At 35.8% G+C, this 72089-nt stretch overlaps 2 protein-coding genes across 4 annotated transcripts; both read left to right on the top strand.

The window, feature by feature from the left end:
* Nucleotides 1-44101: 44101 nt before the first annotated feature.
* Nucleotides 44102-64345, top strand: LOC140883148 (protein NUCLEOLAR FACTOR 1-like). 3 transcript variants are annotated; one of them, XM_073289503.1, is made up of 6 exons: nucleotides 44102-44216; nucleotides 44662-44731; nucleotides 44952-45152; nucleotides 45255-45343; nucleotides 51872-51936; nucleotides 63585-64345. In XM_073289503.1, the coding sequence occupies exons 3-6, from the start codon at nucleotides 45105-45107 to the stop codon at nucleotides 63605-63607; spliced, it is 225 nt and encodes a 74-aa protein (XP_073145604.1). In that variant the 5' UTR covers nucleotides 44102-44216; nucleotides 44662-44731; nucleotides 44952-45104; the 3' UTR covers nucleotides 63608-64345. The 3 variants fall into 3 exon arrangements, 1 of the variants encoding a protein (XP_073145604.1); XR_012150328.1 differs by lacking the exons at nucleotides 44102-44216; nucleotides 44662-44731; nucleotides 44952-45152; nucleotides 45255-45343 and adding an exon at nucleotides 51328-51602; XR_012150327.1 differs by lacking the exons at nucleotides 44102-44216; nucleotides 44662-44731; nucleotides 44952-45152; nucleotides 45255-45343; nucleotides 63585-64345 and adding an exon at nucleotides 51328-51602 and having other exon boundaries at nucleotides 51872-54884.
* Nucleotides 64346-67068: 2723 nt separating this feature from the next.
* Nucleotides 67069-70384, top strand: LOC140877814 (uncharacterized). The gene is made up of 6 exons (XM_073281397.1): nucleotides 67069-67197; nucleotides 67351-67521; nucleotides 67590-67834; nucleotides 67922-68122; nucleotides 68210-68317; nucleotides 70200-70384. Exons 1-6 carry the CDS (start codon nucleotides 67069-67071, stop codon nucleotides 70234-70236), a joined length of 891 nt encoding a protein of 296 aa, XP_073137498.1. The 3' UTR covers nucleotides 70237-70384.
* The last annotated feature ends 1705 nt before the right edge of the window (nucleotides 70385-72089 follow it).

The raw sequence follows: 72089 nt of genomic DNA, 5'->3' as shown, positions 1-72089 counted from the left end.
ATTTATACCTATCTAAAAGAGTGAATAAATCTATATCTACCTATCTATCTATATTATATATCTAAAAGAGTGAATAAAATAGCAAAATTTTACGATTGTGTATTACCTATTTTGTCCTTTTATTTTTTTGTCTATGTATTTCTAATAAATATACATAGGGATATAAAAGTAAATATACAACACACAACGTACATTTTTTGTAATGACATACAATCTATATATATATATATAGCGTTCAAAACCAGTCTTGAAGTGAATGAATTAGAAAGAAGTAAGGAAATGAGACGACTCTTTCTTGAACTATATCATAAACAGATCTTTTCCTATACACCAATCACGAGTTTTTCTCTATTCCTTTCGTATATCATCGTAACGCCCTTAATGCTAGGTTTTGAAAAACACTTTTAGATAAAGTTTTATGATTGTGAATTACCGACTTTGCCATTTTATTCTCTTGCCCATGTATTCTTAATAAATATACATAGGGATATAAAAGTAAATATTCAACACACATAATACATTTTCTCTAAGGATATACAAGTAAATTTTGTAGAGCATTAATTAGTGCCTCATAATGGTTTCATATTTTTTTTTATTAGGCTTTTATTATTTCTATATACCTATCTAAAAGAATGAATAAAAGGACAGTTTTATAATTGTGAATTACTGACTTTGCCATTTTATTCTCTTGCCCATGTATCCCTAATAAATATACATAGGGATATAAAAGTAAATATTCAACACACATAGTAAATATTCAACACACATAGTATATTTTCTGTAAGGACATACAAGTAAATTTTGTAGAGCATTAATTAGTGCATCATAATGGTTTCATATTTCTTTTTATTAGACATTTATTATTTCTATATATATCTATTAAAAGAGTGAATAAAATGACAGTTTTATGATTGTGAGTTACCGATTTTGCCCTTTTATTCTCTTGCCCATGTATCCCTAATAAATATATCTATCTATACCTATCTAAAAGAGTGAATAAAAGAGAAAAGTTTTATGATTGTGAATTACCGACTTTGCTCTTTTATTATCTTGCCCATGTATTCCTAATAAATATATATAGGGATATAAAAGTAAATATTCAACACACATAGTACATTTTCTGTAAGGACATATCTATATCTAAAAGAGTGAATAAAAGAGAAAAATTTTACGATTGTGAATTATCGACTTTGCCCTTTTATTTTTTTGTCCATGTATTTCTAATAAATATACATAGGGATATAAAAGTAAATATACAACACACATAGTATATTTTTTGTAAAGACATACAATCTATATATATATATATATATATATATATATATAAAAGAGTGAATAAAAATGTAAAGTTTTATGATTGTGAATTACCGACTTTGCCATTTTATTCTCTTGCCCATGTATTCCTAATAAATATACATAAGGATATAAAAGTAAATATTCAACACACATAATACATTTTCTCTAAGGATATACAAGTAAATTTTGTAGAGCATTAATTAGTGCCTCATAATGGTTTCATATTTCTTTTTATTAGGCCTTTATTATTTCTATATATCTATCTAAAAGAGTGAATAAAATGATAGTTTTATGATTGTGAATTACCGACTTTGCCCTTTTACTCTCTTGCCCATGTATCCTTAATAAATATACATAGGGATATAAAAGTAAATATTCAACACACAGTAAACATTCAGCACACATAGTACATTTTCTGTAAGGACATACAAGTAAATTTTGTAGAGCATTAATTAGTGCATCATAATGGTTTCATATTTCTTTTTATTAGGCATTTATTATTTCTATATCTATTAAAAGAGTGAATAAAAGGACAGTTTTATGATTGTGAATTACCGACTTTGCCCTTTTATTCTCTTGTCCATGTATCCCTAATAAATATATCTATACCTATCTGAAAGAGTGAATAAAAGAGTAAAGTTTTATGATTGTGAATTACCGACTTTGCTATTTTATTATCTTGCCCATGTATTCCTAATAAATATATATAGGGATATAAAAGTAAATATTCAACACACATAGTACATTTTCTGTAAGGACATATCTATATCTAAATCTAAAAGAGTGAATAAAAGAGTAAAATATTACGATTGTGAATTACCGACTTTGCCCTTTTATTTTCTTGTCCATGTATTTCTAATAAATATACATAGGGATATAAAAGTAAATATACAACACATATAATACATTTTCTGTAAGGACATACAATATATATATATATATATATATATATATATATATATATATATATATATATATATATATATATCTAAAAGAGTGAATAAAAAGGCAAAGTTTTATTATTGTGAATTATCGACTTTGCCACTTTATTATCTTGCCCATGTATTCCTAATAAATATACATAGGGATATAAAAGTAAATATTCAACACACATAATACATTTTCTCTAAGGATATACAAGTAAATTTTGTAGAGCATTAATTAGTGCCTCATAATGGTTTTATATTTCTTTTTATTAGGCCTTTATTATTTCTAAATATCTATCTAAAAGTGTGAATAAAAGGACAGTTTTATGATTGTGAATTACCGACTTTGCCCTTTTATTCTCTTGCCCATTATCCCTAATAAATATACATAGGGATATAAAAGTAAATATTCAACACACATAGTAAATATTCAACACACCTAGTACATTTTTTGTAAGGAAATACAAGTAAATTTTGTATAACATTAATTAGTGCATCATAATGGTTTCATATTTATTTTTATTAGGCATTTATTATTTCTATATCTATTAAAAGAGTGAATAAAAGGACAGTTTTATGATTGTGAATTACCGACTTTGCCCTTTTATTCTCTTGCCCATATATCTCTAATAAATATATCTATACCTATCTAAAAGAGTGAATAAAAGAGCAAAATTTTATGATTGTGAATTACCGACTTTGCTCTTTTATTATCTTGCCCATGTATTCCTAATAAATATATATAGGGATATAAAAGTAAATATTCAACACACATAGTACATTTTCTGTTAGGACATACAAGTAAATTTTGTAGAGCATTAATTTGTGTCTCATAATGGTTTCATATTTTTTTTATTAGGCATTTATTATTTCTATATCTATATAAAAGAGTGAATAAAAGGACAGTTTTATGATTGTGAATTACCGACTTTGCCCTTTTATTCTCTTGCCCATGTATCCCTAATAAATATACATAGAGATACAAAAGTAAATATTCAACACACATAGTACATTTTCTGGAAGTACATACAAGTAAATTTTGTAGAGCATTAATTAGTGCCTCATAATGGTTTCATATATCTTTTTATTAGGCCTTTATTATTGACATTTAATTGGTCAAAATGGTGTCTTCTATCTATACCTATCTAATCTTCTATATCTATATCTATATCTATCTATACCTATACCTATCTAAAAGAATGAATAAAAGGGCAAAATTTTACGATTGTGAATTACCGACTTTGCTCCTTTATTCTCTTGCCCATGTATTCCTAATAAATATACATAGAGATATAAAAGTAAATATACAACACACATAGTACATTTTTTTTTCTGTAAAGACATACAAGTAAATTTTGTAAAGCATTAATTAGTGCCTCATAATGGTTTCATATATGTTTTTATTAGGCCTTTATTATTGACATTTAATTGGTCAAAATGGTGTCTTCTACAACTAAAATATGAATTATATATACAATGATATTTTAAATTATTATATTACAAAAATAATAAACAATGCAATGTTTAAATAATAATAACAATAACCATAAAATGGATTTAGAAAAAATAATATTTTAATAGTAAAAACAAGTATCAATAAAAAAACAAAATTTAGGACAAGACCACCGTTACTTAACATGACGATTTCATTTAATTTGTTTTCATAGAAATTTATTCATGTTATGCAATTTATGAAGATGATATATTTTTGATTGTGTGAATGAAATATTAGATCAATTATATTAGTAATTAAAATATGAATTATTTATACAATGATATTTTAAATTATTAAATTCTAAAAATAATAAACAATGCTATTAGCCAATAAAAAGTGAGTAATATTAGGTTGATATAATTATATATTAATTAAGTTTGTATAATTATTATTTAAAATTTTGTTCTTCTTCGTATCTATACAAAAATATCAAGGTTTCAAAAATATATTTTTTAATTCTAATCTTTTTTACATTATTATCAGAAGTTTTAAATTTTTGTTTTTCTTATAATTTTTTTTGTTTCTCTCCTTTCAATTGTTTTTTTAAAGGTTTCTCTTTTCAAAATTAGTAAGCCTTGTATTTTGAATTTATTTATATAAAAATTATGTCCTAGCCAATATTTGACTTTTACATTTATATCATTGTATGTATTTACTTTTATATAAATTTTTTTTCTCATTTCTAAATTGATACATGATATAATATACATTGAAAATATATAATAATAGGGTCATCAAGACGAAGAAAAAATAACGAGTACTTGACTACCCAATCATGGAAAAACATATATTTCTTTTCGAGATGGATAAATAATTTAGTAAAAATAAAGAAGAAGCGCCCCTCTGTATTGTCACGAAAGGCTTGCAAATACCATGGCAAAAAACTTCGAAACTAGTTAAAACGTCAAAAGAACAAATGACACCGAAGAAGAAAAAAGAAAGACTCACCAAAATTTATAAATAAGAAATAAGATGAGCAAATATCGGAACAACAAACACATGAAATAATTGATATCGAAGATGACAAGAATTTGTTTGCGTTTACTCAAAGAAGAAGACACATAATAAAACAGAGGAATGGATCGGATGTCCAAGTGGTTACGATGAAAAAGGACAAAATTTGAATATTTAAGTTGTTTATTATTCGTAGTATGATGTGAACATTCAAATTAATCTGAGATACACAATTGATAATTAATAATAAAATTAAAATTAAAGTTAAATTTTTTTGAGTAGCTTAAAAAAATGAATATGATTTTTTAATTCCAAAAAAGAACTATTTCTCAATCTTAATCCATATTTACAACCATACAAATATGTTTTAAAAAATATACGGATAGAAAACATCATCATACATATTATTAGGACTAAATTTATGAAATTTAGGTAACACCTATATTTTGTAGAAAATTTTAACTCATTTTTAATCAAACTAAAATATTATCATATATATTAAGGAGATGGATTTTAGTTTCATGAAATAAATTCTAAAAAATGATTGTAACTCTGAGTGATATGACCCACAAATTATAAATTGATTATGTGTACTCACGTGCGATGCACATGCTTTCTACTAGTAATACTAAAGTTACGATTAATATATTGTATCTCGATTAATATCGTGAGATTTTGTTAGTATATTGTGGTATTTCGTCAACAACGTATCATGAAATTTTTACAAATAAATATTGAATTTTTCGTTAGGTAAGAATTGAATTACAAATATTGATGTACATGTAGCATTATTCTTTTCATACATTGTTGGGGCGCAATACTTGTCTCTGCTGGATAGAGCGATCCAACCATGTCACTTGAGCTGTTGTGCGATTTAAAATATTTCAGTTGCACCATTATCACCAGCTATATTTTTTGGTAAATCGGCAAACATTTGGTTCTACAATTGGTATCAAAGTCAAGGTAATGAGTTCGATAATGCAATTTTTGGGAGGGAGATTGTTGGGATGCAATAATTGTCCTTGTTGGGTATAACGATCGAACCATGTAGCTTGAGTTGTTGTGCGGTTTAAAAGATTTGATTTGCAATACTACCATCAGCTATAACTTTTGGTAAAGCGACAAACGTTCGGTCTTACATACATCTTGGTACACAAAATTGCTGCAAAATATGGATAGACATAATTAATCATTATAATAATTAACATAACATCTTACATTTTTAATGTTGGGGTGAGATTTATCCATGGATAGAGACGTAGCCAATAGGGGTTGTCTTGCTCCAACATAATATTTATTGACGAATATTTTTTTTTAAATTCATAATTTTCCTTAAAAACATTGTTGGGGATAAGATTTCGCCGCGAAAAGGAACAAAGCCAAGGGAGCTTGCCTCTTGGATTAATTTCTAAATTATTTTCTGACCCAAAAATAGTTCGAGACATATTACGAATTCAAAAGGTTTCGTATTCGACAACGGGTGTTGTATTGAGAGATAGCAACCTCTCTTGGAACTGTATCGCAGAACTGCACGTCAGTATGAAACAAACTTTTGTGCCATATAAATTTTTTGTAGAAGTGTAAAACGTAATTTATTTTTAGATTTCTTTCGTCCATCACAAACTCAGTCCACGGTTCCATTACATGTACAAAGTCCAAAAATATTGTTAGGGATGGCATTTTGTCGTGGAAAAGGACAGAGCCAAGGGAGGTTGCCTCGTGACTAAATTCCTAAATTATTTTTCGAACCAAAAATATTTTCAAAACATATTATGGCTTCAAAAATTTTTGTATTCGGTAACATATGTTATATTGGGAAGAAGCAACCTCTCTTGTAACTGCACGTCGACACGAAACAAAGATTAGTACTATATGAATATGATTTTTTTGGACTGGATAACATACATTCATTTATTTATTTCGTCAACCACACACTCATTCCGCAGTTTCACTGTGTATACAAAGTCAGTCGAAAATATTTTTTTTCACAAAATCTCTGTACTCTGGCTAGCAAGAACCTCCAAAAACTTATATTCATTGTGTAATAAATCACTAAGATTTTTATTCTATCTCATTCACATAGTACTTGATAATGCAAAATAAAAAATTAATAACAGAATACATTGCATTTCCAAAAGTAATTGTAAAAAATTCAAACCATTGTCATTATCTCCTTTTACCAACATCCACAACAAACATATATTTACTCAACTACAAATCAAACATACTATCGTTATCGAATATCAACCTTTTTGAATTCATAATTTTCCCAAAAACAATGTTGGGAATGAGATTTGGTCGTTGATTATAGCGACCCATCCCGGATCCACTACCTAATCAGAGTTAAGAGCATTATTAAGCATGCATTAAATAAATCGCTGTGGAAGACATAAATAGAAACAGATCGACAGAATACAACCGGTTAATTAAATCAATATACAACCCAATCGAATTACAAATAATCCTATGGGTATAAACCTACAGCTAATCCTGCTGTCTTCAAGGTCACTGGCTACTCCAAGCTCCTGGTGCTCAACCCTGCACCTACACCTGCCCCGTCAAATAGGGTGACAAGATACACAAAAAATACTGGACGTGAGCTCTAAGCTCAATACGAAAGCACGGATAAACATACAAATGTGATGCATGCAAATGACAGAGTATCCATATCAGGGATAACTGTATGCAAACTGCTCAAACTGGCGCCTGGATATGAGCTCGTCACATCGGGGTAGCTAACCACTGTGTGCGACCACTCACTCCCAAATCTCGAACGCGGACCACGGAGTCCTCTAGGTACCAGTACCTAAAGGTACTCGATATCAAACGTCCAAACAGGGCTGAGCAAACCTAACTGGCTAATCTCAAAAGATGTACAGATGTACAGGCACAAGATGATATGTACATGCCATATAACAATAATAACATGCAAACACATAAATGTAATCATACGAGCATGCATATCCGCTGACAATCTCAATCAGTACTTACGTACCTTACTATAGGCAGCCCTAGCAGTCCCACTCTAGGTTCCAAGCCTATCATCAACTCTACAATGCAAATACTCAAGCATCATTTAATAAGCTCTAAAAGGCTTAACTAAGTTATTGCATACTCCTAAATAATTTAAGGAGACCATAGCTATACATGCGTCCGTCGTCAGCCCACTGATGGCGACTATCCCGCAACTAGGGGCACACTTCTGCTGCAGCTCCATAGCCTTGAGCATGGCTCCCCTACATGAGCACTACTCCGCTACTATGTCAGATACTGTCCGACTATGCTAAAACATACTCCTTACTCCAACTCTAAAATAAGAGTACCCAAAGCCCTAAAATAGAGCCACGCGGGCACATGAGAGGATTCGGAATTGGCAAGAAATAAAAGTCTTGGACCTTATATTTATAGGACACGATCGGAACCTCCGTTGCAGCATCGGAGCTTCCGATAGCCCTTATCTGCCACGCGTCGTTCCCTCGTTGGCTGGCTGCGTATAGAGGCAATCGGAACCTCCGTTCCCGATCGGAGCTTCTGATCCTTTTGAGTCCATTTCCGAAGTCCGTTAATCCATCTGGAATTCCCTTAATCATGTTTTACTTAATCTAAACACTATCACATGATTAATTACTCATTAATCGTTAATTCTGGATACGGGCTACTACATTGATAGTGACGTAACTGATGAGAGTTGTCCCCACCCAACATAAAATCTAGTTCCAAATACCAAACTTCTTGAATTCATAATTTTCTCCAAAAACTTTGTAGGGGATGAGATTTGGGCATGGAACGGGATGTAGCCAAGGGGTGTAGCCCCAATCCCACATAACATTTTTTGTGGAATAAAAAACTTCTTGAATTCATAGTTTACCTAAACAATGTTGGGATGCGATTTTGTCGTGGACATGGACAAACCCAAGGGGGTTGTCTCTTAATTCCATTTAAAAAGTTTTTTCTGCCTCAAAAATATTTTTGATGCATATTATGAATTCAAGAATTTTTGTATTCGACAACAGATGTTCAAAGGGGGCAAACCAACTTTTTAGAGCAGTTAATATAAAATCTACCACCACTTTTATCTTTCGCTTTAATTGACGCTAGAAATGGTGGCAATAATTGCGCTAGACAAATCTATGTAATATTTTTAGGAGCAGAGAAAACTCGCTCCTACAGTTCATATAAACCTCTACGATAGCTTCTTTTTTTAGTATTCATATGCTACTTTATAACTCGTTCCAAATATATAGGCAAAGCAACAAAACCAATAACCAGAAAATTAAAAATTTTCGAGTGATAACACTGATAAAGAAGAATGTACTTAATATATCAAACACATACGTGAAAGAGTGGGTGCCCGGTGAGCCAACTTGTGGCTAAGAGCTTTGATGACTCTTTGTATAAACAATCTTTTGTTTAAATATAATTTACACTTTTATTAATGGCAATGACTTTATCTTTCTTCATATTGTTATATTGTGATATACTATTGTTGTTTTGATAAAGACCTTGAATATACTATAGTGTATGTAAGATGTGGTAGCACATGAGGATGGCTATCATGAAACACATCTTATAGTCACTGTATATTCTAAACTGTTCCTAGTCGATTGAGCCGTCCGATAATAAGGATAAGGATCGCTCGAGTTTGAGACTAGCATTTACGATGCAGAGTACCACGTTTCATTGGTAAGGAACATAGAGATGTTCGAAGCATGCAAATGGATATTCATACGATGAATGATCGAACTACCCTATCCGGACTTTCCAAGTGGTTATCACTTATCGAGTGGATAAAGTCCGCGGTTTTGGTTGTACACCATTAGTCCTTACTACTTGAAACAACATTGAGACTCTATATGCTAGTACTGTGCTTTGACTCGTTTACCGACTCTATTGGGGTCATCAGGTGCGGGATTGGGTACAGTTACAACACATATAGGAGTCGATGCTTTGTTGTCAAGGATTCACCACATACTTGCGAGTGTGGATATCCTATGCGATCTGAGGAGATATTAGTGTGACGAATCTCTGGCCAGAGTACATGATGTGTTTTAAGAAATGGTTTCTTAGTAGCACATGCGATGTCACTATTTGATCTTCAAGATGTATTGCATAGTTATTGAATCTCGAACGACTCTCGATTTACCAATGGTTGTTGATTCGATCGGGATATATGGATGAAGGGACCGTACTGTACGCTAACCAAAATATATTGGTTCTTGCAGACACTATAAGTGATACCTAGGGAATCATGGGGCGATGTTGCTAGGCGCTCTTACCATGATTCGATGAGCAAGTCGGAAATTGTTGTTCCGAGTCACAAGGAGTTGTGAGCCCACGGCTAGCTGTATCCCTGAACCATTGAGGGTCACACAGAGTACTGGATTTTTAATCCCCGTTGAGATAGTTATATTTAAAGAGTTAAATTTAATGAACAAAGAAGTTGGACTTCTTATTTAAGAGTAGAGGAGTAAGATTTCCTAAAATGACATAGGGATGAGCATTTTTGGAAATCACTGAATTCGGATTCAGAAAAATTTATCTTGACTTTAAAAGGTGCAGAAATGGTTTCTGTGAACATTGGTAAAATCGGTTTATCAATCAGAGTCACGATGAATTTTATATTAATTTCTGAACATGCGGGCTTTGCTTGTCAGGCTTGAACTTATGACTAATGGGCCCTAAGCTGTTAGCGGCCTACATTATAAATAAGTTATTGCAGTACAGAAATTACACACACAACACAGGTCACAATTTTTGAAAAAACCTAGTTTTCTCTCTAACAGTGGCCGCCCCCTCCCCTCTGCTCGGGAAAAATCCAGTCTGTGAATTTTGAATTACAGTCTGGTTTAACGGATCAAATTCGTTAATTCTCTTCGTAGAAACTTCTGATAGATTTTCTAGTGCAATCTATTAGAGGGATTAAATATCCGTTCGTGGACCTGATTGAAGAACAGTTCGTCCATCAGTTCCAGGGATATACAACAAGAGCAGATCAATCTGTTGGTGTCCATAATCTCGATTCGAGATTGGAGGTAAAAATTTATAATTGTTATTTAATTTTTACACACACAATTTAATCGTAAAGTTTTGATACCCATTATGAAATCGTTCCATATAAAATTTTTAAACTTCCGCTGCACCGGGTATCAATTCTGATTGATCTGATCGTCGTTCTCCAACAGTGGTATCAGAGCCAGGTTTCTCAGATCAAGCGATTAAATTAATCGATTTTAAAAAAATTTTTAAGCCTCGGTTTTTGAAACAAAATAAATATTTTAAAAATAAAATTTTTTTTTTCGGGCAAAACCCGGGCAGCGATTGGATCGCTGCCCGGGGGGGGGGCCATCGCACGGCGCTGCCCGGCCCGAGCCCCTTTGGGGCGCGGGCTGCCCGGGAGTGTCCCGGGCGGCCCGCGAAAATTAATTTTTTAATTTTAAAATTAAAATTTTAATATGTTAAAATTCTATTTTTGGTCCGATCGAAAATTGTTTTTGATTGGTCCATGAGGCGTCGGATCGAATTGTTCGAGTCCGAAAATTTTAAAATTGATTTTTGGATAAATTTTAATTTTTGGAAAATTTATAAATTTTATCCGTTAAATCAGATTTTATGAAATTAATTATTTTTGGTACAATTGATGATAAGATATGATCTTATGGATATATTGAGTAAAATATGATTTTATGTATAAAATTGGATTTTATAGATAAAATATGATTTTATTTGATAAAAAGATAAAATATGATTTTGTATGTAAAATAAGATTTTATATATGGAATATGATTTTATCCTTTTAAATTTAAATTGCCATTGCATGTTATCCAATAAATTAATTTTGAATTAAATGTTATTGGATAAGGATGATCGATTGCCATGACCAATTTTGTAGGTGTATGTTAGGAATTTACATTTGTTTTTATTGTTGTTGGATTTATTAATGGGCCTGGTTTATGGCCCAATATGAATTGTCATATGTAATAAAAGTGGGCTTGGTTTATGGCCCGTTCCGACCCCTTAAAATGTATCCCCTACTTGTCATGGTTATTTATTGTAAATATATTAGACTTAGTGGGAGATGAAGATTTGAAGATGGAGGTGGGCCCAGCAGACAATAAAGACAGAATAAATGTAAATTGGAAGCTCAATGTAATAGGATTGCATTGCATACTGCATATTACCTAGGATTGGACTAAGACTCGTGATTGGCAACCACAGGTCGATTAGAAATGAAATCGATCATCCTATATAATATATGATATTATTGTTGTATGCATGTTTTAGACTAAATTGTGTGAATCCGGCAAGCATACAAAATTTTAAAATGATGAGACAAATTTTCAAAATTAAAATCCCTCATTTTAAATATGATTTAAAATTGATATCAAGATAAATAAAGAAAATTTAAAATTGTTTAAATGTTCCTACCTTCCATCAACGATCAATGTATGAGATGCTACCCGCGGATACGGTCCGGATCATATTATTGGGGGGGCCCGTTCGTCGGAAAGCTGTACATTGGATCGACACATGTTGTAAGTTGGGTGGAACTCCCATGGGATCGGCTCATATTATTGGGGGATCCACATGGAGACCGTCCATCACAACTTAATATTGATGGGTCATCTTGACATGTCACAATAAACGGCGTCATATTATTGGGCCCTTACTGGACATGAGGTAAAAACGTGGAGGTTGCTTTGGAAGCAATTGGGCTCTACCTTTTGAAAATTATGGTTGGCTGATATTATTCGGGACCATAGTTTGTCAATTGGACTCCATGTTCTCACTAAGAAAAACAGTTTCCCGTTTTCACTAGAGGGTAGTGAAATCGTTAAAATAGTGGGAGTGAGATTCATAAAATAAATTTCGCCTATTTTATGTCTTAGTAAATTAATTAAACAATCACTGATATTTGTCTGTTTCTTTTCAGTATTTCATAAAGATGAATTCGCGTAATCCACTTTTCTCGATCCTCGAACAAAATAAATTGACTGGCGCAAACTATACGGAATGGTTTCGTAAGTTGAAGATTGTCTTGACTTCGGAGAAGATGCTCTACGTGTTAGAAAAAACTCCTCCGAAGGAAGCACCAGCTGACATAAGTCCAGAAGAGTTAGCCAAACTTGATACATGGTGGGACCATGATATCAAGGCCAAATGCTATATGCAAGCCTCGATGTCTGATGAACTCCAGAGGCGATTTGAGGACACCGTGAATGCTGCTGACATTCACGTACAACTCAAGGAACTTTTTGGGGCTCAATCGAGAGCTGAAAGGTTCGCTACTGTAAAGGAGCTAATGACGTGTCGCATGCGTGAAGGGACTTCGGTCCATGACCATGGGGTACGAGTGATTTGGCTCATACAGAAGTTGGTAACGCTTGATTTGGTGTTGGAGCATGAACTCAACGTGGACTTACTACTTCTATCTCTTCCTTCTTCGTTTGACGGATTTGTGGTGAATTTCAATATGAACAAGATAGAGGCCTCCCTTGAAGAGATGGTCAATATGCTTGTAATATATGAAGCCACTTTAAAGAAGGATAAACCAGTTCTCTTGGTGGGCTCCTCTTCTTCAGCTAAGAAGGGGCCAAGTACAAAGGGTAAGAAACGTTCTGCCCCACCCAAGAAAACCGGACCCGAGAAGAAGAATAAGACAAAGGCTTCAAACATGGAAAAGTCCAAGGATGTTTGCCATCACTGCAAGAAACCCGGTCATTGAAAACGTAACTGCAAGGAATATCTAGAGCAGTTGCGAACTGCGAAGGGTATGTTCTATATTGAAATAAATGTTTCACTTAATACTACTTCTTGGGTATTGGATACCGGATGTGGATCTCACATTTGCAATGATTTGCAGGTGATGACAAGAAGTCGCAAGCTTAGAATGGGTGAGACCCAGCTGAGGCTCGAAAATGGTTCCAGAGTTGAAGCCAAAGCTGTAGGAGATGTTTATTTAATTTTGCAGAACGATTTTAAGTTACTTTTGAGAGATGTTTTATTTGTTCCAGATTTGATTAAAAATATTATTTCTATTTCTATGCTTGATAGAGATGGTTTTTCTTGCAATTTTGTGAATGGGATTTGCAATATTTACAAGAATGATTGTTTGATTGGAAATGGACAACTTGAAAACGATCTATATAACTTAAAATTAAAAGACGTTCCAATAAATTATGTTGATAAACCGGTAACAACAAACAAAAGGAAAATTGATAGTCAAAACCCGGCAAACCTTTGGCATGCTAGGCTAGGTCATATTTCCTCAAGGAGGATGAACAAGCTAGTGGGAGAGGGCATGTTTGATATGTCTGATATTAACTCTCTACCTACTTGTGAGTCCTGCCTGAAAGGAAAAATGACTAAATCTCCTTTTAAGGTAAAACCTAAGCGTAGTCAAAATCTGTTGGATTTGATCCATACAGATATTTGTGGTCCATTTAGAATTGGTACTCAATTTGGCCACACCTACTTCATTACCTTTACTGATGATTATTCTAGGTATGGGTATTTATATTTAATGAAATATAAGTCTGAAGCATTTGAAAAGTTCAAAGAATTCAAGGCTGAAGTAGAAAACAAGCTAGGTAAAAGTATTAAAGCACTTCGATCAGATCGAGGTGGAGAATACTTAAGTAACGAGTTTTTGGACTATCTGAAAGGAAATGATATTCTCTCTCAGTGGACTCCTCCTATGACACCTCAGCTGAATGGTGTATCGGAGCGTCGTAATCGAACTTTGTTGGACATGGTTCGATCCATGATGAGCTTCACTGAGCTTCCACCTTCGTTTTGGGGCTACGCGCTTGAAACGGCGGTATTGTTGTTGAACAACGTCCACACCAAAGCAGTGGATAAAACACCATACGAGTTATGGAATGGCAAAGCTCCTAAGTATTCTTACTTGAGGATTTGGGGATGTCCTACTTACGTGAAGCAGACAGTGGGAGATAAGTTGGATAGTCGATCCACCTTGAAATACAAAATAATGATCCTACACCTCAGGAACCAATGATGGACACGCCTATAACTAGAAGATCTGAGAGGACTTCTAGACCTCCTAGTCGATATGGTCTTCTTCTTGAAGGGGATCAAGATGAACCCGACGTTGGATGTGATCCAAGAAACTTCAAGGAAGCAATTTCTGATGCGGATTCAAATTTATGGCTTGAAGCTATGCAGTCGAAAATAGATTCGATGCATACAAACCAAGTTTGGTCTTTAGTAGATCCTCCCGATGGAATTGTTCCAATAGGGTGTAAATGGATCTACAAGAGAAAGCTTGGGCCTGATGGTAAGGTATTGACCTACAAGGCGCGATTGGTGGCGAAAGGTTATACTCAAAGACAAGGAGTTGACTATGATGAAACCTTTTCACCAGTTGCAATGTTCAAGTCCATAAGAATCCTTATTGCCATAGCTGCTTGGTATGACTATGAGATATGGCAAATGGATGTGAAGACTGCATTTCTTAATGGAAACATTAAGGAAGAGATCTATATGATGCAGCCTGAGGGATACACATCCATGGGAAGCGAGCATAAGGTATGCAAGCTTCAGAGATCGATCTATGGTCTAAAACAAGCATCAAGAAGTTGGAACCAAAAATTTGATGAAACAATAAAGGATTTTGGTTTCATCAAGAACCCGGAGGAACCATGCGTGTACAAGAAAGTAGTTAAGGATGCTGTGACATTCTTAGTACTTTATGTTGATGACATCCTACTCATTGGGAATGACGTAGGGATGTTGCAGTCAACAAAGATATAGTTATCAGGTAGATTCTCGATGAAGGATTTGGGTGAGGCATCCTATATTCTAGGGATACAGATCTATAGAGATAGATCTAAGAGAATGATAGGACTCACTCAAGCAACCTACATCGACACCATATTGAAACGGTTTTCAATGGATGGGTCCAAGAGAGGACATCTACCTATGTGTCATGGAGTTTCTCTATCCAAGTCTATGTGTCCCAAGACTGATGAAGAGATAGAGAAAATGACACATGTACCATATGCGTCAGCCATAGGTAGTATCATGTATGGGATGATATCTACCAGACCGGATGTAGCATTTGCTCTGAGTGTCACGAGCAGATATCAAGCTAATCCCGGTCAAATGCATTGGAAAGCCGTGAAGGACATTCTTAAGTACTTACGAAGGACTAAGAATATGTTCATCGTATATGGAGGAAGAGAACTGAAATTGGAAGGCTATACCGACTCTAGCTTCCAAAGTGACGTGGATGACTCGAAGTCAACCTCTGGATTTGTGTTCATGCTCAATGGCGGTGCTGTCTCTTGGAAGAGTTCCAAGCAGGACACCACAGCGGATTCCACCACTGAGGCAGAATACATTGCAGCATCAGCTGCTGCTAAAGAGGCGGTTTGGATGAGGAATTTTGTCCAAGAGTTGGGCGTCATTCCTGAAGTTGTTGGTCCAGTCCCGGTGTACTGTGACAACACGGGTGCCGTTTCTCAGGCAAAGGAACCAAGGTCTCATCAAAGATCCAAACACGTACTGAGGAAATACCACATCATCCGGGAGATTGTGGAAAGAGGAGACATCACTGTCAAAAGAGTGGCCTCTGCAGACAATATCGCTGATCCTCTTACTAAGCCCTTGCCAGGACCATTATTTGACAAACATCGCGAAGCAATGGGTCTACATAGTATGACTAGTTGGCTTTAGGGCAAGTGGGAGATTGAAAGAGTGGGTGCCCGGTGAGCCAACTTGTGGCTAAGGGCTTTGATGACTCTTTGTATAAACAATCTTTTGTTTAAATATAATTTACACTTTTATTAATGGCAATGACTTTATCTTTCTTCATATTGTTATATTGTGATATACTATTGTTGTTTTGATAAAGACCTTGAATATACTATAGTGTATGTAAGATGTGGTAGCACATGGGGATGACTATCATGAAACACATCTTATAGTCACTGTATATTCTAAACTGTTCCTAGTCGATTGAGCCGTCCGATAATAAGGATAAGGATTGCTCAAGTTTGAGACTAGCATTTGCAATGCAGAGTACCACGTTTCATTGGTAAGGAACATAGAGATGTTCGAAGCATGCAAATGGATATTCATACGATGAATGATCGAACTACCCTATCCGGACTTTCCAAGTGGTTATCACTTATCGAGTGGATAAAGTCCGCGGTTTTGGTTGTACACCATTAGTCCTTACTACTTGAAACATCATTGAGACTCTATATGCTAGTACTGTGTTTTGACTCGTTTACCGACTCTATTGGGGTCATCAGGTGTCGGGATTGGGTGCAGTTACAACACATATAGGAGTCGATGCTTTGTTGTCAAGGATTCACCACATACTTGCGAGTGTGGATATCCTATGCGATCTGAGGAGATATTAGTGTGACGAATCTCTGGCCAGAGTACATGATGTGTTTTAAGAAATGGTTTCTTAGTAGCACATGCGATGTCACTATTTGATCTTCAAGATGTATTGCATAGTTATTGAATCTCGAACGACTCTCGATTTACCAATGGTTGTTGATTCGATCGGGATATATGGATGAAGGGACCGTACTGTACGCTAACCAAAATCTATTGGTTCTTGCAGGAACTATCAGTGATACCTAGGGAATCATGGGGCGATGTTGCTAGGCGCTCTTACCATGATTCGATGGGCAAGTCGAAAATTGTTGTTCCGAGTCACAAGGAGTTGTGAGCCCACAGCTAGCTGTATCCCTGAACCATTGAGGGTCACACAGAGTAATGGATTTTTAATCCCCGTTGAGATAGTTAAATTTAAAGAGTTAAATTTAATGAACAAAGAAGTTGGACTTCTTATTTAAGAGTAGAGGAGTAAGATTTCCTAAAATGACATAGGGATGGGCATTTTTGGAAATCACTGAATTCGGATTCAAAAAAATTTATCTTGACTTTAAAAGGTGCAGAAATGGTTTCTGTGAACATTGGTAAAATCGGTTTATCAATCAGAGTCACGATGAATTTTATATTAATTTCTGAACATGCGGGCTTTGCTTGTCAGGCTTGAACTTATGACTAATGGGCCCTAAGCTGTTAGCGGCCTATATTATAAATAAGTTATTGCAGTACAGAAATTACACACACAACACAGGTCACAATTTTTGAAAAAACCCTAGTTTTCTCTCTAACAGTGGCCGCCCCCCTCCCCTCTGCTCGGGAAAAATCCAGTCTGTGAATTTTGAATTACAGTCTGGTTTAACGGATCAAATTCGTTAATTCTCTTCGTAGAAACTTCTGATAGATTTTCTAGTGCAATCTATCAGAGAGATTAAATATCCGTTCGTGGACCTGATTGAAGAACAGTTCGTCCATCAGTTCCAGGGATATACAACAAGAGCAGAGCAATCTGTTGGTGTCCATAATCTCGATTCGAGATTGGAGGTAAAAATTTATAATTGTTATTTAATTTTTACACACACAATTTAATCGTAAAGTTTTGATACCCATTATGGAATCGTTCCATATAAAATTTTTAAACTTTCGCTGCACCGGGTATCAATTCTGATTGATCTGATCGCCGTTCTCCAACAATACGGGATCTTGTAAGCCGATGCATCGAAGAGATTCCCAATGACACATTATCATTTTGTTAATAAATTCATCAGCTCTGTTTTGATACACAAAATTGCAGCAATAAATTGATCAACATAAGTAATCATTATAATAATTAACATAACAGCAAACATAAATCTTTTTGATAGGATCGGTTTAAGAGTGTAGAGGGGGGGGGGGGGGGGGTAAATCACTTGTCACCCCTTCCTCCTCCTCGGAAGGATAGCACTAGAAGACTTTGAATTTTACAATAAATTTGCCAAACCCCACTCCAAGAGTAGGACTTATACACAATTACATATCTTAGCTCCTAGTTACAACTCAATGTTAGTCCTAGACTGATGAGATGATATGTACTACAAGATCTGACTTGAACAATAAGATCCTTGATCGATCAGAATAATGACTGTAAGTGTGTGCTTCGAGTTCTTTGATCAGTTTATCTTTTAGGACTTTGAATGAGAGGATGATTGAATAAGTGAACGAGTTAAAGGGTCATTCAACTGGTCAAAATTTCTATTTATAGGTTCAAATTCCAACGGTAATAATTTTGAATTGCATCAGATAACATTTGAATTATTCTCGTTGCTTTGTTCGTTTTTGCCAACATTCTCTGCACCCAACATTCTCTGAGATTGCAGCGTTCTGTTGCAGTCATATCAGTGTACGGAAGATCTTATCCACTTCAAGAAACGATAGTAAATTGATGTAATATGTAGAACATTTTATCGATCAGTATTCTTCCCAAACTCTTGCAATTAGATTGGCCCTTCTTCAGTTTAGCGTACTTTGTAATTCAATCAGTTTAGTGCTTTGATATTAGTTTAGTACTTTATTCTTTCGCGATATCAGTTTAGCGCTTTCTTCCTTCGCGATGTTAGTTTAGCGCTTTCTTCCTTTTTGATATCAGTTTAGTACTTTCTTCTTTCGCGATATCAGTTTAGCTCTTTCATTTGAAATCAGTTTAGCGCAGATTTGCAAACAACAAAATTTAAAGTTTCCAAAAATTTTTCCCTTTTTGGTGTTTGACAAAACGTAGATTGATCTCCCTTGTCGTCGGTTTAGATTGTTCTTATATTTTTCATTATGAACTGATTTGATTTAAACAAGATAAATAGAACTGAAATGATAAACGAGATAAACTGAACTGATCTGAACTGATTTCCCCTTTTTTGACAAACAAAACGAAGAAGTCATTATCAAAGTACTGGTAGCTCAATAGAATATATCATCAAAGAAGTGTAGATAATATAATTGATGCTAAAAAATCTATATGTGACTCGAATATCGACGTTGAGTGTTGTGACTTTGACTGGTGGAATGATGTTGGCTAGACTGACCTTGATAGCCCATTGGTGGTTGAGTTGAGTGCGGATGCGCTTGAGAGTGTAAAATTTTGCGTGAGAGTTCAGTCAAAGATTCAATCTGTCTTGCCATTTTCTGAAAATTATGGTAACAGATGTCTGGAGGGATTGTAAGTCTGTAGATAAAGAGTCCACTTTGTTTGCCAAATATTCATGAGAATGTTGTAGTTGAGACAGAGAGGAATCAATTTTGTGGAAATTTTTCAAGAACTTGGTCAATAGGAGAAACTTTTGTTGAAGCTTGGCCATTTCGTTGGCCATGGAGTTTTTAAGAAGAATGATGTGATCTCCAGACTTGTGCTGATTGGCTTTGATTTCTTGAAGATCTTTGGTAAGGGTTATCAAAGAGTCTTCCATTTCAGAGAGTGTATTGTTCAAATCATCATCTAAACCCAGAAAGGATACAAGTGATACTCACCTTCACAAAAAAGGTTCTTTGTCTCTTTCGATGTAACTTTCTTTGAAAATAATTTTTTATACTCTCGCTCTCCTCTCCATGGGGAAAATAATGACGAGAATAGTATTTGGGATCCTATTGTATCGTTACCCATATCAGAAGATGTGTCTCCTCTTCTAAATTCGGATCTTATACTTGTTCCAAGTCCTATCCAGATTCATGAACAGGGGAGAGAAGTACATGAGGAGGTAGTTTCAAAGAAACCTCTTCAGATCTACTCTCGCAAACCAAAGCCTTCTCAGCATAACCAATCATCGATCCTAGAATTGGAACCTTCTGTTTGCAAAGATTTGGAACTTCCAATTGCACAAAGGAAATGGTTAAGATCTTGTACTATGCATCCTATTGCAAATTTTCTAACTTGTAAAAGGTTGTCTCCGGGTTTTAAGGCTTTACAACAAAAATTGATAGTGTGAAAATTCCCAAAAATATTGATGATGCTTTGAAAGATAAAAATGGGGAAGTGCTGTACTGGAAGAAATGACAGTTTTGCATGAGAATGAAACATGGGATATAGTGGATCTACCCAAGGATAGGAAAGTGGTTGGAAGTAAATGGGTGTTTACAGTGAAGTATAGGGCTGATGGAGAAGTTGAAAGATACAAAGCTCGGTTGGTGGCCCAAGGATTTACTCAAACATATGGAATAGACTACGAAGAAACATTTGCTCCAGTGGAAAAATTCAATTCAATACGCGTGTTGTTGTCTGTTGCTGCAAACTTGGATTGGGAATTGCACCAGCTAGATATCAAAAATGTGTTCCTGAATGGTCACCTTGATGAAGAGGTGTACATGAAGATTCCAATTGGTTTCCAGTCAGAACATGAGCAAGGGAAAGTTTGTAAGCTGTGAAAATCATTGTATGGGTTGAAACAATCCCCACGATCGTGGTTCACTCGATTTAGCTCCACTCTCATGTGACTGGGATATAGTCAAGGACAGGCAGATCATACTTTTTTCATCAAAGCAGAAGAAGGTGGAAGGAAGGCCATCCTCATTGTGTATGTATATGACATCCTAATTATAGGTGATGACAGTGTTGAGATTTTTCAGCTCAAAGGAAAATTGAGGAAAGAATTTGAAATAAAATATTTAGGATCTTTAAAGTATTTTCTTGGCATGGGGGTAGCTCGAAGTAAAGATGCCATCTTCATTTCTCAAAGAAAATACACTCTTTATTTGTTGCAAGAAACTGGAAAATTGGGTTGCAAACCGGCAGGAACCCACTTGGAAAAAAATTAGAAGAACAGCATTAAAAAGAATGAACCTTATGCAGACATTGGTAGATACCAACGCTTGGTTGGCAGACTAATATACTTATCTCTCACATGGCCTGATATCGCATATGCCGTTAGTGTTGTAATTCAGTACATGCATTCTCCAACTCAAAGCCATCTACAAGCAGTGAATCATATTTTAAAATATCTCAAAGAAAATCCTGGCCGATGACTTATGCTCTCAAAAAATAATAATAACCGCAACATTGAGGCATATGTTGATGCCGATTGGGCTGAAAGTGATGACTGTAAGTCAACTTCTGGTTTTTGATCGAGTTGTGGGGAAATTTGGTTACATGGAGAAGCAAGAAACAAACTGTAGTAGCAAGAAGTAGTGCTGAGGCTGAATATCGAGCTATTGCACAAGGGATGTGTGAAGTTTTTTTGGCTACAACGGTTAATGCAAGACTTGAGAATTACTATCAGCTCACCTATCAAGTTGTACAGTGACAGTAAATCTGCTATCAGCATTGTGCACAACCCAGTCCGGCATGACCGAATGAAACATGTAAGGATAGACCAAAGCTTTATTAAAGATTAAATGAAAGAAGAGGACATTAAATTATTCTATATCTCCTCTTATGATCAAGAAGTTGATATCCTAACCAAGAGTCTCACAAAGCCGAGTCATGAAAATCTTCGTAGAAAGCTTGGAATGAGAGATATCTATTCCTAAACTTGAGGGAGAATGTTGAAGATTTCAGAAATATTTAGGAGATATTGTAGATACTAAATTATATACTTTCCATTGTATGAATTATCTAGAATAGGAAATTATCTTGAGATCAATTAGTAATTTAATTACCTTTATTATGATGATGTAACTTGTATAAAGGATGTACAATTTCAGTAGAAATATAAGAAAGATTTACGAAATTCTTCTTGTTTCAGTGAAAAACATGACAAAGATAAACACTAGTACATTCTCAAGCCCAAGTGACAAAGATGCCTTGGCATATTTAAATTTAAACTATCGAGATGGTAATTTAGCTCTAGAAAAATTGACAAAACTCTCGCTCCCTCCCCCTATCTCCCTGCATCAATCAAGGTGGTGATTTACCAGCAAAATAAACATTTTCTCTTTCTGATACAGTAACAATTGACTGAGAGTTACATATTATGAATCCATCAACACACAACATAATGCAAGTAAATATGAGTACCTTAAGCTTAGGTGGAGTCAACTGGATCAACTTCTTGACAACACGTTGTGCAATGCCTGCTAGGGACAAAAGGATCAAAACCTGAATTCCAAACAAAGTGAGTGAATCAATTGAATCAATAAGGTAGTGTTTGGAAGAGCTTCTAGGAAGCACTTCTCAGATTTTCCTTGAATTTGTTAAGTAAAAGCTGAGAAGTTCTTCCCAAACACTACCTAAACATGAAACAATTTATACATAAGATGTATGGGGACTTAACGAGGGCATATACATGAACATCAAGTGGATTTTTTTTAATGAAAGTTGGCGGGGTAATTAGTAAAGACTAAATGTTTGCTTTATTTAAAGTTGACAAAAAGAAGAGGAAAACCAGGAAATACCTTTGGACGTGTAAACCCACGGTCGAGGTAAGCTTCTCTGTTAAGGTTTATTCGCTCAATATTTTCTTGATTCGTAGCCAATTTTCTATTATTTTTCGACATAAGATCTCTACTTCTAAAGATATGATTCAATTTCATAAACACGATAAGTTCAATCAGCAGTGAACCATTGGCAATTGAGTAAATGGCGGAAATCGTCCAACCAATGTAACAGAGAACACAATGATAAAATGAAGACTCTTGTAACAAAAGGATTAACCACACTGAAACTGAGACTGCAAAAATATAAGTGAATGTTTGAGTAAACCTGAAAAAAATTCGGTTCGTGTACATACAGAATGCAAGCCATCCCACAAACAAGACAAGGGAAGAAAAAACCATCACAAGTAACAACACCATGGAAGTACTTTATCCGAGTAAATGGCATAGACGATTTCAGCTGCAGCCTAATGGAGTCTAAATCAAATGTGACAGGACATGGAGTTCATGCTCTAAACCAACAAGGAAGATGTCCATTACTTGTTGCTTCATTCGACAATAGTTAGTCGGTCATGGATTCGCCTTTCACTAGTTTCATTCTTTGTTGACAAGAGATATATTAAAAGTAGGGCTGGCAAATTTCACATAAATCCCGACCCTTCCCGATTCCCATCCCGTTCTCGTCTTGAATTTTTCCCATCCCGAACTTTTTCCAACCCGAGTGGTCGGGATTTTTCTCGACCCGATCATTTTCGGGATCGGGATAGGCAACTCTTCCCGAAGGGATTCCTGACCCGACCCGAATATAAAAATAATATTTTTAATTAAAAAAATAATTTTTTTTATAATTTTATTTTTTAATATTAATGTTTTATAATTATCTACCATATAATTTTTTTTATATTTATCTTTTTTAATATTAACATTGTTGAGTTATAAATTTTTATTTTGTTTTTTATTATTATGAATAATTATATATTTTTTTGTATTAATCAAGTAGTTGTTTTAGTTTATTTGTAATGTACTAAAAAAATGTTTTAGTTTTTTAATGGTTATAGACAAAGAAATTTTAATTTATTTGTAATGTACTAAGAAATTGTTTGATTTTCTTCATAATTGTTTTTTAAAAAATATTTTCATAGATTTTTTTTTAAAAAAATATTGTTCGGGATTACCCTCTCCCGACTCGACGGGATCCCGAACATTCGGGTCCCGACACTTCTCGGGTGCGGGATCGGGAGAAAAAAAAATCCCAATTCCTATCGAAATGGGAATCGGGTAAGGGGTTACGGGACGGGTCCCGACCCGATTCCACCCCTAATTAAAAGGTTCCTCGATCAGAAAGAACTGGTATACTTGCACAAAATTTTTTAGATGATGTTTAGAACTGTAAGAAAGTATGGCAAAGGAATTGAGAAACCTTTATTAATATCAGGTACACCTTTTTTTTGCTTCACATGCAAAACCAGAAAACAAATGAACAGGTTTGAGGAAGGAACCTTCAACTATGTTTGGCATCAACTCATTGTTCAGATCTTTGGAATGATAATAATTAAATTAAGGAACGCATAATGTTCAATCCTGGATAAAATTGACATTCAAGGGCGACATCTCTAGAAAATTCCACACATTAATCTACCTAGGTAAAGTCAGCATTTAACGTGCCAACAAATGTGCAAATACTCACCATATCACTGCAACATACATTTTACATATTGTTACCTCATTGTAACCAATTCCGTCGATATCGTTGGAATTGCAATAGAAAACATGTTATCCTTAAGAGAACTAGAGCGTCAAACAGGCAAGAGATTACATGAAAATAATCCAATCATGGCCTTTTCTAATTTAAAAACCAATGCCCCATAGTCTATTAGTGGATCTAACCATCCAACTCCACGCACAAAAAAATTTCCAATTTGGTTTATTTTTGGTCCAAAAATCTTATTTTATGTAAAATTGATTTAAAATATAGTGTATCAGACGAGAGATTTGTTAGTTGACTAAATCATTATATCTTTCCATACAGTCATACAGACAAATATTACCTGACAACATTGATCACTATGTTGCTTGTGGTGGCAATGTTAAACAGATTTTGAAAATGACAAGGTGGTCGGATTTTTGTTCTGTTATTTTTGAACTAGAGGGATGAGGGAGTGATCATAGTTCAAAACACTGGGTAAAACGGTCTATACATGATGTTTTATGGGAAGGCTTGGTAATCATAAAATTTTTTTTTTATTCTCACATAAAGAGAAAAACACTTTCTGCTTCGATTGATGAAATTCACTGCTTCCCGAAGCCTCAAAGATTTCCATCCAATTCTTGTATAGTTTTGTCTTGAGGCCATAAAAAAAGTCATGTCCAAATCCTATGCACATACGTCAAAACACATTATTCAGATCACAGTCATAATTCTTCTTGAAATAATACCAATAAATTCCATCGTGAATTAAACCATTATAGTCATTCTATGGGAGAAGATTGAAAAAATAATAATATCATTCAGACAAGTTGTTTATATATAAAAGAATGATTGCGGTTAAAATCTGTTATTCATGAGCCAACATTGATCGATCACACATAATTTAGACAAATTTATTGGATATATGTGAAATAATTGCATTTAGTTCAAGCAAACGTTTAGCAATGAATCAGACAAATCTTGCATTAAGGTGGACGTCTCTTAATTTTTTGAGGGTTCATTAAATTTTTTACCAGTGTGTGTAGGGTGGCGTCATAATTACCAAATGACTAGCTCGTATGCCTTCTAAATCCTAACCCTAAAGACATTTTAACTTGAATTTACTAATTTTAAATATATCCCGCGCAAGGTGATGGAAATACTAAAACCAAACAACTATAGAATTCAAAAGAACGTGACCATGTTGAAACTTAGATAAGACTAGTCAAGTCAAAAAGCAAAGATACAAGACAAAATTATACGACAAGCAACCTTGATGCAACAATCTCATGTTCCTTTCCAGTTGCAATTCTTCATGGTAAGAGCAGGCAAATTCCATGTGTAGCTCCATCTCGTTTTTAACAATTTCTCAACCTCTCTTGATGATAATTTGTAGTTTACATGACTGTCAAAAGTACTACATGTAAAAACCACAAGTTAATAATTCCAAATTTGAATTATATGGCAAACAGTGAACCAATAAGAATGTATGAGTACACATCAATGAGATTCAACACAGAACATCCTTGGGATTCTTAAAAAAAACTTGTGAAAATATCATGAATCATAGGAAAAAGCTTCTATCAAGTAAAGCTTATATTCTGTAACCTAAAAGCATTAAACAGATTCATGTTTTCTAAAGCGCAGAGTTTCAACATGAGGTCAGGTGTAGACTTGTTCAATGTATAGCTGGCCAAATACAAAAGGATTGTCGAAAATAGCTACCGAACTCCTTACAGTAAATTATACAGGAAAAAATACTAATGGTGAGATATAGTTAATTTTTAAAGTGAATGAAGGTATGTTCCTACTATGAAGCCTTACATCAAAGAATATATTGCCTTCAAAACAAAGAAAATGAAGCAACATTTTGTCTATGCATGAAGGAAAAGTCTCAACTCATATCATCTTCCAATCCATCAAAAACAACCAAATCCAATCATAATCACAAAACCCATTTTCAAAATTATGCTCCAAAAATCATATAAAATCCAAAATTCATTTTTTTTCCAAACCGACTTCGAATACACGGTCTATGCTAGCTCAAGAACAACATACCTGAAAATTATCAAATTCTGACAACCCGACAAAATTCAAATTTCATGGATCGTAGCAAAACTTACGTCAAAACGAAGCCCTCGTTGCGGTTATCGTGAATCTCAACTCGAATCGGAAATCTGACGGTCGGATCGTGCGAATCGGATGGAGCAAGAGCTTGGAACCATTTCCATGGCTTTCTCGGCTTCTAGGCGATATGGAGGGGAGGAGGAATGAGGGGAGAGAGAGATGCAAACAATAATAATAATAATAATTTCATGCTTTGACTAAGTCCAACCTTCCAATATTGCAATTCGACCCCTGAAACTTTCAAATTAAATCGATTAAATCCCGGCTCAATTAATCTCCAAAATAAATAATAATCAACTCTGCTAATCACGAAATAATTAATTTCAGGGCCTTACAATTCTCTCCCTCTAAGATTCGATTTCGTCCTCAAAATCTGACAGACCGCAGACTGAAACAAGAAAGAATCAAACTGAAGAAAACTCAAATCAATCGAATAACTCTGGAAATCGCTGCTTCATATCAGATTCGGTCTCCCAAGTCACTTCCTCAACTCCGTGACGACTCCAGTGAATCTTCACTAACGGAATTGACTTGTTTTCTGAGCTGATTTTCCTTCCTGTCAAGAATCTTAATCGGTCTCTCGAAGTAACTCAGAGTCTCATCGAGTTCGGTCTCATCTGGCTGAAGAACATGGGATGGATCCGAATTATATTTCCGCAACATCGAAACGTGAAACACATCGTGGATGCCTGAAAGAGACGGAGGAAGAGCAATCCTACAGGCAAGATCGCCTATCTTCTACAAAATCTCATACGGTCCAATGAATCTCGGCAACAACTTTCCTCTTTTCCCAAACCTGACAGTACCTCGGAATGGAGAAATCTTCAAAAGCACACGGTCTCCCTGATCGAAACACAGTGGTCTGCATCTGATATTAGCGTACTTGGACTGTCGATCTTGGGATGTCTTCATTCTGGTTCGAATCAACTTCACTTGCTCTGCCATATCGCGAATCATATCTTGACCCAACTCAGGTGATTCCGAAATCTCATCCCAAAATAACGGAGACATGCACTTCTTCCCGTACAAAGCTTCGAAAGGTGTCATACCAATACTCGCTTGGAAGCTATTATTGTACGAAAATTCTACTAGAGGCAAATAATCCTGCCAACCTGATCCAAAATAAAGCACTAGTTCTCGAAGCATATCCTCCAAAGTCTGGATCGTACGCTCGGACTGACCATCGGTCTGAGGGTGATACGCTGTGCTCAAGTGCAAACGAGTATCCAAAGCCTCCTGCAAACTGTGCCAAAAGTGAGAAGTGAATCTCGGATCTCTGTCTGATACTATCGAATTTGGCATGCCGTGCAGTCTCACAACCTCTCTGACATACAACTCGGCCATCTGATCGTGACGGTATGTCATACGGTATGGAATGAAACAAGCAGATTTCGTCAACCGGTCAATCACTACCCAAATCGCATCATAACCTTTGACTGAACGCGGTAGTTTTGTGACGAAATCCATCGAGATGTGATCCCATTTCCATTTCATGATAGTCAAACTGTGCAATAATCCACCTGGTTTCTTCCTCTCGGCTTTCACCTGTTGACAATTCAGACAAAGGGACACAAACCTCGTGACGTCTCCCTTCAACTGTTTCCACCAGAACTGAGTCTTCAAGTTGTTATACATCTTTCGTCCTCCGGGATGAACACTGATTCGACTGCAATGCACCTCTCGAAGAATACGCTGTCTCAACTCAGAAACATCGGGCACAACAATACGGTTATTCACGAATAAAACATCATCCCTGACCTGAAACTCTGACTGGTGACCTGATCTGACCCTCTCTATCAAACTCTGACTGATCGTATCAGATCTCTGAGCCTCTCTAATCAACTAAAATAACTCTGGCTCGGCCTGAATCGCAAAAACTCTGATGGATCTCCTATCGGTCTCAAACTCCAAACCAAAAGTACAACAGTCTTCAATCAACTGAGAGACACAAATCGTGGCGAGAGATAAGGAACAAAGCTTTCGACTAAGAGCGTCTGCAGCTGCATTCGACTTTCCAGGATAATACTTAATCTCACAGTCGAAGTCCTTAAGCAAATCCATCCATCTCCTCTGTCTCATGTTCAGCTCGGACTGGGAAAACAAGTATTTCAGGCTCTTGTGGTAAGAAAATATTTCAAACGACTCACCATAAAGGTAATGGCGCCAGGTCTTCAAGGCAAAAACGATTGCAGCGAGCTCAAGATCATGGATCGGATAACGAGTCTCGTGCGGCTTCAGCTGCCTCGAAACATAAGCAATGAAGTGCTTCCTCTGCATAAGAATGCATCCAAGACCATAGTGAGAAGCATCACAATAAAAGGAAAAACCTCCCGTACCTGATGGAATAGACAAGATCGGAGCGCTGGTCAATCTCTTCTTCAACTCAATAAAACTAGCCTCGCATTTCTCGGACCAAACAAACGGTGCATTCTTCTGAGTCAACTGGGTAATCGGCTTTGCAATGGAAGAGAAACCCTCGATAAATCAGCGATAATACCCTGCTAAACCCATAAAGCTTCGAATTTTTGGCACTGATGTCAGTCTCGGCCAATTCATGACTGCCTCGATCTTACTAGGGTCCACAGCAATTCCATCTCCTGATATAATGTGGCCTAGAAAAACTATTCGGTCCAACCAGAACTCGCACTTTGATAGCATAGCATACAACTGTTCGGCTCGCAAAATCTACAATAAAATCCTCAAATGTTCGGCATGGTCAGAACGGTTCTTTGAATAGATCAGAATATCGTCAATGAAGATAATGAAAAACTCATCCAAATACCGCTGAAAGATACGATTCATCAGATCCATAAAAATTGCTGGAGCATTGGTCAAACCGAACGACATGACTATAAACTCGAAATGCCCATATCTGGTTCTGAAGGCTGTCTTAGGCACATCCTCGTCGCGAACTCTCAGCTGATGATACCCTGATCTCAGATCTATCTTCGAATACACTGAAGGACCTTGCAGTTGATCAAAAATATCATCAATCCTAGGTAGATGATACTTGTTCTTGACCGTCGATTGATTCAACTGGCGATAGTCAATGCAGAGTCGCATAGAACCGTCTTTATTCCTCACAAAAAGCACTGGATCACCCCAAGGCGATACGCTAGGTCGGACGTATCCCTTGGCAATCAAATCCTCTAACTGCTCCTTCAACTCTTTCAATTGTAACGGAGCCATACGGTAAGGCGCTTTCGAAATAGGCTGAGTACCTGGTGCAAGTTCAATGCTAAATTCGATCTCTCGAATAGGCGGAAAACCAGGAATCTTGTCTGGAAATACATCAGGAAACTCGCTAACCACTGGTATCTCAGTCAACTCAGGGCTAGACCTCTGGACATCCACTGTATAAATCAGAAATCCCTTTGCTCCTCTCTGTAGCAAACGAGACATGGATAACACCGAAATCAAAGGAATTCTGGATCGAGAACCCTTACCAAAAAACTTCCAATCGTCTGCCATCTCAGGTCTGAATCGGACCACTTTCTGAAAGCAATCTACTGTCGCCCTATACTTGGTCAAAGCATCAATCCCGACAATACAGTCAAAATCAGATAGTCCAAGTACAATGCAGTTTATCTCAATCGAATTCCCTTCGGATTCTAATACACAATTTCGGACCAATCTCACCGAAATAGTTTCTCCACCCAAAGGTGAAGTAATAGAAACAACATTAGATAAAGGCTCAGCAATTAAATCATGCATCACGACAAATCTTTCAGAAATAAAATAGTGAGAAGCACCCATATCAATCAAAACATACGTAGGATAACCAAAAATCGAACAGTTACCTGCTATCACGTCATTCGGAGCTGCATTGGCCTAATCCTCTGTCAAGACAAACACCCTCGCCTGGTGTCGAGGAGGTTGGTTCTGATTCTGTTTACCTCCCTGACGAGACTGCTGCTGGGGCTGAAAAGAATGGACTGCAGAAGCTGATCTCTCGGGCTGAGCTGGCGGTCGAGAAGAACTTCCGCTCTGAGCTCTATCGGATCCCCGCTGAGGACAGACTCTAGAAAAGTGACCCGGCTGCTGGCAGATGTTACAACTACCAAACACGCCTCGACACTGGTCACTGGGGTGACGACCTCCACATTTACTGCACGATTCTCCTGAAAACCCTGAACCCTGTCCAGAACTGAACTGTCTTGAGCCACTGGAACTGGATGAACTGCTCCCAGACTTCTTAAATTGCTTTCCTTTCGGTCGATACTGATCTTTCCTATTTTTGCCACTGTTTCCTCCCTCAACCCTCTGAGACTGATTCGACTGCTGAGAAGGTTGGTACTGATACTGAGACTGTTGAGGTTGAAACTGAACGGGCTGATTCTGAAAAGATCTCTGCTGCTGCTGAGGAGCTATCTGATTTCCTCGTTGCATCAATAGTCCAGCTTCGGCTCCCTTTGCCTGATCCATAGCATCTTCGAAGTTGTTGGGTCTCCCGGTATTGACCAAAGTGAAAATCTCTGGATTCAAGCCGTTGATGAAATGATCGGCTTTGGCTTCTTCATTTTCTGAGACGTAAGGTGCGAACTTCAAGAGACTGTCGAACTTGCTCACATAATCCTCGATGCTCAATTTCCCTTGCTTTAAATTCGCAAATTCGGAACCCTTTTCCTTTCGGTACGACACAAGGAAGAATCGCTTATAAAACTCAGTCTTGAATAAACTCCAAGTGACAGTGGTGCCTCGATTCTCATTCGCCCTCTTGGTTGTGTTCCACCAATTCTTAGCAACACCCTGAAGTTGGTGAATGACTAACCTGATTCTGCGGTCATCAGTATAGTCGAGGGAATCAAAGAGCTGATCAATGTCATCTAGCCAACTTTCACAGTCAATGAAGTTCTCGGTACCCGTCAATGTAGGCGGTCGGAACGATCGAAATCTCTTCAATAGAGTTTCCATAGGGGTCGCGGTTGCATCAAACTGATCCACTCCAGTACTACCCTGATCATTCGGAAGAGTTATTACTGGCTACGGATTCTCAGTAGAAGGAGGAATCAAAGGTGGTTGATTCTTTCGCGCAGATCGTCGAGGTGCCATCTGATATCAAAGGTTTAGGACACAATATCTCAATCACAATCTCAATCTCATAACCTCGGTGTCCAAAACTCTGCTATGAGTAATCATGAATCTCAAGGATATTCGAGGACAGATGATAGCACAAATACAAATATATATCACGTAATTCCTGCTTTATAAATTAAATCACAACTCATGTAATTCAATTAATCCAAGAATAAATAAAACATACTTGCACGTATTTAAATAATCATTTAAATAAATCAATCACATGCGAGAATTCAATTCATGCGGACTCGATCTACCCCGCTCACTCTAGTTCAATTCCAAGAATCTTATATCTCTGATACCACTTAATGTGAGACCCCGTTTTCTAATCGTCTAATCTGGGACTAAACAATAATTAAGCATCATTAATCAAAAGCCAAAAGAAAAGGAATTTTTTTTGGATGAATAGTGCCGCGCTTGATCCTACGAGTTCGTAGGATCGAGCGCACCACAAATGCTCTAGGTGCTGCCCGAGAAATTCAAGGGCTGCGCTCGATCCTATGAACTCGTAGGATCGAGCGCACTCAAAAATGCAAGGTTTCTGCCTCAACAAAGAACAGGCCGCGCTCGATCCTACGAACTTGTGGGATCGAGCGCGCCCTCTGCCCAGAAAACAACAGAACAAAAATTAAGGCTAACCAACTCCATTCAAGTCATTCAATACTTCAAAATATAAATATGCACTACAACTCCACATGCATATACAATACAATACAAGTCGAATACAATCTAAGTTCGATGATATCAATCAATCGACTAATCAAAATATCCAAGTTCAAAAGACCCGACCCTACGACACGGTGTCTCAATTCTATCATTCTCACCCCGAGCTAACCCAGACGACTCGGTCCGGCTCCTGATCCTCCTGTTGTCAAGTACACATACAAACAAAAACAACAGCCAGATAACCCGGTTAGAAATATAATTTTTAAGTAAAAGAGACAGGCATACAATAACAATTAAACATCTCATATAGAATTGTATCAATCATCAATAAATTGAAATGAGAATGGATGTATGCATGACTTCAAAACTCGGGACTATCAGATAATCGAAATATCAATCGGTACTCGGTTGGGATTCCGGAGTCAAGTCATTACGAACAACCACCGACACTCCTATTCGGGGTGGATGTCGCACAACTTAACTCCTAGACTTCAGAGCAACTATAAGAAGTATTCTAGCACTTGAAAAAACTTGAAATCCAAGACCACTTCAATATAGCTCCCTAAATTGTCTAATTTCAAAACGAATCGAATATTTGGCTCAATATGAATGCAAGTGTAAACAGATAAATCAATCAAGTTCACACCAACAAATAAACATGCATTATGTGATTTTTGGGGCTCGAGAATCAATCGAACTCGAGTATTCAACCCCATTCAATTCAATGTCGTCTTTTATCTTTTTAAGTTCGTCGAGGATTCAAATCTGAAAATAACAACGAACTCAATCAATAATGAATCAAATCATAACGAATCATAACGAAGAAGCTCAATAATATACCGTTTTCAATTCTCGAATCGATTCAAACTTCCAAGTTCATTCCAAACCCGAATATTTCAATCAAACTCTGAAATGTAGAACATACGGATTCGATATCAATTCATCAACTCAAGAAAAACCCGGGAATCAAACCGAAACAATACAACCGATAATCCAAAACTCGATTTCGACGGCATAACGACTATAAATGGTCAAACCAAAAATCAACAACAACATCAACCAACTCTAAACAACTCATATCATCTTCCAATCCATCAAAAACAACCAAATCCAATCATAATCACAAAACCCATTTTCGAAATTATGCTCCGAAAATCATATAAAATCCAAAATTCGTTCTTTTTTTAAACCGACTTCGAATACACGGTCTATGCTAGCTCAAGAACAACATACCCGAAAATTATCAAATTCTGACAACCCGAAAAAATTCAAAGTACATGGATCGTAGCAAAACTTACGTCAAAACGAAGCCCTCATTGCGGTGATCGTGAATCTCAACTCGAATCGGAAATCTGACGGTCGGATCGTGCGAATCGGACGGAGCAAGAGCTTGGAACCATTTCCATGGCTTTCTCGGCTTCTAGGCGAGATGGAGGGGAGGAGGAATGAGGGGAGAGAGAGATGCAAACAATAATAATAATAATAATAATAATAATAATAATAATAATAATAATAAAAATAATAATAATAATAATAATAATAATAATAATAATAATAATAATAATAATAATAATAATCCCATGCTTTGACTAAGTCCAACCCTCCAATATTGCAATTCGGCCCCTGAAACTTTCAAATTAAATCGATTCAATCCCGGCTCAATTAATCTCCAAAATAAATAATAATCAACTCTGCTAATCACGAAATAATTAACTTCAGGACCTTACAATATATTTGTTTTTTGACTTGACTATTCTTATCTAAGTTTCGACATAGTCACGTTCTTTTGAATTCTATAGTTGTTTGGTTTTAGTTTATTTCCATCACCTTGCGCGGGATATATTTAAAACTAGTAAATTCAGTTTAAAATGTCTTCCTTTTATATTTAGGGTTAGGATTTAGAAGGCATACGAGCTAATCATTAGGTATTTATGACACCACCCTACATGCTGGTAAAAAGTTTAATGAACCCTCAAAAAAATTAAAAGACTTCCACCTTAAAGCAAGATTAGTCTGATTCATTGCTAACGTTTGCTAAACGTCCACCTAAATGCAATTATTTCACATATATCAGATAAATTTGTCTAAATTATGTGTGATCGATCAAAGCTGGCTCATGAATAATAGATTTTAACTGCGATGATTCTTTTATATATAAACAACTTGTCTGAGTGATATTATTATTTTTTCAATCTTCGCCCATAGAATGGCTATAATGGTTTAATTCATGATGGAATTACTTGGTATTATTTCAAGAAGAATTATGACTGTGATCTGAATAATGTGTTTTGACTATGTGCATAGGATTTGGACATGACTTCTTTTTATGGCCTCAAGACAAATCTATACAAGAATTGGATGAAAATCTTCGAGGCATCGGGAAGCAGTGAATTTCATCAATCGAAGAAGAAAATGTTTTTCTCTTTATGTGAGTACATCAGTCAACGTGTCATCGATCCCATTAAACTTTTTTGTATGATTACCAAGCCTTGACTATGGTGGTAACCTTCTAATTCTATGCAAATGATTACATGGAGAGAACAATGTCATTATTTCTTGGTCTCCATTAAAATTGTTTTTCAGTTACATCATGTATAGACCGTTCTACCCAGTGTTTTGAACTATGATCACTCCCTCATCCCTCTAGTTAAAAAATAACAAAACAAAAATCCGACCACCTTGTCATTTTCAAAATCTGTTTAACATTGCCACACAAGCAACATAGTGATCAATGTTGTCAAGTAATCATTGTCTATATGATTGTATGGAAATATATAATGATTTAGTCAACTGCCAAATCTCTCGTCCGATTCACTATATTTTAAATCATTTTTACATAAAATACGGTTTTTGGACAAGAAATAAACAAGATTGGAAATTTTTTTGTGCCTGGACTTGGATGGTTAGATCCATAATAGACTAAGGGGCATTGGTTTGTAAATAAGAAAAGGCCATGATTGGATTATTTTCATGTAATCTCTTGCCTTCTTGACGCTCTAGTTCTCTTAAGAATAACATGCTTTCTGTTGCAATTCCAACGCTCTAATGTCAATTTTATCCAGGATTGAACATTATGTGTTCCTTAATTTAATCATTATCATTCCAAAGATCTGAACAATGAGTTGCTGCCAAACATAGTTGAATTGTCCTTCCTCAAACCTGTTAATTTGTTTTCTGGTTTTGCATGTGAAGCAAAAGGAAGGTGTACCTGATATTAAGGTAATGTTTGGGAGAGCTTCTAAGAAGCAATTCTCAGTTTTTCATTAAAAAAATTTTGAATTTTTGTGAAATTTTGTTAACGAGAAGCTGAGAAGTGCTTCCTAAAATCTCCCCCAAACACTACCTAATAAAGGTTTCTCAATTCCTTCGCCATACTTTCTTACACTTCTAAACATTATCTAAAAAATTGTGCAATTATACCAGTTCTTTCTGATCAAGGAACCTTTTAATATCTCTCTTGTCAACAAGAATGAAACTAGTGAAAGGCAAATCCATGACCGACTAACTACTGTTCAAGGAAGCAACAAGTAATGGACATCTACATGTCCTGTCACATTTAATTTAGATTCCATTAGGCTGCAGCTGAAACTATCTATGCCATTTATTTGGAGAAAGTACTTCTGTGGTGTTGTTACTTGTGATGGTTTTTGTTGGTAAAAACTTAATAGCCTATTCAATTTTCAGAAAACTGATTCTAAATCAAAGGATTGCGGAAGCGTACCCAGATCTTTGGCCATAGTTGTGATATTGATGATGGTTTTGATCTTCCACTGTAGAGTTTCTTTTAGATTTCTTGATAATCTCAGTTGATGGGGATACAGAGAAAAGTTGTGTCTCTACATGTGGGGACCATAACCTCTTATAACTGACAAAGACAGTTATAATAACTTTTGCCTATTTCTAATTTGGCCCCTCATCAAATTAAGAATTCTGCATATGGTATCCACAATAAATATTCATGATAGTTATGTCCTTAAGTCAAATTTCTTGTTTCAAAAATAGATCACATAATTTTAACTTATTATAATTGATGACCATACACATTCACTTAATTATATAAGTGTCCCAAAATTCTAACAATCTCCCACTGGACACATATATAACATAATGAATGTGATATCCTTAGTGTGCACATCTTTTGTCATCAAAATCTGAGGACATTCTGAACAATCTCGTCCAGTAGTCATATTGACATGGGATCAAAGCGGTTTTCGTTATATCAATCACAACTAAACCCATCAATGGTCACGTACATCAACATAACTAAATGACATAGATCAATCATGAATTAGTGGCATGAAAATTACATGCAAGGTGATCTGTTCATGTCAATTTTCAACTGGTCCTACTTAACTTTAGTGAGATCAAACTTTAAACATAATTGTACAAGTGTAATGAACTGAATAATACTTTATTTAATTCTGATCAGAATAATAAAAAAATACATAAATGTCTATAAAACAATTAAACTGAAAGATAACCAAACTACAAACTCCCACTCAAACTAGAAATCATCGATCTCTACAACACCCATACGAGCAGTATGCTCATGAAAGACACTAGGCGGCAAACCCTTTGTCAAGGGATCTGCTACCATGGAGTTTGTACCTATATGTTCTATAGAAATATGTCCATTTTGTACCCTTTCTTTCACAACAAGGAACTTGATGTCTATATGCTTTGACTTCGTCGAGCTCCTATTGTTGTTGCAATACAATACAGCTGATTTGTTGTCACAAAATAACCCAAGGGGTCTTTCAATCCCTTCCAGAATACGCAGCCCAGTGACAAGGTTCTTCAGCCATATTGCATGATTTGATGCCTCGTAACAAGCCACAAATTCCGCCGCCATAGTGGATGAAGCTGTAAGTGTCTGTTTGGCACTTCTCCAAGAAACGGCTCCACCAGCTAGCAAAAAAATGTAGCCCGAAGTGGATCTCATACTGTCTTGGCATCCCGCAAAATCGGAGTCAGAAAACCCAATGATCTCAAGACTGTCTGACCTCTTATACGTGAGCATGTAATTCTTAGTTCTCTTCAGGTATCTCATTACTCTTTTGACTGCTTTCCAGTGATCCATTCCTGGGTTGCTTAGATATCTGCCCAACACACCTACTATGTATGCAATATCCGGACGCGTACATACTTGAGCATCATGTAATTCTTAGTTCTCTTCAGGTATCTCATTACTCTTTTGACTGCTTTCCAGTGATCCATTCCTGGGTTGCTTAGATATCTGCCCAACACACCTACTATGTATGCAATATCCGGACGCGTACATACTTGAGCATACATAAGACTTCCTACCGCCGAAGCATATCTTTTGCATTTCTTGAATTTCAAGCTTTCCTTTAGGGCACTGTTTGAGACTAAAGTTGTCTTCTTTAGCGACTGGGGTGTTTCCTGGTTTACAATCTTGCATACCAAATCTCTTGAGTACTTTATCGATATAGCTCCTCTGCGACAATCCAAGAATACCTCGAGAACGATCTCGATGTATCTGGATTCCTAATACAAATGAGGCTTCACCAAGATCTTTCATCTCGAAATGTCTTGACAAAAAACTCTTGGTTTGGTGCAATAAGCCTATATCGTTTGTGGCAAGCAAAATGTCGTCCACATATAAAACCAAAAATATGTGCTTACTCCCATTGAACTTTTGATACACACAATCATCGACTAAATTCACCTCAAAACCAAAGGAGAGAATTATTTCATGAAATTTATGGTACCACTGACGAGACGCTTGCTTAAGCCCATAGATGGATTTCTTTAATTTGCAAACCATATTCTTTGGGTCTCTCGACACAAAGTTTTCTGGCTGCACCATATATATTGTTTCATCAATGTCGTCATTGAGAAACGCAGTCTTTACATCCATCTGATGTAGCTCCATATTGAAATGCACGACAAGTGCCATGATTGTCCTAAAAGAGTCTTTAGTTGAAACCGGAGAAAAAGTCTCTTTATAGTCAATTCCGTATTTTTGAGTAAAGCCTTTTGCTACAAGACGAGCTTTATACTTTTCCACATTACCGTTTGAATCCCTTTTGGTCTTAAAAATCCATTTACAACCAACAGGTTTTGCACCTTCCGGTAATGGGACAAGTTCCCAAACTTTATTGTCTTGCATTGACTTATACTCTTCATTCATTGCTTTGATCCACTTTCCCGAATTCGAACCTTCTATGGCTTTCTAAAAGTTGATAGGATCATCTTCCATCATGCCAACATTATCCTCATGTTCCTGGAGAAATACTACATAGTCATCTGAAATAGTACTTCTCTTTTCTCTCATGGACCTCCGCAATGGCACTTGTACCTCAATTACTTCTTCAAGAGGTTGTTGAGTTTGTACCTCTGGGAGAGCAACGATGTCTTGATTTTTTGGAATTCCGATATGATCAATGATTAGAGTGGAATCTTGATCATTGTCTAAAACAATCGGAATAGGAATCAACTCCTCATTAATCGTAGTAGAAGTTGATTCTTCCTCAAAGACAAAGTCCTTTATTTTATTCTTCCCCCCAAACTCAATATCCTCGAAGAATGTAGCTGTACCCGTCTCAAAAATTGATCTTGATTTGGGATCATAAAATTTATAGCCCCTTGATCGCTCGGAATAGCCAATAAAGTAGCTGCTCACAGTCTTGGGGTCCAATTTATTCTCATGTGGCCTATAAGGCCTTGCCTCAGCTGGACATCCCCAAACATGAAAATGCTTTAGACTGGGTTTTCGCCCGGTCCAAAGCTCAAAAGGTGTTTTAGCAACTGCTTTTGTCGGCACCCTATTCAGAATGTATGCTGCCGTCTTTAGTGCCTCACCCCAGAGTAATTCCGGTAATGATGAATGATTAATCATGCTCCTTACCATATCCTTAAGAGTCCGATTTCGTCTTTCCGCTACACCATTCATGCTCGGAGATCCCGGCATGGTTTATTGTGGGACGATACCTGTCTCCTCTAGGTACTTGGCAAAAGGCCCTGGACGTTGTTCACCCGAACCATCGTTCCGACCGTAGTATTCACCACCACGATCGGATCGTATTTTCTTTATCCTTTTGTCGAGTTGATTTTCAACTTCAACCTTAAATGACTTGAACACGTCCAATGTTTGAGCCTTTTCATGAATAAGAAATATGTATGCATATCTTGAAAAATCGTCTATGAATGATACAAAGTAGCGTTGACCATTCCAAGAAGATGTTGGAAACGGCCCACAGACATCCGTATGTATCAACTCTAAGACTTTCGTAGCTCTATATGCACCTAATCTCTTCCCTTTGGTTTGTTTTCCTTTAATTCAATACAGACATTAAAATCCATAAAATCAATGGAATTTAGAATTCCATCCGACACAAGTCGTTCTACTCTATTTCTAGAGATGTGACCTAAGCGCTTGTGCCATAATGCACCCGAATTAGCATTATTTAGCTTTCGTTTTGTACCTTTTGATTCAACATTTAGGGTTTTATTATATGAAGCATTTATGTCAAGCAAATATAGATTGTCATATTGCATAAGCGAACCAGTTCCAACAATACTAGAATTAATAGATAACATAAACTGATTGTTTCCAAAGGAACAAGTATAACCAAATTTGTCCAAATAACAAACAGAAACCAAATTCCGTCTAAACGACGGTACAATAAAAGTATCCATTAAATCCAAGTAAAAACCAGTACTTAATAACAACCTAAAGTGCCCTATTGCTTCTACATCTACCGACTTTCCATCGCCCACGTAGATACGTCTTTCAGCATCATTTGGCTTTCGGTAGCTCAGGCAACCCTGCATTGAAATACTGATGTTAGTAGTAGCACCAGAATCTAACCACCAAGTATTTATAGGCACTGAAGCTAAATTTACTTCAGAACAAACCAAATTAAGAAATTTACCTTTCTTTTCACGCCATGCGCGATACTTGGCACAGTCCTTCTTTATGTGTCCGGGCCATTTGCAAAAGAAACAAAGGTCACCACCTTTATTTTGTTTCTTCTCACGTGAACCCGCAGCATCCTCATTCTTTCTTTTCTTGCCCTTGTCCTTAGAGGTGCTTGCCAAATGAGCACTTTCTGTCTTTTCTTGCTTCAATCTCTCTTCCTCTTGAACACAGTGAGAAATCAATTCATTCAAACTCCACGTTTCCTTCTGACAGTTAAAACTGACCTTAAAGTGGTTGAATTGAACCGGAAGAGAAATCAGAATGAGATGCACAAGTAGATCCTCATGCAAATCAAGCTTGAGTGCCTTCAACTTCGAAGCAAGATGAGACATCTCCATGATGTACTCCCTTATGTTTCCCTTGCCTTTATACTTCATTGAAATCAAGCTCTTCAGAATAGTGCTTGTTTCAGCCTTATCGCTTTTGGCAAAGCGCTTCTCGATCTCAGCAAGGTACTCCTTGGCATTGGTGGTGTCCCCGAACACCGCACCCCTAAAAACCTCCGGAATGGCGCGCTTGATAATCATTAGACTCATGCGGTTGGAATGATCCCACTTCTCAAATATAGCTCTCTCTCTCGAGGAGCTAGTTGCCGAAGGAACAGTGGGTTTCTCTGTCCGAATCGCAAGGTCCATGTCCATGCACCCAAGAACTATCAGAATGTTCTCCTTCCAGTCCTTAAAGTTGGTACCATTAAGGACCGGCACAGAATTTAGGTTAGCAGAAATAGTTGCAACATTCACTGAAAAAAAAAAAAAAAACAAACAAACAAACACAACTGAAATATAAATATCATGCTCACAATCATAATTATCAATAAAATTCAAAATAACTGGCAATCCCATCTCAAGATACCTAGCGCACTATTAATTTCAAGTCTTTGGACATTAAAATTAACTGCAAGTGATACTCTTGTTGCAATAATCAAACACTAACAATCATGCATGACAAATAACAAACCTCTCTTTGGATTGATTCATTATTTGCATGTAAAATTTTGACAATCGTTACATGTTTACTATCACAAGTAATTATGTAATTCGGCCAAATATTAACCTTCTTTTGAGCCGATTAATAATCGCATGAACATACACACTTACAAACATTCAAAATTCTTCATGAACAATCTACATAAGAGTGATCACTTTGGCGACTTCTTATTTCAATTTATTCAGTCGGAATGATGAACTATAATAACTTTATTATATAGTATGCCAATTCATTGAATTAAAATTGAAACCTCACGGTGATATAAGGAAAAAATATCAATTTACCATGTAAAACAAATAATTGTATCAAGGATTTCAACCCACAATATCATAAACTTATATGAGTAAAACCTTTCATGTACAGACCCATAGATTAATGCAAACATGAAAGCTGTACGGCCCTGCAAAGAACCAAATTTTATTTCTTATGCGATTAAAAAATATAATAATAATATCCACCACAGAATGGCCCATAGATTACCGCAAACAAGAAATCCATACCAGCACACCACGACAACCAAAATTTGCGATTGAAAAATGGTTCAGTAAAATTGAATATTAATCGCATTTAAAAAACAAAACAAAATCATGACAATTAAATATATATATATGACCGAATCTTATTTGTGAATCACAGTCACATAATAAACTGAATATATATAGAAGAAGAAATCGAAGGGAAAAAAAAAAAAACAAATTCCGAATTCTCTAAAATTTGAATAGGTGCTCTGATACCATTGTTGGTAAAAACTTAATAGCCTATTCAATTTTCAGAAAACTAATTCTAAATCAAAGGATTGCGGAAGCGTACCCAGATCTTTGGCCATAGTTGTGATATTGATGATGGTTTTGATCTTCCACTGTAGAGTTTCTTTTAGATTTCTTGATAATCTCTGTTGATGGGGATACAGAGAAAAGTTGTGTCTCTACATGTTGGGACCATAACCCCTTATAACTGACAAAGACAGTTATAATAACTTTTGCTTATTTCTAATTTGGCCCCTCATCAAATTAAGAATTCTGCATATGGTATCCACAATAAATATTCATGATAGTTATGTCCTTAAGTCAAATTTCTTGTTTCAAAAATAGATCACATAATTTTAACTTATTATAATTGATGACCATACACATTCACTTAATTATATAAGTGTCCCAAAATTCTAACAGTTTTTGCTTCCCTTGTCTTGTTTGTGGGATGGCTTGGAGAGTAGGAGAATAGCATTAGTGGACTGGGCAATTTCCTTGTATGACTTCTCTGCACACATAACATCTATTTGTAACTAACTTTATTGATGGTGTTATTCGCTTTGTCTAGGCAATAACTATCGTGATATAATGCACCACAACAAGAAGCCTTTTTACCTCAAAGGTTCCGAGGAAGATTCAAATACCATGGATGCTTACCTGATGAATTCTGTATGTACACGAACCGATTTTTTTTTTCCAGGTTTACTCGAACATGCACATATATTTTTGCAGTCTCAGTTTCAGTGTGGTTAATCCTTTTGTTACAAGAGTTTTCATTTTGTCATTGTGTTATCTGTTACATTGGTTGGCCGATTTTCTTCATTTACTCACTTGCCAATGGTTCACTGATAATTGAACTTATCGTGTTTATGCAGTTGAATCATATCTTTAGAAGTAGAGATCTTATGTCGAAAAATGATAGAAAATTGGCTAAGAATCAAGAAAATATGGAGGGAATAAACCTTAACACAGAAGCTTACCTCGACCGTGGGTTTACGCGTCCAAAGGTATTTCCTGGTTTTCCTCTTCTTTTTGTCAACTTTAGTCTTTAAATAATACATTTAGTCTTTACTAATTACCCCGCCAGCTTTCATAAAAAAAATCCACTTGATGTTCATGTATATGCCCTCGTTAAGTCCCCATACATCTTATGTATAAATTGTTTCATGTTTAGGTAGAGTTTGGGAGAGCTGAAACACTACCTTATTGATTCAGGGAGATAGGGGGAGGGAGCAGGAGTTTTGTCAATTTTTCTAGAGCTAAATGATAGTTAAAATTTAAATATGCCAAGGCATCTTTGTCACTTGGGCTTGAGAATGTATGAATGTTTGTCTTTGTCATGTTTATCACACTTTTAAATTGAGATGCACACACTAAAGATTATCTCACTTTTGATTTTTCTATATAATTAGAATAATGCCATGCCCAATATAACTAATTTGACACTTGAGAGTTGGTTTCTTAATATTTTTAAAGCAGTCTAAGCATCTTCAATGTCATGTACTTGATGCATTTGGATGAATTAGACCAGCACCACATTATGGTTTAGTATTTTAATGAGGTCACTTTACGTTTCTCTGTAATAGTGCCTTTTGTATCAGAGTTTTGTTTTTGGCATTCTTTGACTGATCACGAGTTTATTTGCTGGCTGCTTATGCTTTAGGATTAATTTCATATGTAATATGTCATCCTATTGGGCTGAAGTGTGGATACATATTCTATAAAAAAAATTTTGAAACGACACATGCCTTTTAATTTGTATTTGTTTTTTATTCTACAAGAGAATCCCCATTTTTATGCTTGGTAGAATTATTAACATTTCTCGTTGAGATATCAGTTTGATTATCATTCAGTGTTCAATGATATAGTTTTATGCAATTAATTTAGTGGTCACCAGTTTTGGTTCTTTGGTATCATCAGAATAAGGTCGAAAATGTCGAGCGCTTTTTTTAGGAGTTTGGTTCCAGAGTAACCAAGGACAAGGATGATCAGGATGACTCAGAAAATACAAAAACCAAATTGTCCACAAAACCTTCTGATTTCGAAGCGTTGCTTGGTAGAGATAATAACAACGATCACTTTATGATAGGTGTAAGTTTACCAACAGGTAAGAGTCTTCACGTCAACTACTCTCCATATGGAAGCGAAGTTTTGTAGCAGTTGCAAGAGCTTTATAACAGAGCTGCTCTATCTCTTAAACTTGTTGTATTGAAAAGTATTTTTATACTTGTTTAAGATGCATTCTTCAAAGTTCGCACACTTACCCCAGTCAGCATGGGTGTCACAAATAGAGCACTGCTGATGTCATTCGAGTCGTTGTATACTAGGAGTTGATAAAATTTTTTAACATTCATTGATCATTGATATGATTTTTTCTTACACCGTTGATAGGCTCATGAGTTTTGCATCTCATTACTTATATTCTACATTTGACTAATATTTGAAAGATGGCTAACATTTATGTGAAAACACCTTGTTTTTTGAGGTGCTTAGCATTCTTCAGTTATGCTTGTACATCTCTACAATTAACTACAATTTTATCCTATTTGTAGGGGTATAAAGCTGTATGCTGATTTCTATACATCGGACATTCTTGTTGCTTCTCCGCTGGGCTTGATCACCGTAAGCCTTTCCCTATTTACACTTTATTAATGGACCATTTGGAGCTCATCTGATCTTACCGGTTGAATTAGTTTTCAAAGTGCTGATCACCTATGTTCAAAGCTGCACCAGTTTAAAAATTAAAGTTTTGCATGTTTTGAATTTCAAGTGCTTTCTGGTTTGGGTTTTTGTAAGTGCATAGGATGTGATTGACTTTGATTTATTGAATTTTCTGTTGCAGAAAATTGTGGAGGCTGAAGGTGACAAAGAAAAAGATGTTGACTATCTTTCTTCTATAGAGGTGGTGCCATCATTTGCGAACTATGTGTGACTGTAATTTGGTTATCAGAATGATTTAATGTCCGTCTTATGCTGATTGGTGGAGAATGCTTCTATGTCACAGATCTTAATCATTGACCTCGCAGATGTCATGTTAATGCAGGTGGGTGAAGCATAATAGATAATCTATTTGTGGTCCATTTATCATGATGAACTGCACTGATGATTTTATTTTCGAATCCATATATATCTTAAAATTTTCCAGAACTGGTCCCATGTGAAGACTGTTGTTGAAAAATTGAACAAAATACCATCTAAACAGCATGGAACAGACATTATGCGCATAAGACCATGGTATGCTTTTGAGCCGCTCTTTGTTGGCAAGTGTGGCCTTTGAAAAGTCAAAACATGTTTTCATTGATGGAAATTAATTATTCAATGAAAGTGGGCTGAAAACTTTGGAAAGAGAACTACGTGCAGTATAGGAAATTCAATGTGAATTTTGTTACGTGGGTTCCACGGAGGAAATATTTCTATAAATACGTGCCTCTTCCCTTCATTCAGGGTTGTTCTATGCTACTCCTGGTGAGGAGCTCCCCATTGTTTTTGATTGACACTTATTCCGGTTCTGTTTCTCTTTTTCTTTTTCTTTTCTTTTTTTTTTTTAAATTTCTCTTTCCTGTTTTTTTTAAATGTTTCCTTGTTACCCAAAAAGTGTCACGTGCCCCTAATCAATTTTGTATTCTTTGTTTTTTTTTGTTTGCAATTAATCGTTCTCTCCTCCTTTTGTTTATTTTCAATTTTTTATTTTATCCTTTTATTTTTTTATTTTATTCTTTATTACTTATATATTTATCATTTACTCTCTCTTAATCATGTGTATTTCTATAAATTTGATATTATCTGTCATTTTAATGGTTAATATTAATATTTTTTGCGATAGTTAATATTAATGTATACATACATGGAATTTAATTTTGGATTATGAAACTTAATATCTTAAACTTTATATGATAAAGTGTAAAAATTATCAACAAGTTGCATTTATTTTAAGAAATTTTGTAATCATCCACACAAACGAAGCTTCATTATAATTACTTTCAATTTGTTAAATTTCAAAATATTTTTTTGTAACCTTATGTTGAAAATGAAATATTAAAATCAAATATTTAAAATTACAAAAAAAAACTGAAAAAAGGAACTGCACGTTGAAACTATTTGTGAAATTAAATATTGGGCTATGCAAATTCAAGAAATAGTGAATTTAATATTGATCATCAACTTGTAATTTTTTTTTGTGTGAAAAATTATTAAAATTGAAAGAAGGGAAGAAACAAGTTTATTTAATTATTTTTATTTTTATGATTTCGCATGAAACATATTTTTTTTGTAAATCCCTTATAAACTTTAAATTGTATCATATAAAATTTTATATTTTATTTTCATCAAAATTTAAGAGAACGGCAAATTTTATAGGAATAAAATGGTTAAAAGGAAGAGTAAATAATAAATAAAAAACAATAGTTAATAAAAAAAAAAAAAGCAAAAGCAAAATAAGAAAATAAAGAATAAATAAGAGGAATAGGAACAGAAAAAACTAAAAAAGAATGGGAGGAGTGAATGAAGAAAGAGAAAATAAAAAATTAATATATAATATAAATAAGTGACACATGTCACGTTTTGAAGATAGGGGGAGCATATCTCCCGGAGGAGCATAGACTCCCCCTTCATTCAGATCATCCCATTCTCAGGCAAATCATCCGAGCTTGAGTTTCTTCTTTCTCCTAAATATTTCTATATATATTCGTGAGATAGGTTTTCTCCTGTATAAGAGAGAGAGTGTCTCTTTGGAAACACAGAGAGAGGTTGTAATTCTCCAAATATTATAGTGAAATCTTTTGATCTTACCCGTGGTTTTTACCCTAATATTTTTGGGAGTTTTCCACGTAAATCTTGGTGTTTATTTTATTCATCAATTTCTATAGTTTATATCTCGTGATGCCGCACCTGGGACCAACAAGTGGTATCAAAGCTTGGCATAAAATTTCTTAAAATTCTGAGTATGCTCTGTGGTTGCAGCTTTGACTGATCTTCCTCATCAGAAAAGATTTTTTAAAGATTTTATAAGGCAGGATTCTTGTAGTCAAGATGACGGCAAAATACGAGATAGAAAAGTTCAACGGGAGCAATTTTTTGCTGTGAAAATTGAAGGTGCAAGCAATTCTAACAAAAGAGCGTTGCTTGGCAGCTATTGGAGATAGACCGGCGGACGTCACGGACGATCAAAAGTGGAATGAGATGAATCACAATGCTGTTGCCTTTTTGCACTTGGCTATAGCGGATGAAGTTTTGTCAAGTATATCTGAAATAAAAAGCGCAAAATTTATTTGGGATACTTTGGCAAAACTGTACGAGGTCAAGTCATTACACAACAAAATTTTCCTAAAGAGAAAGCTTTATACTCTTCGGATGGCGGAATCCTCATCGATGACCGACCATATCAACACATTGAATACTCTATTTTTTCGGCTCACGTCTATGGGGCATAAAATAGAGGAAAAAGAACATGCGGAGCTTCTACTTCAAAGTCTACCAGATTCATACGATCAGCTCATCATCAATGTTACCAACAATGTTCTTTCGGATAATTTAAATTTTGACGACGTCTTAACTGCGGTCTTGGTGAAGAGAGTCGTCGAAGGAGCAAGGAAGATAGGTTGGCAACGTCGAAGCAAGCAGAGGCTTTATCGATGACGAGAGGAATATTGACGGAGCGTGACTCCAGTGGGAGCCACAGATATGGTAGATCCAAGTCAAAAAGTAAGAAGAAGAATATTTACTGCTTTAAATGTGGCGGTAAAGGGCACTTCAAGAGAGAGTGTACGAAGAGCATCGAGAAGGGATCTCAAGGAAATGTGGCCAGTACTTCAGGAAGTGGTGAAATATTATTCAGCAAAGCAGCAACAGTTGCGGAAGGCAGACACAAATTTTGTGATGCATGGATTATGGATTCAGGAGCGACGTGGCACATGACGTCAAGGAGAGAATGGTTCGACCAGTATGAACCAGTCTCGGGAGGATCTGTATTCATGGGAAATGATCATGCCTTGGAAATCGCTGGGGTCGGTACCATTAAAATCAAAATGTTTGATGACACTATTCGCACCATACAGGAGGTACGACATGTGAAGGGCCTGACAAAAAATCTTTTGTTTTTGGAGCAATTGGATGATATTGGGTGCAAAACCCATATCGAGAAAGGGATCATGAAGATTGTGAAAGGCGCGCTTGTGGTTATGAAGACGGAAAAGGTTGCTGCAAATCTGTTGTATTGTTGGGGGAAACACACAAAGTGGCGGAACTAGCTGTTGCATCAATTGGTTCGGGAGAAGAATCAATAGTGTTGTGGCATAGAAAGCTTGGACATATGTCAGAACGAGGAATGAAGATTCTCTCTGAACGGAAGCTGTTGCCAGGGCTTACAAAAGTGACTCTACCCTTTTGTGAGCATTGTGTTACCAGTAAACAACACAGATTGAAGTTTGGCACATCTACTGCCAAAAGCAAAGGCATATTGGAGCTGATTCATTCTGATGTTTGGCAAACACCGGTGGTATCCCTAGGAGGAGCGAGATATTTTGTCTCGTTTATTGATGATTTCTCTAGGAGATGTTGGGTGTATCCAATCAAGAAAAATTCAGATGTTTTTGAAGTCTTCAAAGTTTTCAAAGTGCGGTTTGAACTTGATTCTGACAAGAAAATCAAGTGTTTGAGGACTAACAATGGAGCAGAATATACCAGTGATGAATTTGATGAATTCTGTCAGCATGAGGGCATCAAAAGACAGTTCACGACGGCGTACAAACCTCAGCAGAATGGAGTGGCGGAGCGGATGAACAGAACTTTGTTGGACAGAACAAGGGTCATGTTGAGTACTGCGGGTCTAGACAAGTCATTTTGGGCAGAAGCAGTCAAAACCGCTTCTTATATCATCAATCGTTCTCCTTCAGTGGCGATTGATTTGAAGACTCCGATGGAGATGTGTACTGGCAAGCCAGCTGATTATTCTCGGTTACATACATTTGGAAGTCCGGTGTACGTGTTGTAAAATGAACAAGAAAGATCGAAGTTGGATTCCAAATCCAAAAAGTGTATCTTCTTGGGCTATGCTGATGGAGTTAAGGGGTTTCACTTGTGGGATCCTACTGGCCACAAGCTTATCATCAGCAGAGATGTTATCTTCGAGGAAGATAAATTGAAGGGAGACAAAGGCACACTGAATTCAAAAACTACTATCATTCCGATGGAAAATAATACAGACGAAGACCAAGTTTCTTGTGAAGCAGTACCGGAGCACGAGGAACAAGAACCAGTTGAGTCAGAGGTTTCCAAAGTGAGACAGTCAACTCGAGAGAGAAGACCACCAGGTTGGCTTTCAGATTATGTCACTGAAAGCAGCATTGCATATTGTCTATTAACAGAGGATGGTGAGCCATCGAGTTTCCATGAGGCTACTCAAAGCTCGGATGTATCCTTATGGATGACAGCAATGCAGGAAGAATTGAAAGCATTGGACAGGAACAAAACTTGGGATCTTGTTACACTACCACGAGGGAGGAAAGCTATCGGTAACAGATGGGTCTATAAGATCAAGCGTGATGGCAATAACCAAGTGGAGTGGTATCGTGCAAGATTGGTTGTCAAAGGGTACGCTCAGAAAGAAGGTATTGACTTCAATGAGATATTTTCTCCTGTGGTTCGACTTTCAACAGTCAGAGTAGTATTGGCATTGTGTGCGGTGTTTGACCTACATCTGGAACAGCTAGATGTGAAAACAACATTTCTTCATGGCGATCTTGAAGAATAAATTTATAAGCTCCAGCCAGAAGGTTTTTTGCAGAAAAAGGCAAAGAGAACTTGGTTTGCAGGTTGAACAAATCTCTGTACGGTCTCAAACAGGCGCCGAGGTGTTGGTACAAGAGATTTGATTCCTATATCATGAGCCTTGGGTACAACAGACTCAGTGCAGACCCTTGTGCGTATTTCAAGAGGTCTGGTGATGATGATTATATCATTTTGTTGTTGTACGTGGACGACATGTTGGTAGCAGGCCCCAACAAAGATCGGGTCCAAGAATTGAAGCCACAGTTGGCTAGGGAATTTGATATGAAGGACTTGGGACCAGCAAACAAGATTCTAGGGATGCAAGTTCATCGAGACAGAAGCAATAGGAAGATTTGGCTTTCCTAGAAAAATTATTTGAAGAAAGTTTTGCAGCGCTTCAACATGCAAGATAGTAAGCCAGTTTCAACCCCTCTTCCTATTAACTTCAAGTTATCTTCTGAGATGTGTCCTAGCAGTGAAGCAAAGAGGATGTAGATGTCTCGAGTACCGTATGCATCAGCAGTGGGGAGTTTAATGTTCGCCATGATTTGTACAAGACCAGACATTGCACAAGCAGTGGGAGCAGTCAGTCGGTATATGGCGAATCATGGACAAGAGCATTGGAGCACGGTTAAGAGAATCCTTAGATACATTAAGGATACCTCGGATGCTGCATTATGTTTTGGAGGATTAGATTTTACACTCAAGGGCTATGTGGATTCAGATTATGCAGGTGATCCAGATAAAAGAAAATCTACTACTGGTTATGTGTTTACAGTTGCAGGAGGTGCAGTCAGCTGGGTTTCAAAACTGCAAACAGTTGTGGCATTATCTACAACGGAGGCAGAATACATGGCAGCTACTCAAGCTTGCAAGGAAGAAATATGGATTAAAAGGCTATTGGAGGAGCTTGGACACAAACAAGAGAAAATTCCTCTGTTTTGTGACAGTCAGAGTGCCTTGCACATTGCAAGGAATCCAGCCTTTCATTCCAGGACTAAACACATTGGAGTTCAATTTCACTTTGTACGAGAGGTAGTAGAGGAAGGAAGTGTGGATATGCAGAAAATCCATACGAAGGATAACATTGCTGATATTATGACAAAGCCAGTGAACACAGAGAAATTTGAGTGGTGTAGATACTCAAGTGGCCTAGCAGAAACGTAAGCAGCAGGGAAAGGCAAGATTGAAAGGAAGTGTGGAGATGTGTTTGATTCTCAATCAAATCTCCAAGTGGGAGAAATGTTGGCAAGTATGGCCTTTGAAAAGTCAAGACATGTTTTCATTGATGGGAATTAATTATTCAATGAAAGTGGGCTGAAAACTTTGAAAAGAGAACCACGTGCAGTGTAGGAAATTCAATGTGAATTTTGTTACGTGGGTTCACCCGGAGGAAATCTTCCTATATATACGTGCCTCTTCCCTTCATTCAGATCATCCCATTCTCAGGAAAATCATCCGAGCTTGAGTTTCTTCTTTCTCCTAAATATTTTTATATATATTTGTGAGATAGGTTTTTTCCTGTATAAGAGAGTGAGTGTCTCTTTTGAAACACAGAGAGAGGTTGTAATTCTCCAAATATTATAGTGGAATCTTTTGATCTTGCCCGTGGTTTTTACCCTAATATTTTTGGGGGTTTTCCACGTAAATCTTGGTGTCTATTTTATTCTTCAATTTCTATAGTTTCTATCTCGTGATGCCGTACCTGGGACCAACACTCTGTTATTCGGTAATTTGGAACTCTTGGACTGCATTCTTTTATTTGTTTTTTGAGATATTAAACTTCGGTTAATGGATGTTTCTTCACCGATTGTCATGTCTCATTGCAATGTTGCAAACCTTGGTTATGCACCAGGAAATGTTGGTTTCTTAAGTGCATGTAGTTTTTTTACCAAAATAACATAGGTAATAAAATGGTTATGGGGTGTGGATGAGACTCTCGTTGCTATTTATTTATTCCTTCTTAAGATATTTCTTGATGATTTGTTGTTTTCTCAGGTATCTAGATGGGCAAGCACACTTCTATCGGCAGACAATAATTTTGTCTTCTCACATAAACCCAGGTATTCAATTCATAAATTTAGTTTTATTGTTTCAAAATAGATTGCTAACCGACTTGGACACACCTGGAAAATTCTAACACATTGTTCTGTTTGGACATTTACTTTAAAAACGTTTTTAGTGTTTTATAAGTGAAAACACTTAAATATTTATTTGGATATGATTTTTGTAAAACATTTTTGAAAAACATTTTTTAAAAAGTGTTCTCCAAATATAATTTTCAAAAAACCAATAAGAGGTGTTTTTAGATGTTTTTAGAATGAAAGACAATAATGAAAATTAAAACACGTTACTTTTGAAATGTTAAAATATTTTTATACAGTAGTTGCCCAAACACGTTTATTCTTGAAATAACTTTTAAAACATTTTACACATTTTTTTTAAAAATTTTTTTAATAATAAAAACGTTTTATAAATGCTTGTCCAAATGGAGCCTAGAATTCTACAAGACAATTTGATCAATCAATTAGTTTCAATTCACCTGTAGTTGTTTTCTCCGATCTTCCTTCCTTTTACTTTTTTTTAATCGTTTAAGCCATGTTTGTTAGAAGCGCAAGGTAGACTACGGCACATGGTTTGTGAAACCTAGGTCCAAAACACATACCAATTGACATGCTTTATCAAAGTGAGGCGCTCAATAGGATTTAAATATCTTGAGAAAATTTCACATGTATTATCAAGTATACACCTTACAAACTATTAAATAAGAATAAAATAATTATAGATTAATTTGGTAGTGGAAATGAATAGATATTCTCTTGCATTTCACCTTGTATGTATTATTTATACATTTTACATATACTCATGAACGCACCTTGTGCCTGTAAACCACACCAAAAATGGAGTGTCACAGTTAAGGTGAGCTCTTCATCTAGGGGCTAAGCCTTCGCTCTTGTCAGGGTGAAAGGCTGAGCTTGGTACATATGATTCAAATATAGTTTATTTTCAACAACTATGATTTAAATATAGTTTATTTTCAATGCAAATCTCGGAACGTTAGTTTTCCACTTTATCTGTTGGCTTCTATAAGATATTACCAGAAATGACCACTTTGTTGCACCTTCCTTATCTGTCACTTTGGCAGAACTTATAAGTGCCCTGTTCCATCATAATTGTTTCAACTACCAGGGAAAGGTATGCTCTTTTCCTCGTGAAGCATTTATGTTATAATTATTGATGCATGCATATACATTTGACTGGGATGATTTTAAAATTTGTCTGCTTTGATAATATCTTGTTTGGGAGCAGACATCCACTATCTTTATCTGCATATTTTTTGTGGTCCACGAGTGCTAGCTGTCACGATAGTCCTCTAAGTTGTGATGTTTGCTTTTTTGGTCCTATAACTTGTCAAAGTTGTGCATTAGTTCTGTAACTTTGCGTTTTATTTGCAAAGCTCGCACAGATGGTGCAAGGGCACTGTTTTTCTGAGTGGGTGCACTTGTAGTGCTGCCCCAATTTTCTCCAGATTTTCTCTTCTCCTTTGTTGCTCTTTCCACCACCATATTTGGTCTTTTTATGCTCCATAATCACATCATAATTTTCTTGCCTCCTACATATGACAAAAACAACACAAAACACATAATACCGCCCAAGAAGCAACAAATCCAAGTTAAATATATACAATAGAAGTGCAATAAATTGCACTTATTAAATCCCCCCAAATTTAGAATTATTTTTAGTCCCGAGCAATATAGAATAAAATAAAAAATAAGAACAATAAATCAAAACAATAAACGAACTAAAGTCGTGAAATCTTGTGATTGTGTCAAGCCTCAGTGATAATTTCTTGTTCACCACAACATGCTCAAGAGTTTTTCGTGTGTGTGTGGATTTTCCAATCTCATTTAACCCATCTAACACCCAGATAGATCCATGCTTATTGGAGAACTTTATAAACTCCTAAATTTCGCAACTCACGTTTCAAATCACAATCCACTAAGTTCAATATTTACTCACACATATTAAAAGGACTTTTTAGGTCAACATTGGGTCAAACAGAGTTGGCATGAAAAACAAATATCCAAGAATATATCAGGAATAATCAAAGAATCGGGATTATAGCGAAGGGATTGGATTAAATTGTCTTTTAATGCTTTGGAGCGGGAAGTACGAGTAGCGAAAAATATTATCTGGCAGATTTTGCATCCGAATTCCTTCTACTACATACAATCTCCTTCTTTAGCCTTGTATTTAGATTAGAATTTCAATATTTTTTTTCTTCAAGGCCTCCCCTCACCTTAGTCACAAATATTAAAAGGACTTTTTAGGTCAATATTGGGTCAAACAGAGTTGGCATGAAAAACAAATATCCAAGAATATATCAGGAATAATCAAAGAATCAGGATTATAGCGAAGGGATTGGATTAAATTGTCTTTTTATGCTTTGGAGCGGGAAGTACGAGTAGCGAAAAATATTATCTGGAAGATTTTGCATCCGAATTCCTTCTACTACATACAATCTCCTTCTTTAGCCTTGTATTTAGATTAGAATTTCAATCTTTTTTTCTTCAAGGCCTCCCCTCACCTTAGTTTCTTCGCCATTACAAATTTTTCTTTGTACTTTTTAGCTACTCATTTTGTTTGTACTTCCCATGATTATAGAGTGGCTAAAAAGGCTCACATGAAGGCTCAATTGATTCAAAAACTCCTAAATCATATTTGTGTTCGTGAAAATCTAACTCAGGTTCGAGCGAAAACCACAGAGTATTTAGAATTTCTTTATATATTTAGAATCACCAAGTTTACACAAATGTTCTCTAAGCATCAAGAATGGAAGATGTCTTGGCTTTATGTGCATCAATTTGTGAAAAACTCAGAAAAATTGAGAACACGACTATATTCATCCGCTCAGTTCATTTTTTTCATCATTGGCTACAACAATCACATCGTCCACGACTTGAACACAACAAAAATCAAAATCATAACTTTTTTTTCAGCAGGAGTATAAGCAAACAACAACTAGCAATTAAAAATAACAGAAACCCCCCCCCCCCCCCCCCCCCCCCAAAAAAAAAAAAAACTTAAAACTGTGCATTGTCCTCAATGAACAAATTAGCAAAAAGAACAGAGGATTGCACATACCTCTGTTGATGACCATCAGTAGTCATTGCTCTCTTCATCATCATAGGAGGTGTGGTGGAATTTCAATACTTGGCTTCAACACTCAACTAGAACTCACAAATAAGGAACATCTCAATGGAATAATGATCAGGCATGCAAATTCAAATATAAAGTAAAAAAAAATTACTAAAATAAAGTCTACATAAAAAATAATTAATAAAAGGATATAATGCTTGGGTTGCCTCCCAAGAAGCACTTTGTTTATATTCATCAGCCTGATTATACGCCAGTGTTAGCCCGTCACTGCCACTTTGTTGAAGGATTTTTTCTTCTCTTTGACCCTCCAAACATTCATGTTTTGATCTCTCTTCTTGATTTCTTTACAATCCTCTTCATTTATGTAGGGCTCTACAATCACCTCAAGTTTGTAACAATTTTCAGCTATTCCATCTTGTCTCAATTTTTGGCCCTCTTTCTCTTTCTTTGAGTGGATTCCCTCTTCAAAAACATTGAAGGTGACCTGTTCATCTTCAATTTGCATAGTCAATTCACCTTTCTTCACATTGATCTTTGCTTCTCCAGTGGCTAAGAAAGGTCGTCCCAAAATGATAGGAACATGATGATCTTCTTCAATGTCAAGAACAAAGAAATCTGCAGGAAGTATCAACTTGTCCATCTTTACTAGTACATCTTCCACCAAGACACATGGAGACTTGACCAATCTATCTGCCAACTGCAACATTATTCTGCTTGGTTTCATCTCAGTCAAACCAAGTTTCTTATAGACAGATATAGGCATTAGACACTCGCCCCAAGATCACACAGTGCGTTCCCACAAACTGACCTCCTATAGCACATGGGTTCATAAAACTACCTGGATCCTTAAGATTTTGTGAAAGCTTAATTTGAATAATACCGTTGCATTCCTCAGTTAATGCCACATTATCAAGCTCAGCCAATTTCTTCTTCTTAGTTAAAATCTCTTTTATAAACTTGGCATAACTTGATCTCTAAAGCTTCAGCAAAAGGGATATTGATATGAATTTTCTTGAAAACTTCCAAGAACTTGGAAAACTGAGCATCCAATCCCCTTTTCGGGAACCCTGAGGAAACGACATGTGAGCCTTAAGAATATCCGATATTTCACTCAGTGTCTAGGATTTGTTTCTTGAGATCTCTTCTTGACTGCTCACTTGGTGTCTCCGCTATCACATCATTCTCTTCCGGTCTCAACTCTTTGGTGGCTTGACCAACGTTTTTAACTTTTCTAAGCATAACAGCATTGCAGTGATCCTTGGGATTTGTTTCAGTGTTGCTAGGAAAATTTCCTCTCTGTTGATTATTTATGGCACTTTCAAGTTGACCAATTTGCACTTCAATAGATTACATAGTGGCACCCATATTGGTCAAGTGTGTTTCAATGTTGTCAATGCGTGATTCACTCCTGTCCATCCTCTTAGAAGATTCAGCGATGAAATGGCTCACCAAGTCTTCTAAGGGAGGCTTTCCTTCTCCTATTTGAGTGTTGAATCCCGGTGGAGGATTTAACACATTCTTGTTGTTAGCGTAGGAAAAATTCTCATGGTTCCGCAGTCCAGGATGATAATGGTTAGGGAGAGGGTTACCTCTAAAATTTCTGAAATTTCTATTATTGGCATATTGAGCTTGCTCCACGATTCCTCCAAATTCAATAGAATTCATTCCCGTAGCAACTAATGCAGTCTCGACCATTTGGTTTCCCTTGTTCATTGTTGCGAGCTGTGAAGAAATAGCGGCCATTTGGGCGGACAATGAGGAGAATGCGTCCACCTCGTGAATTCCAGCATTTTTTTTGACTTGTAATCTCTCACTTGGACATTGATAGCTATTCATAGTCATCTGCTCGAGCATGTCGTATGCATCCTATGGGTACTTAGAGAAAACAGATCCACCAGCTGCAACATCCACTGAAATCCTTGTTGGCCCATTCAACCCATTGTAGAATAACTCAATTTGCTCCCAATCTTTAAAATTGTGAGTTGGGCATCGCCGCAGCAATTCCTTGAAGCGCTCTCATGCCTCAAATAGCTGCTCTGAGTCCTGTTGACGAAAGGTGGTGATCTTAATTTTTAATTGAGTTAGCTGGCGGGAATTTTTTTGTCAGAAACTTGGAAGACATGTCTTCCCATGTTGTGATGCTTTCCAGAGGTAGAGATTGCAGCCAACTTCTTGCATTGTCCCTAAGAGAGAAAGGGAACAATCTCAACCGGATGATGTCTTCAGAAACACCATGAATTTTTATGGTATGAGCGATCTCCAGAAATGTTCGCAGATGTAGATTAGGATCTTCAGCTGCTAATCCTCAAAATTGATTTTGTTATACCATATTTATCAGTGCGGGCTTTAACTCGAAATTGTTTGCAGTTATGGTCTGTCTTGCAATTCCTGAATAATTTGTATTGATAACTGGCCGAAAGAGATGCCTGATCGATACTGGGACAGTTGCATCCCCTTAATTTTTGTTATTATGATTTTCAGCCATTCTTCGCAATTCTTCTCTCTTGGATTTTCTCAAAGCTTTTGCAGTATTTTCGATTTCTGGATCAAAGAGTAATGAATTGAAGCTTTGGCTCTTGAGCATAAACTGCATACACGGAAAGAAGTGGGATCAAAATAGGAAATAAACAAAATAAAATTTGCTCTAAATCAGAATTAAAATCAATTAGTAACAATTCAGTGTAAATCAAATAAACTTTAGTCCCCAAAAACGGCGCCAAAAACTTGTTGTAAAATTTACGCTCGCAAGCGCACGATGTAAAGTTTTATTATAGTGATAAATAGAGTGTCGATCCCACGATGAGTACAGTAAAAATATTCAGTGCTTGTAATTATAGTAGTCCTAATTTTATTTAGAAAATCAATAATCAGAAGATTTGAGAAAAATAAAAATAAGCAAAGGATTTTAATAGCACGCACACAATTTTCAGAAAAAATCAATCAGAGAAAAAATGGTCTAGAGGTTTAAATTTCACCTGATTTCAACAACAATCACTCCTAATTAATTTATTTTCATGAATTTCATTCAATTAATAGCCAAGAACACTTAAGTGTATTATTTCCCTCTCCCAAGCAACAAATAATATTTATCAACTATAGTTCAATTCCAATATCCCTATTAAAAATCTAATTGCAGTGATATATGTGTAAAAAAATGTTCTTTTTAAGGCTCTAGCTGTTAAAATTATATACTCTCCCGAGCTATATAAACAATTAACAATGCAAATTCTATTGGTCCTATTCAAAATCCCCTCTCCCAAGTGTAGGATTTCAAATAAATATTAAAATTTAATTATTGATCAAGAAATTGAAAAGACATTCAAATCTAAAAAAAAAAAAATAATCTTAGGGAATTAAATTCAATAAAATCAAAAATTCATAATCGTGTCTACACCAGGTTCCGTCCGACCACTAAACTCTAAAAATTTAGTTCATAATCAAAATATTGCAAAAACAATTTATGTTCATGAAACTAGACATCAAATCAATAATATAAATTCAAAAGAAAGAAAACAAATTCGTAATCGGTCATTCGTGCCCGATCGATCGATATTCGTATTTGTTGATTGATGTTCTTCAAGTTTTGCCCAGATTTTCTCCTCCAAATCTTACGTTTAAGCTCTCTTAATTTCTCTTGTGTTGTGCGGTGGATTCTCCCTCTTGTGTTCTCTTGAAAGTTCCTTTTATATGTGCTCCAAATTTAATAAATAAAAGCCCAAGAAGATCCACAAGTTTACTTCCCAAAAAACTAAAAAAGCTGACTTTCGCGATGGCGCGGGCGAGCTTGAGAAGAGGGGCGCCCGCACATATGATTCTGACCTCATTTTCTTCAAAATTGCTCAGACGGCGCGCCCGCGCACAGCTCTCGGGTCTGAAATTCTGCATCGCGCGACAAATTTCAAAAAAATTATATCTCACAATCTATTCGTCGGATGGAGCTGAAATTTTGACAGCAGCTTCAAAACATCATAAAATTTATTATGAACAGTGAAGATTGGATTTGGATGTATAAAAAATTCCCAGTAAATTTCTGAAATTGCTGCTCCATAATTTCTTTTTCCGTTTCTTCTATCTACTTTTACTCCAATCCTTGCAACTCACGAAAATAACAACTAATACGCATTCAATCAACTCGATACATCACAAAATCCAATTCAACTCATATATAAATTAAATGCATATATTTCACTTATCAAATCAAAAAACATGTTGCGAATTTTATGCTCGCAAGCACACGGTGTCAAGTTTTAATATAGTGATAAATAGAGTGTCGATCCCATGAGGAGTAAAGTGAAAATATTCAGTTTTTGTAATTATAATAGTCCTAATTTTATTTAGAAAATCAATAATCAGAAGATTTGCAAAAAAATAAAAATAAGCAAAAGATTTTAATAGCACGCACACAATTTTCAAAGAAATATCAATTAGAGGAATAATGGTCTAGAGGTTTAGATTTCACCTGATTTCAACAACAATCACTCATAATTAATTTATTTTCATGAATTCCATTCAATGAATAGCAAAAAACACTTAAGTGTATCATTTCCCTCTCTCGAGCAACAAATAATATTTGTCAACTACAGTTCAATTTCAGTATCCCTATTAAGAATCTAATTGCAGTGATATATGTGTAAAACAATGTTCTTTTTAAGGCTCTGTTAAAATTATATACTCTTCCGAGCTATATAAACAATTAACAGTATAAATTCTATTGGTCCTATTCAAAATCCCCTCTCCCGAGTGCCGGATTTCAAATAAATATTACAATTTAATTATTGATCAAGTAATTAAAAAGACACTCAAATCTATAAAAAAACAATTAATCTAAGGGAATTAAGTTCAATAAAATCACAAATTCATAATCGTGTCTACATCAGGTTCCGTCCGACCTCTAGACTCTAAAAATTTAGTTCATAATCAAAATATTGCAAAAACAATTCATGTTCATGAAACTAGGACATACATATATACTATATTGAAAAATTCTTTCTCTATGGTTGGAGGAAACCCTAGGATTGAGCATTTCCCTATCAGTGGATTGGCGGGGCTAGATCCTGAACCACCAGACGATGGTAAGGGATCTTACATGGATGCGTTCATGTCATCCTCTCCAAGAACGTTGAAGAAGAGTTTCCTAAGTGGAGAAGACTTTCAACTCCCAGTGAAACAAAAGGTTATGTATAAAAATGCACCGAAATATTTTTCTCCGATGAGGAATTGGTCGATATGAGCAAAGCTCACCCTTTCGCTCTCATTGGAAAATTTTTTGGTGGCTGGCCTACAAAAGAGAGAACCATTCAAGCGTTTGCTGGTGTTGGTTTTGCTGCTCATTACTCTGTAAAATTCTTGCGACCAGATTTCTTATTTATTGACTTCAAATTTGAAGAAGACATGACTCATTTCTGGGGTACGGGTAGATGGTTCCTTCAGGGCCATCTTCTTCGAGTGTTCAAATGGACGCCTTTGTTCGACTATCAAAAGGAAAGCTCTATTGCACCTATTTGGGTTCGTTTCCCCGATCTTCATATTTCTCTGTTTGATAAACATCACCTATACTCTGTCGCAAACCTGGTTGGAAAATTGCTGAAGATGGATGAGCTTACATCAAAGGCAGAGCGATTAATGATGGGTCGGGTTTGCATTGAAGTCGATCTACTGCAGGAATTACACTCTGAAATTTATATTGGCATGGGAGGCAGAATTTTGGAACAACGAGTTATCTATGAAAATCTCCCAAAATATTGTATTGATTGTTGTCATGCGGGTCACAACTCCGCTGAATGCTACGCGTATGGGAAAATCCCCAAACCTTTTAATAAACCTCAGATTAAGGATCTGAGGGAAGTTGTGAGGATCTTGGTTCTAATAATCTAATCATCAATAATCAAGAATATATCATTCATGTAATACCCGAAAAATCCATAAATCTATTCATGATTTATTAAATGAATTTTAAATGAGTTTTAAGTTATTTTATTTTATTTAACCATGATTTAATAGTTATTCTTAATTAAATGATTTCATGTGTTGTGTTAAATGATTTTTAATTTATTTCATTTTATTATTCATGATTTAAAAGAGTATTCTTGACTAAATGGTTTTATATTCTTAAATTGTTTTAAGTTATGATTATGCATATGATTTCATGAATTGTGTCTATATTATTTAACGATTTTGATTGAGTTTATGGTTTCAGGTCGAGTTTGATTCCGAACTCACGGGACAAAGCTAACCTACTCTCGAAATGATAGAGAATATTTTTACGAGTGTTTTAAGTATAATATTCATATGGTTTATAACGTAAGAGTCGAGAGTATAAATTTTATAGCTTGGTTTAAGGCGTGTCAGTTAGACTTCGTTTTAAGTGGTCAGTACACGTTATGTATTTAGAAAACACTACCCCATGCAACCACCATCTCCCCACCTCATTACACCCTTATTCCCTTGAATTTCCTTCCTTCATTCTCAAGGTTACCTCCCTTTCCATTCCTCTTTTCTTCTTTTTCTTCTTCTTCTTCTTCTTCTTCTTCTTCTTCTTCCTTCGGTTCCTTGAAGATATTTGCAAGTTAAGCTTCCAATCTCGTTCCTTTTCATGGTTAGCTCGTTGCCAAGAATCCGGATCGACTCCATCTTCATCAAGGCAAGTTTTTCAACAAGTATTTTAAGGTTTTGAAACTCATTCAAGATTATAATTATTTTAATATGAAGGTGTATGTTGATGTGCATGTTTTAATGGTTTATGATTTTGAAGAAGAATGAAATTACGAGTATCAAGTTATGAATTGTTGAAATTGTGATGCGTGGTCGTTCTTGACAAGTTTTTGATAGATGGGTTGAAAGTAATGAATCTTTTGAAGATTATGATGTTATTGGAAGTTTTAAAGGTGGGAAATTGATGTTTAATTGAAAGAAAATGAGTTTTTATGATTTATGTAGTTATGATTTTGGATAAAAAGAATTTTATGTTTGGAGTTTGAAGTTTGAAGTGTTGAAGTTGTGTTTGGTGGCACCGGATTAGTAACACCCGTTACAATTTTTATGATCACGACTGGTGTACTAATCCAAATGAGATGAGGCCAATTTTATTTGAAATCTATCTCATATATCTACAACTTTAATGTTTTGAGTCTTGTCCAAATCATTTTGAAAGTTTGGCCAAAAGTTCCCCGAAGTGTATTGATTGATTTGATTTTTGTGCACTGACCAATCTTTGGAGAATGAGTATAACGTTTTACTGAAATATCTAATTAAGGTGTGGTTTTCGGAATTAGAAATCCCAAATCAAGGGATAAAACTTTTATGTTTACTGCGTTTCCAAATTCTTTGTGCCAAAACTCGAAATATCAGTGTGAATGCATAGCAACTGCAGTGCAGCAGAGCTGCCAATGCGCAAGTATAGCGCCCCAGCGCTGCTCTTTCAGTGCCGGAGCACTGGAGCTTCGAATTATTTTTCTTATGTTTTGATTTTTGTGTCCTAAATTCATGGTTATGATCTTTTAAGGCTTCTAAAATTTATTTAAGATTTTCTATGCAAAAAGTTTCAAGTTTTAAATCAAGAACAAAAAGAACGACTCACTTGAATCGGTTATGTTTGTTATGTATGCATGTAAATGCCTAAGTTTCATTCATGAAACCTATGTTCAATATGCAAGTATGATTTTCAATCATCTAATACATGCATTAAGTCATTGAGTAAAGTTTTATGTTCATGAATGAAAGTTTATGAAGGAAATTACGATAGTATGATGATGCTTCATAATGAAATGAATGTTATGATGAAATGATAAGATGATGAAGCATGAATGAATGATGTTATGATGAAGTATGAAGATATGATATGTTGATGTACGAAAACATTTTGATGTTTTATGTGTCTTTGTGGTGGCAATACGGGACTGGTACTCCGATTTGAGCTCCGGAGGGACCTTTCCAAATATGGCTCAATGTACGGGTTAGGTACTCCGGGATGAGCTCTGGAGTGGCCTCCAAAAATGAATGAACGAATGTTACGAGGCATAATGCCATATGGCTCAATGTACGGGTTAGGTACTCCGAGATGATCTCGAAAATGGCCTCAGAAAAGAAAAAAAATGCTTGTTGATCAACAGGAACTATGAATGTGCCCATTATAATGGTTGCCACAATTTCACATAATTCATCACCCCAAAATCATAAGTTTTTATGTTATGTTCATGGTTTGATGTTTGTCCAAGTTGCATGATTTTCATTAGATGTTAGTGTAAATGTTTATTTAAGAATGAAATGGTAAAGTTTTGAGGAAATGCATGAAGTCTACTTTCAAGATTTAAAGTTAAGTAAGTTGATGTCTATGTTTAAGTTCCTTGCATCTTTTAAGAGTTTTGAAGTTCATGTTCAAGATTTTAAGTTTAAAGTTCCATGATGTTTATGTTAAAATTTTTCAAGTTCAAGGTATCATGTTATGTATGTTCAAGTCATTTTAAGTTTAAAGTATTTTGAAGCTATTACGTTATCAATATGCACGTTTTTAATCTTGCTGAATCATTAGACTCACTATACTTGAATGGTGCAGTTGGATTAGCAGATTCGACTTAAAAGCTTTGGTGGCACGGCTGAAGAGTCCATGAGGCGAAGAAATTGCATGACACGACAGATCAGAAGCTCTAATGTTTTGAAAGAAAAATATTTTCATATGTTTATTATTATTATTATGTTGTTAAACTATTTTATGTTAAGTCTTTAAAGATCCAGATTTTTAGTATTTTCATTGTCAGTATCTTAAATGATTATTTTTGAGTACTTCAAATGTTTAAAATTTTAAATTTTCATTTCAGTTTCATATTGTTGTGAGGATTTCTCGATTATTTTCAAATGTATTTTATGTAAGTAATTTGTTTATAGTAACTCACATTTCCCCATCCTATTTAAATGTTAGTAGTAAGCTTTGACGTGCCGTATTTTTAAATGGTAATTGGGTGGAGAATAGTAATGGTATCAAGGTAGATGATCTTGGATTCATGTTGGTAAACCTCCATAGAATTGGATACAAATCTGATTCATTTATTTTAGCGAACCAAGCGAAGCAAGTTTTTTACATTGAAGATCCTGAAGATCATTTATGGAGTGTTGTACTTGCGATTCCAAGTAGGGAGTACTTTGAATACACAAAGGGTGAAGATTTGGAAGAAACTGCAATGCATTATCAGTCTTCTAGCAGAGGGTTAGCACCAATGGATGTTGATGTTGCAGATGACAATGAACCATGCATTCGTGAAGACTGTGATGGGATTTGGGTTGAAAATAATTAAGTACTGAAGTTTCACTTTTGAGATGAGTTTGTAAAAAATTGATATGTTATTTACGCTTTGAACCATGGTTTAAAAAATTGATATGTTAATTAAGTACTGAAGTTTTACTTTAAGTGACCAGCACTCTATTTCATATTATCGGGCCTATTTTCGGGATGACTGATTTTGATGGTTTTTTCCTGGAAAGTTTTTGTTCTTCACTATCCGCTCCCTCTTTGCCTTGAAATTGTGGTATTTTTTTTTAATTACTGATGATTAGCTAATTATTTGCTTAATGATCATGAGGAGTTGTGTTCATATCTCAGGTAGGACAATAGAACATGATATTGTCACAAGATATGGTTTTTTCTGAAATGGTATTGATAAAACATTCATTTTGCTAACTTTATTCATTATATTTTTACTTGTTATATCTCTGTAGGTTTTTATGTGTGGCTGGCTCGTCATTTGTGAGGCATGTAAATGGTGTTCAAGCTAGCAAAGCTGACATGATTATCTCAGTAAGTGACTTTTCTATTTTTGTTAATTCACTTAGTGCTTCCAGTGGATGTGGAGCCTTTATCTCGGTGATTCCTTGTTACCTAGAGGATGATATTCATAAACAAAATCTTTGTTCTTTTTTATCCACCTTAACAGCATCTTCAACTGACCAGATATGCTTCCAGATGTGGTCCTCCTTGATATAAAACATCAAATTACCTCTTAAAATAATGTAAAACATATTATCAAGTCGAAATCACTGATGAATAGAAACCTGCTACCTTGTCTTACCACTGTCCGGAAGAGGCTGTTTTTCTACTCAAATTAATTAGAACATTAGAACTTTTGGATTTGATAATGTTTCGTGTTTCGTTTGTATGTAAGACATTTCATTTCCTGCTCATCCCTTGCCCCCTTATTAGTTTGTCATATTTCAGAAATAAATGTTCATTTCTCGAGGAATCAAACACACAAACAAAAAACGCATAATTCTTTTTCTATCATATTTAATTTTTTATGGTTATTTCAATAATTAATCAGCTAATTAATCAATTTATTCATAATGTGCAAGAATGTCATAAAAAATATGCATATTGTTCATCTCTGTGGTGGCGTGATCAAGAGTGGTTGCAGTAGCACAAGAATACACATCCGATGACGAAATTGAACTCATCATCAGATTATTGTCAATGCAATATCTCAGCCACCTTGAACCTTAATTTGAATGTTTATGATTAAAAACCCAGCCACCCTCGACCGTTACTTGAAATATTTTGCACCTTTAATTATGTTCTTGTTAAATTTACTCTTCTATGCAGGGGTTTACATGACAAAGTGAAGTTGGTTCTGCCCTCTACAATTGCAAACAATAAAGATTAGTGAAAAAAGCAAAAATGGGAAAGGGTAAAGAAAAAGTAGAATATGCTGCCACTAGAGAGAGTTGGTGTGGTAACACTGGGTTGGATTCTGCTGACACCGAAACCACTAGAACTCCTAGAGGTCGCACAAAAATGGATAGTCTTGCAATAAAAAGAGTTGAAGGAGTTAAAAATGATGCATTCAATAAACTTGGACAACCAGTTGGAGAAGCTGTTATTGCAATGCAGAGTTACATTGGTGTGGTTGCACGGGAAGAAGGTTAAGATTTCTTACAAGACATGAAAGCAAGTTCCAGGAGATGTTAAAGAATTGATATGGGATTCGGTTAATGTAAGTAATTTAGCATGTATTAAACTTTAGGATATATTTAATATTATGTGATTAAATCTTTCTAACGTATTTTCACTTTTGTTATTTGTAGTTGTTATATAATGTTGACGCAAAGTGGAAGAAGGGCTGTTTGAGATCAGCAAACAGTAAGTGGCGTCAATACAAAGCCCATCTCACTCAGACGTTTATTTTAAGCAAGCTTGATAAACCTGAGGAGTTGTATGAACCACCTGCTGGTCATGGTATACCAAAAGATGATTGGAGTGCGTTTGTCATCAGTCGTATGTCTGGAGACTTCATTGTAAGATTCTTTATTATTTATAATTTGTACATAATCAACCAAAAGTTATTCTTTAACTATTATTCAAATTTGGTTTGTCGCATATTTGAAATGACTAGAAACTAAGTGAGCAACAAAAAGAGAGAAGAAAATAAAATGTATATCCTCATCGGCTTTCACGCAAGGGATATGCACGCTTTGCATCTGAAATGGTAAGTATTATATTTCTTTACAAACCCTCCAAATTATTCATATACAATTTATTCACATATGTTATTGTATTTTTCTTGTTGTAGGCGGCTGAATTATGTGACGATGATGACATTAACAGGGCTATTATGTGGAAGAAAGGACGAGCCAACAAAGCAGGAGACTTTGAAGGGGAGGATTTGACGCAAAGAGTACAAAAGATTGTAAGTGAATTCACATTTCAGAAAATCAGCAATATTGTTGAAATGACAATTGTTTTATTAATTATTCTTTTAATGTGCATGATAGGATGATTATATCCAACAAAAACAAGATGGTGTGCTGAGAATTGAAGGGACAAAAGAGGATATACTTACAAAAGCACTTGAGACCAAAGAATATGATGGGCGTGTGAGGGGGATTGGAGGTCATGTCACTCCAACCTTATATTTCAATGCTGGCAGAACATTGAAGAGTGTTGGAGTTCCCACAGATGTAATCAATGAGCATGAAAGGAAGTTGATGGAAGCAAATAGAATAATTTCAGAACAAGGTGCACGTATACAAAACTTGAAGCAATGATGTATAACATGGGTGCACGCGACGTTTTAATGGAGGATAAAGGCAGTTGCTCAGTGAAAAATCAAGTTAACCAAGCCAAGATGGAAGAAAATGATCATGAAGACGTGCAGATTTGGAGCAAAGCCGATGCTGTACAGGTATGGCAGTAGTTTTAGTCATATTAAATAGAGGTAATAAAATTTATTGACATGCCTATTTTTCTTTTTTATGGTAAATCAGCTGCATTAAGTTTGGAATATAGCACAAATATTGTTGCTTATGGTACAATTATTTGTGTTGATCCTCAAAAGTTGCTTCATGGGGTTCCATTACCAAAGAATTGCTACCGAGTCTCTATTGATGTAGTAGTTGAGGAATCAGCGCCTTTGCCATTTCCTATTGCAAATGAATGTGAAGTAGTGGGTGATGCTCTTGGAACCCATGTGTCTTGGCCACAACACTTGATAGTGGAGCAAGATAAGGTATATGTGATATTGTAACTTTTTTCATTATTCAACCTATCTAATTTGTATGTATTTACAATTAATAGAAGCCTCAAAAGAAGTATTTGGCACCACCCAAAGAGAGACATGATGTGTCACCTGGTGTCCCAATGTCACTACATATGATGTATTGTTATAGCAAGCATGCTTTGGGTAAAGGAAGATTTATATCACTGCGTTTAGATCGTGAGGTGTTCGATGATGATTGTGTAATTCTTTTGCACTATGAGGACATTGATGGTTTGTATCATGTTGGGCCAATATCAAGCAATTGTGTAATTGCCTATATATGGTAAGTTTTTTGGTTTAAGCTAAGTAATTCAGCAACTTCATATTTGTACTTACATGCATGCTTATTTTATTATATTTACAATGAAAGGTATCTTTACAAAAAAATGTTGGGAGATAACAAGGAAGGAAAATTCAGATTTGTGAATCCACACAGAATCTCGGATATGGGAGAAACTACACACGACAAAAAGAGGAAGCTTGAAAGGTTGAACCAAAGGGCGAGTGCTTTAGCAGATAGACTGAGTAGTGCATCGGTTGATCAACTAGTTTTGGCGCCATGTAATATCGGGTAAGTAAAAATTTAAATATCAATTTGGTTGATTTATTTCGATAATTTATTGAATTATAAGCACTAATTATGTCTTTTTTTGCGTAGCTATCATTGGATTCTCACTGTTATTCAACCATACAAGGATGTTATTTATGTGTTGGATTCCTTAAGTCACCGCATTCGTGTTGATGATTGGAAACATGTAGTGGAAATGTGAGTTCATATTTATTTATTTTTATCAAATATTTATTTCACTCATTCAAAAACTCATATATCAAGTATATGAAGGGCCTTGAGATTGTTTAACTCAAATAAAGGAAGGAAGGGTAGAAAGAATGCTATGTGGGTAGTAGTACAAGTATGCATAATTTATGTTTAATATATTATGTTTAAATATCTAAATTTGTCACCAACAATTTTTCTCTACTACCATAGGGTCCTCGGCAGCCAGATGCAAAACAATGTGTTCTTTATGTGATGAGATATATGAGACAAATTATTCAAGAAGTTGAGAATATCGAGAGCATTTCACTATGATAAATATTAATCTTTCTTAACTAAAATAATTACAACTAAATTGTTTTAAATTTGCAAAGTTATTGTTGATTGATTTTTTATTAACATAATATATGTGACAGTTCTCAAAAGGTGAGTACTCTTTAGAAGAAATTAAAGAGGTGCTTTCGGAGTTGACAGAATGTATACAAGAACATGTTTATGAATAGGTATGAATTTGGTACAAGGATGTTGGTTATTGATAGAATTTCGTTTATTTGTCAGAGTCTTGGCTCATAAGCCTTGTGAATTACATGGGGTCTAGTAAATTTGTGTAGTAAAGTCAATGTGATAAAAAAAACTACCCAGATATGTAGATGATCTTTGTCCTTTGTGTAATGCCCTTTGACTTCACAGGTTTAGCAATGGTACATCATGCTAAAGTGAAGTCTGTTCTGTTGTAACTATGATAAGGATAGGGAATTTTTGTTCCTCTCAGCGGATTGTCTCTTATTGGTAGTTAGTGGTGGATGAAGATTATGTTAATGTTACATTTTAGTAATTTGATGTCAAAGACATTATCTAATTCATTCTTATTTCAGAGAAGCCTGAGGATTCTCTGCTTAATTTCTTGTTTTAGAGAAGCCTGATGATTTTCTTTTTAGTTTCTTGTTTCATTATTTTTAGACAAGGTACACATTGCATTTCTCCATTCTCACTTGACCCGCCAAGAACGGAATTCTTGTTTTTCATCTTCATTTTCATCTTTACATTCATAGTGATTATTAAACTTGAGCTAGGTAATTTACTGCTTTTCTTTGCCAATTAATGATTTGAAGTCGTAGATGTATTTCTGGACATATCATGATCTATTGTTGTAAATTTGTACTTAACAATTAGTTGGTTTCATAGTTTGTATTGATTGTTTTATTTCCTTTTTGTTTTTCCATTTAAAAATACATATCAGAAGTTTATGGGTTCGTTTTGGGGGTATTATGGACCCACCTTATTCATAATAATCACTGGATCATTGGTCAGCATGAGTGTCCTGTAGTTTCCAACCAATAATTCGAGGAAAGTACATTGAGAACGACTGTACAGTATTCATAATTTGGGTTTCCGCGTGCACTCTAGTTCCTCCTATGAACAATTCTGCATATTCACAATTTTTCCATTGATTGACATTTTCACAGCATCATAATGTCATTGCTGATAATGTTTGATATGCTTCCACTGTGTTTTCATTTATAAATTTATGGTTATTTCATTCCACCTAATGCCTTTTCTTGAACATGAATATATTCGAAGCATCTCAAATGAATCTTCCTCAATTTCATTTGGTGGAAACTAAATGCACTCGTTTACTCGTTATCTGTGGCTTTCTTCAATGTTTTAACTATAGATTCATGCTAGCATATTCTCTCCAGTTATTTTTTATGTGCTTATATGCGGCTCTGTTCTATCATTCGTTTTCTCCATAAATGCGCATAGTATGTTGTTTTCCACTCATCTTTGATTTTCCTACCTTCTCAATTATTCCAAATTTTGTTTTCCCCTGTTGTGTTATATTTAACATGTGTTATCTAATGTCGTATTTCAGAAGTCTGGTTCTTACTGGTGGCGAAGATCGTCGCTGACTGTGGTGGGAATTCCCTTGGGCATCATCAACAGTTCCTTCTGTAGTCACTTGTTTCGTATTCATTCAGAGAGACTACATTGTTAGGATTGGCACACAGTCCACATGTTATGGCACAAATATTGCCAAGATTTTCAGTATGAAATGTGTTTTAGTGTGATTTGGGTACATATCTTGTACTTTTTATGAGAATATTTCGCCCCACAGCTTTGCACTTTCATATATTTTAATGATCTTATTTATATAGACATGAGACAGAGGAGATGGATGGATTTGCTTAAGGACTTCGACTGTGAGATCAAGTATTATCCTGGAAATTTGAATGCAGCTGCAGATGCTCTTAGTCGGAAGCTTTGTTCCTTATCTCTTACTACAATTGGTTTCTCTCAATTGATTGAAGATTGTTGTACTTCTGGTTTGGAGTTTGAGACCGATAAGAGATCCATCAGAGTTTTTGCGATTCAGGCCGAGCCAGAGTTATTTCAGTTGATTAGAGAGAATAAGAGATCTGATCCGAGCAGTCAGAGTTTGATAGAGAGGGTCAGATCAGGTCATCAGTCAGAGTTTCAGGTCAGGGATGATGTGTTATTTGTGAATAACAGTATTGTTGTGCCCGATGTTTCTGAGTTGAGACAGCGTATTCTTCGAAAGGTGCATTGCAGTCGGTTCAGTGTTCATACCGGAGGCCGAAAGATGTATAATGACTTGAAGACTCAGTTCTGGTGGAAACAGCTGAAGGGAGACGTCACGAGGTTTGTGTCCCGTTGTCTGAATTGTCAACAGGTGAAAGCCGAGAGAAAGAAACCAGGTGGATTATTCCACAGTTTGCCAGTTCCGGAATGGAAGTGGGATCACATCTCTATGAATTTTGTCACGAAGCTACCGCGTTCAGTCAGAGGTTATGATGCGATTTGTGTATTGTTTGACCGGCTGACAAAATCTGCTTGTTTCATTCCATACAGGATGACATACCGTCACGACCAGATGGTCGAGTTGTATGTCAGAGAGGTTGTGAGATTGCACGGCGTGCCGAAGTCGATAGTATCAGACAGAGATCAGAGATTCACTTCTCACTTTTGGCACAGTTTTTAGGAGGCATTGGGTACTTGTTTGCACTTGAGCACAGCATATCACCCTCAGAACGACGGTCAGTCTGAGCGTACGATCCAGACTTTTGGAAGATATGCTTCGTGCATTACTGCTTGATTTTGGATCAAGTTGGCAGGATTCTTTGCCTCTAGTGGAGTTTTCGTACAATAACAGCTTCCAAGCGAGTATTGGTATGGTACCTTTTGAAGCTTTATACGGGAAGAAGTGCAGATCTTCATTGTTTTGGGATGAGATTTCAGAATCACCTGAGTTGGGTCCAGATATGATTCGCGATATGGCAGAGAAAGTGAAGTTGATTCGAATCAGAATGAAGATAGGCCAAGATCAACAAGACAAGTATGTGAATATCAGACGCAGACCACTGTGTTTTGATCAGGGATACCGTGTGTTTTTGAAGATTTCTCCGTTCCGAGGTACTGCCAGATTCGGGAAAAGAGGGAAGTTATTGCTGAGATTCATTGGTTCGTATGAGATCTTGGAGAAGATAGGCGATCTTGCCTATAGGATTGCTCTTCCTCCATCTCTTTCAAGCATCCACGATGTGTTTCACGTTTCGATGTTGCGGAAATATCATCCGGATCCGTCCCATGTTCTTCAACCGGACGAGGCCGAACTCGATGAGACTCTAGTTACTTCGAGAGACCGATTCAGATTCTTGACAGGAAAGAGAAGCAGCTCAGAAACAAGTCAATTCCGTTAGTGAAGATTCAGTGGAGTCGTCACGGAGTTGAAGAGGCAACTTGG

The sequence above is a fragment of the Henckelia pumila genome, chromosome 2 (assembly GCF_033568475.1).
Source record: "Henckelia pumila isolate YLH828 chromosome 2, ASM3356847v2, whole genome shotgun sequence".
NCBI lineage: Eukaryota > Viridiplantae > Streptophyta > Magnoliopsida > Lamiales > Gesneriaceae > Henckelia > Henckelia pumila.
The sequence above is the reverse complement of the archived record's forward strand: the minus strand, read 5'-3'. Positions and strand labels throughout refer to the sequence as shown.

Coding starts and splice junctions, on each gene's coding strand:
- LOC140883148 (XM_073289503.1), top strand. CDS start 45,105: ATGTCACAGATCTTAATCATTGACCTCGCAGATGTCATGTTAATGCAG. Junction 45,153..45,254: donor CAGATGTCATGTTAATGCAG/GTGGGTGAAGCA, acceptor AAAATTTTCCAG/AACTGGTCCCATGTGAAGAC. Junction 45,344..51,871: donor ATTATGCGCATAAGACCATG/GTATGCTTTTGA, acceptor TTGTTTTCTCAG/GTATCTAGATGGGCAAGCAC.
- LOC140877814 (XM_073281397.1), top strand. CDS start 67,069: ATGGGTGCACGCGACGTTTTAATGGAGGATAAAGGCAGTTGCTCAGTG. Junction 67,522..67,589: donor TGATAGTGGAGCAAGATAAG/GTATATGTGATA, acceptor TACAATTAATAG/AAGCCTCAAAAGAAGTATTT. Junction 68,318..70,199: donor TGGAAACATGTAGTGGAAAT/GTGAGTTCATAT, acceptor GTCGTATTTCAG/AAGTCTGGTTCTTACTGGTG.